The sequence below is a fragment of the Sciurus vulgaris genome (assembly GCF_902686455.1).
Source record: "Sciurus vulgaris genome assembly, chromosome: 5".
Lineage (NCBI taxonomy): Eukaryota > Metazoa > Chordata > Mammalia > Rodentia > Sciuridae > Sciurus > Sciurus vulgaris.
In genome coordinates this window covers 79707792-79779880 of record NC_136465.1, presented here as the reverse complement: position 1 = coordinate 79779880, position 72089 = coordinate 79707792, and the positions used below count along the sequence as shown (strand labels likewise).

General features: G+C 35.5%; 1 protein-coding gene across 1 annotated transcript; it reads left to right on the top strand.

Moving 5' to 3' along the window:
* Window positions 1–13365: 13365 nt before the first annotated feature.
* Window positions 13366–53969, top strand: LOC306662244 (taste receptor type 2 member 14-like; the record flags this gene model as incomplete). The annotated part of the gene is made up of 6 exons (XM_079141772.1): window positions 13366–13582; window positions 13937–14061; window positions 50991–51061; window positions 51558–51615; window positions 51956–52075; window positions 52992–53969. 6 exons carry the CDS (start codon window positions 13366–13368, stop codon window positions 53967–53969), a joined length of 1569 nt encoding a protein of 522 aa, XP_078997898.1.
* Between the last annotated feature and the right edge of the window lie 18120 nt (window positions 53970–72089).

Genomic DNA, 72089 nt, shown 5'->3' with positions numbered 1-72089 from the left:
ATATTTCATTGTGTATATATACCACAGTTTCTTTATCCATTCATCTATTGAAGGGCATCTAGGTTGGTTCCACAATCTGGCTATTGTGAATTGAGCAGCTATGAACATTGATGTGGCTGTGTCTCTGTAGTATGCTGATTTTAAGTCCTTTGGGTATAGGCCAAGGAGTGGGATAGGTGGGTCAAATGATGGTTCCATTCCAAGTTTTCTAAGGAATCTCCACACTGCTTTCCAGAGTGGCTGCACTAATTTGCAACCCCACCAGCAATGTATGAGTGTACCTTTTTCCCTACATCCTCACCAGCACCTATGGTTGCTTGTATTCTTGATAAACACCATTCTAATTGGAGTGAGATGAAATCTTAGGGTAGTTTTGATTTGCATTTCTCTTATTACTAGAGATGTTGAACATTTTTTCATATATCAGTTGATCACTTGTACATCTTCTTCTGTGAAGTGTCTGTTCATTTCCTTAGCCCATTTGTTCATTGGATTATTTGTATTCTTGGTGTAAAGGTTTTGAGTTCTTTATAGATTCTGGAGATTAGTGCTCTATCTGATATATGTGGCAAAGATTTTCTCCCATTCTGTAGGCTCTCTCTTCACATTTCTGATAATTTCCTTTGCTGAGAAAAAGATTTTAGTTTGACTCTATCTCAATTATTGATTCCTGCTTGTATTTCTTGTGCTTTGGGAGTCATGTTAAGAAAATCTGAATCTAAGACGACACAATGAAGATTTGGACTTACTTTTTCATCTATAAAGTGCAGGGTCTCTGGTCTGATTCCAAGGTCCTTGATCCATTTTGAGTTGAGTTTTGTGCAGGGTGAGAGATAGGGGTTTAGTTTCATTCTGCTGCATATGGATTTCCAATTTTCCCAGCACCATTTGTTGAAGAGGCTATCTTTTATCCATTGTATGTTTTTGGCACCTTTATCTAGCATGAGAAAACTGGATTTATTTGAATTTGTATCTGTGCCCTCTATTCTGTACCATTGATATACCTCTTTATTTTGGTGCCAAAACTATGCTGTTTTTGTTACTATTACTCTGTAGTATAGTTGAAGGTCTGGTATTGATACCCCCTGTTTCACTCTTCCTGCTAAGGATTGCTTTAGCTATTCTGAGTCTGTTATTCTTCCAAATGAATTTCATGATTGCCTTCTCTATTTCTATGAGGTACATCATTGGGATTTTAATTGGATTTGCATTGAATCTGTAGAGCACTTTTGGTAGTATGGCCATTTTGACAATATTAATTCTGCCTATCCAAGAACATGGGAGATCTTTCCATCTTAAGGTTTTCTTTAATTTCTTTCCTTAGTGTTCTGTAGTTCTCATTGTAGAGGTCTTTCACCTCTTTTGTGAGATTGATTCCCAAGTATTTTATTTTTTTCGATGCTATTGTGAATGGGGTAGTTTTTCTAATTTCTCTTTCTGAAGATTCATCACTTATGTATAAAAATGCATTGGATTTATGAGCATTGATCTTGTAACCTGCTACTTTACTGAATTCACTTATGAGTTCTAATAGTTTTCTGGTGGAATTTTCAGGTTCCTCTAAATATATAATCATGTCATCAGCAAACAGGGATAGGTTGAGTTCTTCTTTTCCAATTGGTATCCCTTTAATTTCTTTGCTTTGTCTAATTGCTCTGGCTGGAGTCTCAAGAATGATGTTGAATAGAAGTGGTGAAAGAGGGCATCCCTGCCTTGTTCCAATTTTTAGGGGAATGCTTTCAGTTTTTCACCATTTAGAATGATATTGGCCATGGGCTTAGAGTAGATGTTAAGGAATGTTTCCACTACCCCAATTTTTTCTAGTGTTTTGAGCATAAAGGGATACTGTATTTTATCAAATGCTTTTTCTGCATCTATTGAAATAATCATGTGATTCTTAACTTTTAGTCTGTTGATATGGTGAATGACATTTACTGATTTCCAGATGTTGAACCAACCTTGCATCCCTGGGATGAAACACACTTGATCGTGGTGCACTATCTTGTTAATATATTTTTGTATGTGATTTGCTAAAATTTTGTTGAGAATTTTTGGGTCGATGTTTGTTAAGAATATTGGTCTGAAATTTTCTTTCCTTGATGTGTCTCTGTCTGGTTTAGGTATCAGGGTGATATTGGCTTCATAGAATGAGTTTGGGAGGGTTCCCTCCTCTTCTATTTTATGGAATACTTTGAGAAGTATTGGAATGAGCTCTTTAAAGGTTTTGTAGAACTCGGCTGAGAACCCATCTGGTCTCGGACTTTTCTTTGTTGGTAGGCTTTTGATGACCTCTTCTATTTCATTGCTTGAAATTGATCTATTTAAATTGTATATGTCCTCCTCGTTCAGTTTAGGTAATTCACATGTCTCTAGAAACTTGGTGATGTCTTTGAAGTTATCTGTTTTGTTGGAGTATAGATTTTCAAAATAGCTTCTATTTATGTTTTTGTATTTCAATTGTGTCTGTTGTGATATTTCCTTGTTCATCTGAATTTTAGTAATTTGAGTTTTCTCTCTTTCTCTTTGTTAGTGTGGCTAAGGGTTTATCAATTTTGTTTATTTTTTCAAAAACCAACTTTTTATTTTGTTAATTTTTCCAATTGTTTCTTTTGATTCAATTTCGTTGATTTCGACTCTGATTTTAACTATTTCCTGTCTTCTACTACTTTTGGTGTTGGTCTCCTCTTCTTTTTCTAGGGCTTTGAGCTGTAGTGTTAAGTCATTTATTTGTTGATTTCTACTTCTTTTGTTGAATGTGCCCCATGAAATAAATCTTCCTCTAAGTACTGCTTTCATAGTGTCCCAGAGGTTTTTTTTTTTTTAATTGTAAACAAATGGGATACATGTTGTTTCTCTGTTTGTACATGGCATAAAGGCATACCATTTGTGTAATCATAAATTTACATAGGGTAATGTTGTTTGATTCATTCTGTTTTTTCCCTTCCCCCACCCCTCCTACCCCTCTTTTCTCTCTATACAGTCCTTCCTTCCTTCATTTTGCCACCCTCCCTAACCCTAACTCTAACCCTAACACTAACCCCTACCTCCCCCCATTATGTGTCGTCATCATCCACTTTTAGCGATATCATTCATCCTTTGGTTTTTTGAGATTGGCTTATCTCACTTAGCATGATATTCTCCAATTTTATCCATTTGCCTGCAAATGCCATAATTTTATCATTCTTTATGGTATTCCATTGTATACATATACCACAGTTTCGTTATCCATTCATCAACTGAAGGGCATCTAGGTTGGTTCCACAATCTGGCTATGGTGAATTCAGCAGCTATGAACATTGATGTGGCTGTATCTCTATAGTATGCTGATTTTAAGTCCTTTGGGTATAGGCCAAGGAGTGGGATAGCTAGGTCCAATGGTGGTTCCATTCCAAGTTTTCTAAGGAATCTCCACACTGCTTTCCAGACTGGCTGCACTTATTTGCTGCCCCACCAGCAATGTATGAGTGTACCTTTCTCCCCACATCCTCGCCAACACCTGTTGTTGGTTGTATTCTTGATAATCGCCATTCTAATTGGGGTGAGATGGAATCTTAGGGTGGTTTTGATTTGCATTTCTCTTATTACTAGAGATGTTGAACATTTTTTTCATTTATCTGTTGATTGCTTGTAGATCTTCTTCTGTGAAGTGTCTGTTCATTTCCTTAGCCCATTTGTTGATTGGATTATTTGTATTCTTGGTGTAGAGTTTTTTGAGTTCTTTATAGATTCTGGAAATTAGCGCTCTATCTGAAGTATGAGTGGCAAAGATATTCTCCCACTCTGTAGGCTCTCTCTTCACATTACTGATAGTTTCCTTTGCTGAGAGAAAGCTTTTTAGTTTGAATCTATCCCAGTGGTTGATTCTAGCTTTTATTTCTTGTGCTATGGGAGTCCTATTGAGGAAGTCTGGTCCTAGCCGACATGTTGAAGATCTGGACCTACTTTTTCTTCTATAAGATGCAGGGTCTCTGGTCTGAATCTGAGGTCCTTAATCCATTTTGAGTTTAGTTTCATGCATGGTGAGAGATATTGGTTTAGTTTCATTCTGTTGCATATGGATTTCCAATTCTCCCAGCACCATTTGTTGAGGTGGCTGTCATTTCTCCATTGCATATTTTTGGCACCTTTGTCTAGTATGAGAAAATTGTATTTATTTGGGTTTGTGTCTGTGTCCTCTATTCTGTGCCATTGATCTACCTATCTATTTTGGTACCAATACCATGCTGTTTTTGTTACTATTGCTTTGTAGTAGGGTTGAAAATCTGGTATTGTGATACCCCCTGCTTCACTCTTCCTGCTCAGGATTGCTTTAGCTATTCTTGGTTTCTTATTCTTCCAGATGAATTTCATAATTGCTTGCTCTATTTCTGTAAGGTACGTCATTGGAATTTTAATTGGAATTGCATTGAATCTGTATAGCACTTTAGGTAGTATTGTCCCAGAGGTTTTGATATGATGTGTCTGTCCTCATTTACTTCTAAGAACTTTTTAATTTCCCTCCTGATGTTTTGTTATCCATTCATCATATAATAGTGTATTATTTAATCTCCAAGTATTGGAGAAGTTTCTGTTTTTTATTCTGTCATTTATTTCTAATTTCAATCCATTATAATCTGATAGAGTACAAGGTAGTATGTCTATCTTCCTGTATTTGCTAACATTAGCTTTGTGGCATAAAAGATGGTCTATTTTAGTGAAGGATCCATGTGCTGCTGAGAAGAAAGTGTATTCGTTCTTTGTTGTATGGTATATTCTATATAAGTCGGTTAAGTCTAAATTGTTGATTGTGTTATTGAGATCTATGGTTTCTTTATTCAGTTTTTGTTTGGATGATCTATCCAGTGGTGAGAGCGGTGTGTTAAAATCTCCTAGTATTATTGTGTTGTGGTCTATTTGATTTCTGGAATTGAGAAGGATTTGTTTGATGTACATGGATGAGCCAATGCTTGGGGCACAGATATTTATGATTGTGATGTCTTGCTGATTTATGCTTCCCTTAAGCAGTATGTAACGTTCTTCTTTATCCCTTCTGACTAGTTTTGGTTTGAAGTCCACATTATCTGAAATGAGGATGGATACTCCAGCTTTTTTGCTGTGTCCGTGTGCATGGTATGTTTTTTCCCATCCTTTCACCTTTAGTCTATGGGTATCTCTTTCTGTGAGATGAGTCTCTTGCATGCAGCATATTGTTGGATTTACTTTTTAATCCAATCTGCCAGTCTATGTCTTTTGATTGATGAGTTCAGGCCATTAACATTCAGGGTTATTATTGTGATATGATTTGTATTCCCAGTCATTTGACTTATTTTTGTTTCTTTGACATGATTGGGTTTCTCCTTCATTTGGCCATTCCTTTAGTCTAGTTCCTCCCGTTGCTGATTTGCATCGTTGTTTTTCATCTCTTCCTCATGGAATATTTTGCTGAGAATGTTCTGTAATGCTGGCTTTCTTTTTGTAAATTCCTTTAGCTTTTGTTTATCATGGAAGGATCTTATATCATTGTCAAATCTGAAAGTAAGTTTTGCTGGGTATAAGATTCTTGGTGGGCATCCATTTTCTTTCAGGGCTTGGTAAATGTTGTTCCTGGCCCTTCTAGCTTTTAGGGTCTGGATTAAAAATTTCATGATATTCTTATTGGTTTCCCCCTGAATGTAATTTGATTCTTTTCTCTCACAGCCTTTAAAATTCTGTCTTTATTTTGTATGTTAGATATTTTCATAATAATGTGCCTTGGTGTGGGTCTGTTGTAATTTTGTATATTTGGAGTCGTATAAGCCTCTTGTCCTTGGTTTTCCATTTCATTCTTCAGATTTGGGAAATTTTCTGATATTATTTCTTTGAATAGATTGTTCATTCCTTTGGTTTGTTTCTCTAAGCTTTCCTTAATCCCAATAATTCTTAAATTTGGCCTTTTCATGATATCCCATAATTCTTGTAGATTCTGTTCATGCTTTCTTACTATCTTTTCTGTTTGGTCAACTTTGTTTTCAAGATTAAATATTTTTTCTTCAATATCTGAGGTTCTGTCTTCCAGGTCTTCTATCCTATTGGTTATGCTTTCTATGGAGTTTTTAATTTGGTTTATTGTTTCCTTCATTTCAAGGATTTGTTTGATTTTTTTTTCAGTATCTCTAACTCTTTATTGAAATGATCTCTTCCTGTGTTTGCTCTTTTAACTGTCGATTGGTGCAATCATTTAATGCCTGCATTTGCTCTTTCATCTCCTCCTTCAATGCCTGCATTTGCTCTTTCATCTCCTCATTTGCTTCCCTGATTGTTTTAATTATGTACATTCTGAACTCCCTTTCTGACATTTCTTCTGCTGTGCTGTCATTGGGTTTTATTGATATAGTATCTAGGTTTGTTTGGGACATTTTCTTCCCTTGTTTTCTCATATTTGTCAGATGTCAGTGGGACTCTGTGATATTGCAGATTCCTCTATTAGCTTATAGTGTCCCTGTAGATTTCCAGTGTATCACCTCCCACCTTCAGTAGCTTGAAGTCTTGGAGTAACTTGATAATGCAGTGCTTCCGAAGAAAGCTGTCCCTAGTCCGCTACTGGTTCCAGGGCTTGAAGCTGGCTCTGTGTGGAAAGGCTCTCCCTTGGGGGCCTGCTCCAAGAAGCTGGCTGTGTGGGAGGAGCTCACCACAGGAGTGCCCAGGGCTGCCTGGAGAAGACTCTAGCTGCCCTGCCCTACTCTAATAAGCCTCCTGAATCTGGGCCTGCCGCCCAGGCTGAGCTTCACCAGGTGGGGCAGACTCACCCTGTGGTTCTATTTTAGTCCGAGTCTCTCAATGCCTCCCCTTCTTGAATCCTGGGTTCTGGAGCGACTGGAGATGCAGTTACCCTCTAGTCCGCCATCTTGGATCGCCCCGTGGAAAAAACCTGCGGCTGGAGGGGAGCAGGGCCACCTAGAGATGTCTCTGGCTGCCCTGCTCTGGTCCCAGAGGCTGCTTGTGGGTTGGAGGTCTCCACTGGCTTGGGGAACTGGTGGCTGGCTCTGTGTAGAAAGGTTCTCACTGGGGGGCCTGCTCCGAGAAGCTGGAGAATCTGGCCCTGTGGGAGGAGCCCGCCACCAGAGTGCTCAGTCCTGCCTGAGGGAGACTCTAGATGCCCTGCCCTGCTCTTATAAGCCGCTGGAATCCAGGCCTGCCGCCCAGGCCGAGCTTCACCAGGTGGGGGAGACTCACCCTTGGTTCTATTTTAGTCCGAGTCTCTCAATGCCTCCCCTTCTTGAATCCTGGGTTCTGGAGTGACTGGAGATGCAGTCACCCTCTAGTCCGCCATCTTGGATCCAAATCTTATTTTACTTTTTTGAGCATATTGTGAATGGGATAGATTTCCTAAATTCTCTTTCAGAGGATTCATCACTTTGAATAAAAATGCATTAGATTTATGTGCATTGATTTTATATCCTGCTACTTTACAGAATTCATTTACGAGTTTAGACGTTTTCTGGTGGAATTAAAAAAATTTTTTTTTTCTATTTGTTTATACATGACAGCAGAACGTATTTTGACTCATTGTACAAATGGAGTACAACTTTTCATCTCTCTTGTTGTACATGATGTAGAGTCACACCATTAGTACAATCGTACATGTACATAGAGTAATGTTATGTTAGTCTCATTCCACCATCTTTCCCATTCCCTGATCCTCCACTCACTCATTTCCCTCTACACAATCCAAAGTTCCTCCATTCTTCCTTTACCCCCCTCCCCCTGTTATGTAACAGCAACCACTTATCTGAGAAAACATTTGGCCAGGGACATTTTTTACCACTAAGCTACCCCAGTTCTTTTTTAAATTTTGAGATAGGGCCTACCTAAGTTGCTTAGGGCCTTAGTAAATTCCTGAGGCTGGCCTCTAACTTGCTGTCTTCTTGCCTCATTCTACTGAACTGCTGGGATTATAGATATTCACCACCATGTCTGACTCCATCTTCCATTCTTAAGGCACCTTCTAAATTTAAGATGAAAATAATCTTTCTTATCGTGAAAAAATGCTCAGTATATAAAATTATTACATATATTAAATGAACTGTTTTGCAAACATAAAAATACTACCTGTGAGATTCATGTACTAATTACAGGGAATTGCTCAAAGATATTGTTTCTAATAATGTTGAATAAAATGTGGAAATGAGAGAAAGTATGTTGATGTATTCATTAATGGCAAGTTCTATCATTAAGCAGGAAATGTGTAACCTAGTTCAACAACCTGAATTCTGTCTGATGTTATTTTTGGGTTGTAATGAAATTTTAACAATATTGCTTGAATGTTCAGATAAATAATGTCCCAATTTGTTTTATCTGTTGACTTCTTTACCATTCTTCTCCCTAATGCAGAGTAAGAACCATAAGAGCAGAGATGATATTTGTGTTTTTTACTGTTGATTTCCAGGACCTAAGAGCCATTACCTGAATAAGGTGGCCAAAAATACATTTTACAGAAGAAATGAATGAATAAATGGACTAGATTAGAAATGGTAAGCCAATAAAATTAAAACTTATCATAAAATATGCACCTTACATGTTTTTTTTTTTTTTTAATTTCTGGTTTCACTTATAGTTATTTCAACAAGTTTCAAGCTTTGCTATCCCATAACTCTAGGGAAGACAAGAGTAAAATTGAGCCTTGATGTAGCTACATTAGGAGTGTGGAGATGAGTTGGAACATCAAAGTTCGATGAAATGTTTCACAGTACAGTAGTTTAAAAAATACATATAGAATGTTTGGATAATTTTTAAAAAAAAATTTTAGTTGTACATGGACACAATACCTTTATTTTATTTGTGTGGTGCTGAGTATTGAACTCAGTGCCCCACACATGTGAGGCAAGTGCTCTACCACTGAACCACAGCCCCAGTCCAGGATAAACTTATATAAGGTTTCTATTGTGAAAGATGTGTCATTTTTTGATATTTTTTAGTGGCTATTTTTATGCAAAATGCCATTTGATTTAAAAAAATATAGTTATTAACCAACTTCTTTCCTAAGATAGTATTTGATATTTTTTAAAAAATATCTTATCTAAATAGATGTTCTTTTTAATATTACCATGTTGTTAACTCACAGAGAGGGAACAAACAATGTACAAGTCAATTAATATCTTAGCTTGGGACTTCCAAAACCTGAGTCATTATCTGGGATTAATGTGATGATGCGTTTTGAGAAGGCAAGTTCAGGGCAGAAATGCAGAAGATGTATGGAAACTGAGCCATGAGAAGGTGTGAAACAATATGATGTGGTGCTTGACTCTCTGCTGGTGGCCTCACCAGGAGCTGAGATGCAGCATGGTGGTCAGCATATATGAGCACCTGACCCCAAGGACTTCTCCAGGTTCCCAAGAGGGAACCAGGTCTATCATCAATCCATCACTGACAGAAGGATCAGCAATTTATGTTCTTAGCTTTCTTCTGTCTTCTATTTCTCATTGGTCAGTGTTTACCCAAAACCAACATCTCTACTTTTCTCTCTTACATTATTCAGTCTCATTTGTAAAATAACACCTGATGCTAAGACTAGATTATTCTCTTACATTATTCAGTCTCATTTGTAAAATAACACCTGATGCTAAGACTAGATTATTCTCAAGTTCATAACAGAAGGATAATCTGGATCACACAAAGTGTTGACCAAGACAATAGTACATCATCAGGGAATCTCAGGAATGAGACAATTTTGTCTTCAAAACAATTCACCCCTTATACCACTCATTTGAGTTTGTGCCCTGTAGTAGTGACTGGCTTTATAAATGTATGACTTGTGCATTCACAGAAGGTGTGGTGCTGAGAATGGACCTATGCTTGTTTTAAATGTCTACTCTTTTCACTTGGTTCTCAGACACAGGGTACTTTTCCTGAAGAGGGCATTGCCTTGTAATGATTCAGCAGAATTTTGGCTTTATCCCCTTTGTCTATGAGTCTTGTCAGAGACATGCGCAATGTCCTTTCTACGTTCATGCCCTTCCCACAATAATGCTAGATCTGGGTCCCTGTTGGATCCCATTGCAAAAAACATCCATCAGATTTGAATCTGCCGACTCATCTGGCACAGTGGGAAGAGCAGCCTGTACCAGCTGGAGAGCCTCTCTTGTTCTAGATCCACTTGAAACCAGCAGCCTTTAGGGAAACTCCACCCTGAGTCAGTACAATATTCATGAATGTGATGCATAGTGTCACCTTTTTATTGATAGGAATAAAAATTGGACAATATGATATTCACCTTAGGAAATGTGTTGGAACATATGGTTTGAACCATTTGACTCCAAAAAATGACATTGATTTTGAAGTCTCTAAAACTTATCAGGTTTATGTACCTTCTTCCAGTATTTTATTTGTGTTTAAAAGTTACAGTATCTTATTATAATTAAGGAACTTGCCAGTCCCTGATCATGGATATCAATTGATATAGTGTTATTGATATGATACATTTGATAAACAAATGTCTTGCAAAATGTTAATGAAACAGACTTGAAAAGTGATATAACTCTGACATAAAACAGTGAAGGTATGCTATTGTATTTAAGAGAGAAATGTAAGTTATTTTGATCTTCCCTCATTATGGGTAAAGATTAAAAAACATTCACCAAATCAACAGTCACATACAAAGGGCCAGAGGGTGTGTCCTATTCACTGATGATACCACTTCCTGGAAAGATCTACAAGTGAAATGTAAATTTGTGGTAATCTGTACCCATACTATATCCCAGCTGGTTTTGGCAGAGTCCGGATACTTGAATTCAGCAGGGATATGAAAAGGGACATGATTCTCTGCAACGGTTAAGGTTTCTGTGCTTGCAATAATCTATCCCATTTCTTCAAAAGCTTGATTTTTAAATTTTTATTCATAGTCTTTCAGGAAGAGGGAATTTCAGAGGCTGCCCCTTGGTCTTTCTCACAACCATGTCCCTTACTGTACAGATCAGGAAGCAGCATGAGAATTTGCCAATGGCCAAATCTGTCCATTTTAACCACACATTTAGAAACACATTGGGATGGACTTCAGTTAAAGCTCTTGTTGCATGTGACATTTAGGGGCTCCCACTCCATGCAGTGGACCACAAGGTCTCTTTGGGTCTACAGATACTAGAGTCATGCTAACCATTCCGATCAGCTTATACTGTCTTTTACTGAGAACCTAAACAGTTCCATGGAGGTGAATAAGACTGTTTCACATAATACATACATCTAATATATGATACATCCATCCATGCATCTTCTATTTCCCATACTCTTTTCTCTTTAAATGTGCAAGATACATTTACAAGTAACACTACCAAAAATGAAGAAGAGGGGAATTCCAATAATATTTTTGACTAAATTTCTGCTAAATTGAAGTGATGATGACCAACAAGTTAATACAGTTTTACTTAAGATAACAATATACTTATGACTTGGTTTATATACAGGTGCTGTTATTATTGATATAGTGACCTAAGCAGAGAGCTACATAGATAGAATTATGTTTGATGAACTTATTTCAGTTTTTTGCATTTGATACAGTACATATATAAAAATAATCACAAATGAAAACCTTAAAAACAAATGCCCCGACCTTCCCTAAATACGACACTGCCTAAATATAACATTGACTATGAAATGAATAAAGAAACTGTTCCTCTCTGAGGAACTAAGTTGTCATTTTTCTTTTTGGGCCATTGTTCAGGCAGAAACCTAAACTGTGCCCCATTCAGAGGAAAGGCGCACAGGTGAGGCTTCAGGGAGAGCTGCTCAGAGGCAAGTGTGGCCCTTTCTGGGACCTAAGTTCCGGCTCTTTTATAAAAGCTCAAGAAGTTCCAGTCCCAGCTCCCCCTCCACACAGTCCTACTCCAGGTTGTCTTTCCCGACCTCATCTCTGCTATATGGAAGGAGTAAAGCCAGGGGACCTTCCAGTTTCATACTATTGGTACGCCTTTCTTCTGTTCTTAGGAGTAGTCATTGTATTTTGCCCAGGCAGGCCTACCTTTCTTTAAGATGGCTGTTGGGCATCTAATTGTTGGGCATCTGTGGGAAGTTTAAAATATATTGGACTCACTTGCTTGGCTCAGTATTGCTTTAGGATGGAGGGTATGTCAGATGTTCACCATGCAATATCCCATGTCTTTCTCTGCCACGCCTGAAGTTTAGGATACATGTTTTTCTGCTGCTTCTGGTAGCTGTGGCTGCATTCCTTTCACCTGTTCCCTGCTTACTTCTTAGGTGTTTAGGAGGAGCAATGTCACGAGGATGCTTACTCTCTATCTTGCCTAGGTGGTGTATCATCCAAGATGCCTTTAGTGAGGGTCTTGGAGCAGATTTTGGTGGGACGTGAGGGCAGGTGGATAAAATCTGAAGGTCTCTGGTGCTGATGGAGGAATGGTCCCTACTGGGCAAGGAGCAGGGGGAGAATGAGGAGGATGAGGAGGATTCTTGTTGTGTGGATGAACTTTTTTGCCACAGCAACTGCTTCAGGGAATCAAAGAGAGATTCCCACTACTTTTCACACGCACGGAAAAATAAAGTTTACTGAATATTAACGTTTAATAATTGTATATATCAACCTGGAAGCATTTTTAAAAGAATGACTAAATATCATTGGACTTAGAATGAGGCAGATGAATATTGAATGCAAATATGAAAAAAACCTCAATTATTGGAGTGAAAAGAGAGGGGGATTTGGATTTGAGTAAAAGTGTCTTTATGGTTGGTTTGTGTATGTTGTCTATCCATATATTTATAAATAACACAATAAATAAATTATTTCAGAAATAAATTATTTCAGAATTCAGCATTGTGGAAATAATGAGCTCCATGATATTAGACAATGCTGGCACTTTGTAGGAAGAGCTCTGGAAAATACCTGCATAGGTTCCCATATATACTTAACTTTTGTTTTAAATCCTCAGGGCTTTGTAAGTTCCATTTACCAGCTCATATTCTTGGTGCTTATGTGTTAGGATTTTGTAATATTATTTACTCAGAACTCATGCTGCCAGAATGAAATATGTAGGTAGGGCAAAAAAAAAAAAAAAAAAAAAAATCAAAACAATGCAAATAAATATATCTCAGTTTGCATGTTAGCGCAAAAGAATTCAGCATATCCATCGTCAACTACAAAAGACTCCAGACTGCTGTGTGTAAGGCACACAATACCTTGAGGAACCCAGCTGTGCTGTCTAGGAAAATACAAAATTTTCCTTCAGAAAATTTAATCTAGTCATTAGAAAATTTGGATGTTTCCTGGTTTGGCATTGTATACACAAATTTTTGAAGGGAGAATATTTCTGAATTTTCAATAATCCAACATCCATTGCACTTTAAGTGAATGTATGAACTAATCTTCAGCAGTGATATTAGACATTGGAACATTCTCTTAGGATAATGGATGGAATCATACATTACTTATTTACAATTTTATTAATTGTGGAATTCATAACTGGGAGTTTAGGAAATGGATTCATAGCACTGGTGAACTGCATGGACTGGGTCAAGAGAAGAAAGATCTCTTCAGTGGATGGAATCCTCACTGCTCTGGCAATCTCCAGAATTGGTGTGCTCTCATCAATACCCATCAGTGTGCTATCTGTGGGTTATTCAGGTTTGTGGACGACTTCAAAAATGATGAAAATAATTGTTTTGACCTGGATAGTAACCAATCATTTCAACCTCTGGCTGTCTACAAGCCTTGGCATCTTTTATTTTCTCAAGATAGCTAATTTTTCTAACTCTATTTTTCTTTGCTTAAGGTGGAAAGTTAAAAAAGTGGTTTCTGTAATCCTGCTGGTGTCTCTGATATTCTTGTTTTTAAATATTGCGTTTATAAACACACATATTGATGACTGGGACGATGAACATGAAAGAAACCTGTCTCAAAGTTCCATTTTGATAAACTTTGTACAATGTTCCAAACTTCTCTATCTCATCAATTCTTTGTTCATGTTCATCCCTTTAGCTGTGTCCACTTTAGCTTTTTTCCTGCTAATCTTCTCCCTGTGGAAACACCTGAGGAGGATGCAGCACAAAGCCAGAGGGCCCAGGGATGCCAGCACCACGGCCCACGTGAAAGCCTTGCAAACTGTGACTGCCTTCCTGCTCCTACATACCACTTTCTTATTTTCTCGAGTCATACAAATATCTAACTCTGAATTAATAAGCAATAAACTTGTCCTTTGTATTGGCCTTGTTATTGGAGCAGCTTTTCCTTCGGGCCACTCATTTGTCCTGATTCTGAGAACCCATAAGCTGAAGCAGGCCTCTCGTTCAGTGCTGTGGTGGCTGAGGTCCAGGTCCCAGGATGCGAGGACCTTAATTAATTTTAGGGATCATTGTGAATATTCTTGAAGAACAAACTCTTACATGTTATAACTTTTGCTCTCCTAATGTTCTTCTATGGTATGTCAATTTTTGAATTTGACAAATATATGTTTGGAATAAGCACTAACCACATTACAACCTTAGCGGTCCATTTAAATGTATGCATGTTAATATACTTTACTCAGGAGAATATCAATACAGACTGTAAAGATAAGAAGTCTTTATGAAATATTATAAGAAGTATTAAGAAATTTTTGTTGATCATTAACCTTGTGGAGATTTTAAAATGAGAAACCTACAATACAGAAGATGTATGTGTGTATGCAGGCATATGAGGCATAGTTATTAAAAATAGAATGTTATGATATTATGCAAATAATAGTAAATTTTAATGTAGAAGGTGAACTAAAAGTTTTAGAATAGAAACGAAGAATAAAATGAGACTCTTGGAAATCAGATACTCTAAATGCTTGATTTCAAAAGTACGTAAGTGTCAAAACTTTAAAAATCATTCCTCCAAATCATCAGGCTGCTTTATAAGTATCCTACCTATGTGTTATTAGTTTCAAATTAGTTTTGGGGACACGTTTAACATTGTTAGGAATATCTTATTTACATTTGGAAATACATTAAAATTTTCAATGTAATTTTCTAGTATGTGCCACAATTCATTTTAATTTAAATGCACAATACCAAATCATGGCTGATGACTGTCTTTTTAAAAAGTATCTTTTTATCTTTTACTATAACTGTTAGGGCATTTTCATTGTACAAAATAATGGATTTCATTGTGACAATTTTATACATGAATATAATGTACTTTGATCTTATCCACCCTTCTTGTTTTCTCTCTTCCCCCTTCCCTCCTCTTGTTTCCCTTACCCCTCCCTAATAGTTCCCTTTCTATTTTCATGTCATCCTTTTTTTAAAAAAAAATTCTACATTCTACATATGAGAGAAAACATGCAATACTTGTCTTTTTGAGTCTCATTTATTTCACTTAACATGATGATTCATTCATTCTATCAGTTCCATTTTCCTGCAAATGACATGATTTAATTCTTCTTTATGGCTGAATAACACTCCATTGTGTGTGTGTGTGTGTGTGTGTGTGTGTGTATAAAATATACTACATTTTCTTTATTCATTCATCCACTGATTGGTATCTAGGCTGATTCCATAACTTGGATATTGCAAATAGTGCTACAATAAACATGAGTATACATGTATCTCTGTAGTACGATTATAGTATGATGACTTTGATTCCTTTAGGCATACACCCAGAAGTGGTATATCTAGGTTATTTGTCAGATTTATTTTTAGTTTTCTGAGGAAATTTAATACTGTTTTCCATAGTGGCTGTACTAATTTACATTTCCACTAACAGTGTATAAATATTCCTTTCCCCCTGCATATTCCCCTTGTATTTGTTATTTTTTGTTTCCTTGATAATAGCCATTCTGACTTGGGTGAGATTGAAATTCAATGTAGTTTTGATTTTCATTTCCTTTGTGGTTAAAGACGTTGAACTTCTTTTTTTTTTTTTTTTTTCTTCTTGGTATAACTATTGGCCATTTGTACTTCTCCTGAGAAATATCTGTTCAGCTTTTTTGGTCCATTTATTAATTGGATCATGTGTTTTTTGCAGTTATTTTTTTACTTTGTTACATATCTTGGATATTAATCTACCAGGTAAAGAGCTGGCTAACATTTTCTTCCATTCTGTAGACTTTGTCTCTGTTGATTGATTCCTTTGCTATGTAGAAGTTTTCTAATTTGATGTAATCCTACTTGTCATTTCTGGTTTTTATTCCCTGAGCTATTGGAGTCTGTTAAGGAAATTGTCTATACCTGTATCTTAAAGTAATTCCCCTCTGTTTTCCCTCATAGTTTCAAAGTTTCAGGCCTTACATTAAGGTCTTTGATACATTTTCAGTTGATTTTTCTACAAGATGAGAGATAGGGATCTAATTTAAATCTTCTACAGTGGAAGTTCAACATTCTCAGCACCATTTACTGAAAAGGCAGTCTTTCCTCCAATGTATATATTTGGCTTTCTTGTTAAGAATAAGATGGCTGGAGTTTTGTGAGTTTATTTCTGGTTCCTCTATTCTATTCCTTGGTCTATGCATGTATTTTGATACCAATACCATGCTGATTTTGTTACTATGGCTCTGTAGTATATTTTGAAATTGGGTATTGAGATATCTCTGGCATTGTTCTTTTTGATCAGTATTGCTTTTGGCAGTTTGGGTTCTTTGTGTTTCCATATGAATTTTAGGATAGTTTTTCCTCGGTTTCTGTAAAGAATGTTATTGGTATTTTGATGGGGATTTCATTGAATCTGTAGATCACTTTCTGTAGTATACCCTTTGAGAAATATTTATTCTTCCTATCTGTGAACATAGAATGCCTTCTGTCTTCTAGCATCTTCTTCAATATTTTACAATTTACATTGTTAACTTCCTCCGGTTTATCTCTGAGTATTTAAAAAGGCTATTGTGAGTGGGAATGTTTTTCCTGATTTCTTTCTCAGTGAGTTTATTGTTGGTGCACAGGAAAGTTGCCATTTTTTGTTTGTTTTGTATCCTGCTGAATTTGCTCATCAGTTCTAAGAGATTTTTGGTGGAATCTTTACATTTTTCTATGTACAGAATCATATGAACAAAGATAATTTGATTTCCTCCTTTTCTAAGTTTATGCCTTTTATTTCTTTCTCTTGACTGATTACTTTGGCTAAAGTTTCCAATGCTATTGAGTAAGAGTGGTGAGAGTGGACACCCTTGTCTCATTCCTGATTTTAGAAGAAACACTTTCAGGTTTTCTTCATTTAGTATGATGTGGGCAATGGGTTTGCCATACATAGCATTTATTATGTTGAGTTATGATCCTTCTATTTATTTATGGTTTTTATCATGAAGGGATGCTGAAATTTATTGAAGAGTTTTCTGCATCTATTGAGATAATTATGTGATTGTATCTTTGATTCTATTTATATGGTGCATTGCATGTATTGTTTTGCAAATGTTGAACCAATCTTTCATCCCTGGAATGAAACTGACCTGATCATGGTGTATGATTTTTTTAATGTGATGTTGAACTCAATTTGTAAGTCTATTGTTTTCTTTCTTGTGTCCTCATCAGGTTTTGGTATCAGGGTAATTCTGGTCTCATAGAAATGAATTTGGAAGAATTACTTTCCTTTATATTTTATGGAGTATTTTGAGGAGCATTTCTGTTAGTTCTTCTCTAATGCTCTGGTAAAATTCAGTTGTGTATCTGTTCAGTACTTGTGTTTTCTTTGTTGGGAGACTTTTTATTGCTGGTCCAATCTCATTGTTTACTATTTATTTATTTAGGCTTTAAACTTTTTATTTCCTCTTGATTCAATATGAGGTCAGATGTTTCAGAAATTTGTCCTTTTTCCCCTAGATTTTCCAATTTATTATTTTGATAATTTTCAAAATATTCTCCAATAGTCCTCTGAATTTCAGTGGTATCTGTTATATCCCCCTTTGTCTCTTAATTAATTAATTTATTTTTTCTATCTTTTTTTCCTTTTCCCTCTCTTTTGGTTACTTTTGTCTCAGTGGTTGTCAGTTTTGTTTTTCTTTTCAAAGAGTGAACTATTTTTTTCACTGATCCTTTAACTTGTTCTTTTATTCTCGTTTTCATTACTTTCAGCTCTGATCTTTATTATTTCTTTCCTTCCACTGAATTTGGGTTTGGTTTGTTCTTGTTTCTTGAAAGCCTTGAGATTCATCACTGGATTATTTATTTGAGATCTGTTTTTCCAATGTAGGCACTTATAGTTATAAACTTACCTTTTATAATTGCTATCACTGTGTCCACAGGTTCTAGTCAGTTGTGTTTGCATTTTCACTTAATTCTAAAAATTAAAAAAAATTTCCTTTTATTTCTTTTATGTCCTACTTCTTATTCAAAAGTATCACTCAAATTTTATGTGTTGTATAACTTTGGTAGTTTTTCTTATTGTTGATTTCTAATTTTATTCCATTACAAGTTATTAAGATGCAAGAAATTATTTCAGTTGTTTGTATTTATTAACATTTGTTTTATGGCCTAAAATATGACATATTTTGGAGAAAGAGTCACATGGTAAAGAAAAGAATATGTATTCTGCAGCTGTTGGGTGAAATATTCTGCAGATGTCTGTTAAGTCTATTTGGTCTATAGGGTAATTTAACTCTGATATTTGTTTAATTTGTGCCTAGATGATTGCATTATTGGGAAGAGAGGCATGGTGGGGGCCTATCTCTCTAAGTCCTGTAGTATTTGTGTTATATATTTGGATCCTCTGATGTCAGTTTATGTATATTTACAATCATTATACGTTCTTGATGTTTTCCCCCTTTATTAAATTGTAGTGACTTGCTTTCTCTTCTGATTTTGACTTGAAATCTATTTTGTCAGATATGAGTATTGCTATTCATGCTTGCTTTTGGATTCCATTTGATTGGCATATCACTATTCATTATTTAATTTTCAGTCTGTGTATATCTTTGCTGATGAGGGTGAGTTTCTTGCAAACACTTTCTTGGTTCTTGTTTTCTTTTTACAGACTACATTTTGATTCATTACACAAATGGGGTACAACTTTTCATTTTGATGGTTGCACATGCTGTAGATCCATATCATTCCTGTTGATTCTTGTTTTCTAATGCAATTGGCTTGTGTGCCTCTTTTAATTGGATATTCAGACCATTTACATTCAAGATTTTTTATTGGAGGAAACGTATTCGTTTCTATTAGTTTGTTTTCTTTTTCTTTGGTCATTTTTAAATTCTATGTTCATATCTTTCACTCTTATTTATCTTAGGGGTTTGATAGTTTATTGAAATTATCATTTCTGATTTTTTCTATTTCTTATTTACTTAAATACTCTTTTATTGAGATTTATTCTTTCCCATGCTTTTTTTTTTTTTTGTGTGTGTGTGTTTATCTTGCTTCCTCATCTGCATGTAGGATTCCTTTGAGTATTTTCTGTAATTTTGGTTTAGTGGTCATGAATGCTTTTGTTTATTCTTGTTTTAGAAGATCTATATTTCTCCTTTGATTCTGAAGGATAACTGCTAGCTATAGTAATCCAGGTTGCAGTTAATTTCTTTCAGAGTCTGGAACATGTCACTCCAAGCCCTCCTATCCTTTGAATTTTCTGGTGAGAAATATACTGTTAATATGATGGACTTGCATTTATAAGTGACTTGGTATATGCAGTAGTTTTGTAGTTTTCAGTATTCTTAGCTTTATTTTTAGTAGTATAATATGTCAAGGTGTCATGGAGGGGTTCTAAAAATCTCCAGTACCTGGATACTCATGTTATTCCCAAGATTTGGGATATTTTTATTTTTTAAAAAAACTTTTACAGATTGCATTTTGATTCATTGTACACAAATGGGGTACAACTTTTCATTTCTCTGGTTGAACACGATGTAGAGTCATGCCATTTCAGTAATCATGCTTGTATATAGAGTAGTGATGCTTGCCTCATTCCACCATCTTTCCTTCCCTTGCCCCTCCCCTCATTTTCCTCTACACAATCTAATATTCCTCCATTCTTCCCTTAGCTCCCACCCCCTGTTGTGTATCAGCATCCACTTATCAGAGAAAGCATTCAGTCTTTGGTTTTGGGGGATTGGCTTATTTCACTTAGCATGATATTCTCTAGTTACATCCATTTACCTGTAAATGCCATAACATTATTCTTCTTTATGACTGAGTAATATTCCATTGTGCATATATACCACATTTTCTTTATCCATTCATCTGTTGAAGGGCATCTAGGCTGGTTCTGCAATATAGTCATTGTGAATTGAGCTGCTACAAACATTGATGTGACTGTGTTACTGTAGTATGCTCATTTTAAGTCCGTCGGGTATAAACCAAGGAGTGGGATAACTGGGTCAAATGGTGGTTCTATTCCAAGTTTTCTGAGGAATCTCCATACAGCTTTCCAGAGTGACTGCACCAATTTGCATTTCTACCAGCAAAGTATGGGTGTGCCTTTCCCCCCCACATCCTCGCTAATACCTGTTATTGCTTGCATTCTTGATAATAGCCATGATTTAGAATATTTTCAGGTAGGCTTCTGAGTCAGTTTTCTGTGAGGTAGCTTGCACCTCAGCTCCTTCATCCACACCTATGGTTCTTGTATTTGGTCTCTTAATCATGTCTCATTGGCCTTTTCTGTTTTATTCATTCTTATTTATTTTTGTATTTATTATTATCTAAATAATAAGGTCCATTTGCTAATTCACCCGTGTGATCTTCAAGGCCTGATGTTCTTTCTTCCTCTGGATCTAGTCTATTGATGAATCTTTCATTTGAGTGTTTCATTTGACTTCCTGAGGTTCATTTCTTTTTTTTTTTTTGCGGTACTGGGGATCGAACTCAGGGCCTTGAGCTTGCGAGACAAGCACTTTATCAGCTGAGCTATCTCCCCAGCCCCTGAGGATCATTTCTAAGATTTTTGGCTGATTCTTTTCAAGAATGATAATCTTCTTATTGAATTGCTTTTTCATATCTTGCATTGTCTTCTTCAGACCTTTATTTGACTCTTCTTTGAATTCATTGATCATTTTAACAATTAAATTTTTGGATTCTTTGTCCTGCATTTTATCCTCTTCTACATGTATGGATTCAGTTATTGGTGATTTTTGAGCTTTTGGAGGAGTCATGTTGCCTTTTTGTATGTTTGTTTCTGGTGTTTCTATGTTAGGATTTTTGCATTTTTTGAGTGGCTATCCTTTTCAGTATGCAGCATTCTCTTGATGATGTACCCTGGAGTTTTGGTTTGTTGTGTAATGTTGAGTGTAATTCTCAGTGGATTTCATATTGTAGTTTTCCCGTGGTTTCTCAGACTTGTGCTTGGGGGATTTTGACTCTGTGCATACTGTGTCAGAACCTGAGGGACATATCTTCTCTGTAGGACTTGTATGGTTGGGGATCCTTTACTAATTTGGAAAGGTATCAGAGTTAGTGAGGTATACTTTCTTTGGTTACTCCCCTCAACTTTTCAGCATTGTACATTATGACAGAGTTTGGGAGCTACTGATGCTTGGGTCTCTCATGGATGTGGTAGCCACAACAGTTGTGTGATTTCCAACAGTTGTTGCTAAGGGAGTGAATGTTTAGTTGAGGCTCTCCAGCACCCCCTCCCCATTTGTGTCTATTTGGGGCTAGGTAACTGGGGCTTTTGCTTCCCCTATTCTTTAAGTTGAGGTACTGCCATGGTTTGAGCAGGATGATGTTTTGGATGAAGTAAGATACAATTTCTCCTGAGGTAGACTTGGAGTACAGCTCATTATCAAAGCATCCACTCAATGTTCAAAGTTCTGCCAGCACCTCTCTGAGGGGAGACAGCCACCATGGGTAAAAGCAATAACTTATAAGCAAACCAGATGAAAATATACAATAAAACTTTTTAAAACAACATCTACAACACCACTGATAAATAGAGAAGAAAGGAGCAATAATAATGAAGAATAAGCTAAAAAGTTAGACATCAATGGCAGAAAAATTAATACTAAAATAAAAAAAATAATGGGGGAAGTGAAGAAAGACCTAAGAAGTAATGAAAAAAGGAAGAAAGAAACAAGAATAATAATGAGAAGGAAGAAAGACAAATCCAATTAAAGATTAAAAATACATAAAATTTGATGAAATATAAAAAATAATGAGAAAACCCAACAACAACAAAAACAAAAAAACAAGCAAACAAGACCAAAGAGTCCTCCCTGTCTGAGGTATTTGAAATGGAGACACTTCCTCCTGGGTCTTCTAATTTTGAAATCTGCCAAGTATGTTGAGGGTGTAATGAGTTGAAGTTGCAGTCTGGTGTGTTCTTTCTCAGTTCCAGTCTAAACAGCGCAAACCAATTAAGGCAATTTTGAGGGTGAGCTTCACCCCTTTTTGATCACCGGTGAGAGCTAAAGCAAAGATGTCCACAGAACTAAATTTTCTCTGGAGCCCTCCATCTTCACACCAGGAGTGGGGACTCAGCAAGAATGGGGGCTGCCTACCATCCCCTCCCCAAATGAGTCTGTGGACTAATGGTGTTTGTGCACCCTTTGTCCTGAATGTAGTTAAAGTGACTGAGCCAATAGGATCTGTGCTGGGTTGGGGAAATGTGGAACCCAAGGAACCAACTTCAACTGGTCCATGCGATGGTATGCTCTAGGATCCAGTCTCCTCTTGAATCCACCCTCAGCTGTCCTCACTCTTCATAACAGAGGTTGAACTGGCAAAGCATCTCCTGCTTCCCTTTGCCTTGCAGATAGCACATCTCACTGTGCAGAGTTCTCAACAGATTTGTGTCACAGTCACTTCCCTGGACCCAAACTGACTTTCCAGCTGGTACCTGCTAAGCCAGTAAAGAGAAGGTAGGTCTTGGATATATAAAAAAGGTAGGGGTTTCTCAACTCTCATACAGCAAGTTCAGACAAGAAGAACCTTCTTAAGATGTCTTCCCTTGGTGGCACAGTGTGAGCATGCTGGGAAGCATGGAAAACGACTCCTCATGCAGAACCCAGCCTGTATAAGGCTCCTGTCTGCTTAGCCTGCACACTTACCCTGTGCACATTGGTCCTTCAGCCTGCTGAAGTAACCTTTCCCCTTCCCTGCCCAGTCCCTTGAGCATTTGGTGTTGGTGTGCTCCATTCCTCCCACCACTCTAAATATCAACGTATCTGGTTTCACCTGGTCACTGACAGGCTGCTCTCCAGCGCTTTCCCATGACCCCCACACCATTAAGGTTAAGATTAAGTGAAGTCCTAAGGGAGGAACGCTAATCCAATAGAAGTGGTGAGAACAAGAGAGACACCAGGAGTACACAGAGAAGACCAAGTGAGTTCAGAGAGAACTGGTCCTGAGAGAAGGAGGTCTGAAGACCAGTTAGCAAGAAAGGCCTTGCCAGAATCTACCAGGACTGTGAGGACATACATCTTTGCTGCTTAAGCAGCAAGTCTGTGGTATTTTGTTATGGAAGCCAGAGCACAATCATTACAAAGAAAGTAAGATGAAAATATTCATGCTGAGCAAACGATATGCTAAGTATTCAAAGAAAATAAGTAAGGAATGGGTGTGAATAAAAAGGAACTATTTGATGCTTTGTAGTTAAAGGTAAGTAATTACAAAGATTCTACAAAAATGAACTACACTTTTAAACTGTTCATATTTACTCTACAAAAATCATTATTTAATAAAACTGGTCATTAAAGCAAAAATATACATAACACATACTAGAAGGTTTGATTAGTGTAAAGAGGTCTTGAGAGATGCCAGTCTTTGGATTAGGAGAGAGTGATATAATTCAAAAATGGTTAGAAAGTGAAATGCTGCATATATACAGATGTATGTTACTTAGTAAAAATATAATAAGTAGTCTGCTAAAAAAGAGAACTGGGGAAAAGGAATAACAACAAGTTCATCAGAACAATAAAAAGCAGATAAGGTGAATTAGAGAAGAAAAGAGAAAACATGACTGACAGTCACAAGTAGGGACATTCTAATGAGGCCAGTTACCAGATATCCCTAAGTGAATTATTAAGTCAGTCACTAAAAGGGAGAATCCTCAAATTTAAGACTAACCCATTTTTGTGTGTACATATATGCAATATTATATAAATAAGATCATTTTGTACATTTATGTGTTTTATGTTTTTATCTTGTACATAAAGTGAAGTTTAAAAGAAATAAATTAAGAAGGTTGAAAATGTGGGAATAAAGTTGTAAGGATACAAATGGACTATTAAGTGTTTCCAATATTTTCTTTCCTTTTTGGTTAGTGACAACCCCAAGGTCATTATGTGCATTTCGGTGTACAAACAACTAGCTTTTGTTAGATGAGAGGCAGATAAAATTTTATCTCATTAATCACTAAGCTTTTGCTGACTTTTTTAGCTTTGCAATATGAAACTGAATTCTGAACTAACATATCAAGTAGACAAAGGTAAGTGAATCAATGCTAACATCAGATGAAATACTCATTAAGTTGAAATGAGTCAATATTTAAAATGATATTTCATGAAAAAAGCAAGCATCACTAAGCGTGATACAGCAATTAAGGCCATGAATCTTTAAAAAAATGTACTATTGAAATAAATGCATCAAAATTTAAAAATGAACTAATATTGAATCCACATACTATAAAATTTTAAAAATATTGTACAATCTGATGCATCAAGCAGAATGAGTAAATTTAAAGATGATGTGAATGGCACACCCAATAAAGTTTATTCTAATTGATTAAATATAGTCTTTCACCAACAGAAAATATATGATCTTTTCAAAGAAATAGTACCCTTTTGCAAACATGGACCATTAATGAGGCAAAAAATTCTCAGTTAAAAAAAAAAAGTTATTTAGTTTTATTGTATTACAGACAACTATACTCAGTGCTCTGCATGTATTATCATTTTGCAACCTTGAAAACAATGACACCACTTATGGTACATAAGGAAATGGAAGATAAAAGAGGTCAAGAACCTCAACCAGAAAAGGGAAAAAAATCATGTTAGCCCAAGCAATCTGATTCCCAAACTTGCATTGCAAAGGACCTAATAATCCACATACACTGCCATCCTTTATCTACGAGGGATTGATTACAGTCCTCAACACAGGTTACAATTTTGTGATGCATAAGTACCCTATGTAAAATGAGATTTTATTTGCATATAGCTGAAGCACATCCTCCAGGTCATTTAAAAGTATCTGTAGATTTCTTGTATGACCTAATACAATATAAATACTATGTGATCTTTGTTATACTGTACTTTTAGGGAATAGAGACAGGAAAAAGTTTGTACTTGTTTGGTAGTGATGAAAAAAATTGTGGATTTTTTTTTGATTTGCAATTGCTTGAATCTGCATACATGGAACCTGTGGATTCAGAGGGACAACTGTAATAATAAAAGAAATTAATGATATTGAAGACAAAAATAAAAATTCAGAAAATAGGAAACCAAAGGTTTCTTTTTAAAAGTTCAATAAATAGAAAACAAATATAGATGATATTGGAAATATAACAATAATCCATTGTAAAAACAAAAAGAAAAGTGTATAAGCATAGTTTTTCAGCTGAAGTAGAATATGATTAATTGGACAGTTTTAGTGTCTGGATTGATAGTACGGGCAACTTTCCCTTGCCAGGCTCCAGAGGTGAGTGGTGGACCACAACACCCAGCTTTTCCCAGAAGCCCCTCAAACAGTTTCACCCAGAGCACCTCTGCCAAGATCCATTTTCACAACCCAAGGGAGGAGGATTTGTGGCCAGTTCTACACAGAAGATTTCTAGCTTTTTATGGTAGGTCAGCTGGGAAAGCCATGCCTGTGTAGTCTTCATGGAGTTTTTGTTAGACTTAGATGGAGTGTGTGTGTGTGTGCACATGTGTGTACATGTAGCCTCTTTTTGGGTGCCATGTCTTAGCATTAGGTATAATGGTTGTTCTTTGCTATATCTACATTTTGTACAGTCATCTTTATTTTGTTCCAGTCAATCCTTCATTATTCTACCCCCTAAAGTATAATAAAAAATTCTTCGTATTAATGTTTAGTGGTTAAATTTCCTCACCATTTGTCTCCTGATTGAACTCTGACCAATAGAAGATGTTAAAGTATCATTTGATTAAATTTTCACTAAATCAGTATGCATGGAAGGAAAAAAATAATAACCCAATAATTGGTGTGTACTAACCAAATACAAGAACAGTATTCTTAATGGTGAGAAGTAAAATATGTTATACTAATTCCTGTATTAAGAAGAGCTTTGTATTAGTTATTAGCCAGTACAATTAGGGGAGATAATAAAGAAAAACTTTTGAAAATTTGAATTGAAATGACAAAATATTTATTTTTGAACAGAGTGTTTTACCTATGAATAATCCAATGAAATCCACAAAGAAGTAGCTAGTAGACTATTAAATAGAATAAATATGCTTAGCAATATTGCTAAATACATAAAGATACAACTATTCACCAGTAAAGACTATTTAAAATATGGCATTTGAAATTAACTTTTTCATAGTAGTAACGAAAATGAGACAGGGCCTGAAAATAAGTCTCACATTTCAGATTTTATTGAGGCAGTTATTAAGAAAAAGAAGATCTGAATAAATGTAGATATAAAAGAACATCTGAATACATGTAGACGTATATCTTTTAATTCAGTAAATAGGATCGATTTCTTAAGGTAGCTATTGTGTCCAAATCCTAGTGTCCAAAGAAAATCCCAGTGGATTTTCTGAATATTCTCATTAAATATAATTAAATATAAATTAAATATAGTTAGCACAGAAGCCTTTGTAAAAGACTTTAGTGTGAGAGACATACTTAGTAGATATTGCCAATTAAGAAGGCTGAGGGCAAAACAAAATAATTTAAATCTCAGTAAGTTCTCTGAGACTCATTTTTCATTTTGGAAATTATAGAATAATAATTTGTGTCTTACAGTTCTTTAGAATTTTTTCTGAGACCACATGAATTGTTTGGGTAGTTGTGATGAGTACATGTGTCTGCATTTATGGCTTGTGAACTATAAGACACATTAAGTATTGATTATCAACACTGAATTTTGGGGGGATTCTACTGGAAGCAAGAAGCTTTTGATAGGAAAACCCTGGAAAGCCTACAGATTTTTTTTTTTAAACCTTTCTACATGAATCTAGTGACTATGTTGAAATAATCTTAGTGGTGATACACTGTTCAAGTCATCAACAGATAACCAAGTCCCATCTATCAATTTAGACATTTCCTTCAAGCTTAATTTATTAAAGTTTAAAATTTTCTAGCTGACAGTTAAATTTGATATGCCAGATTATGCATAAGTTAGAGAAGGCAAAAAAGCTGCTAAACTGTGAAAGAGAATATGTCTTCGTTTGCATTTTAGCAAATAAGAATTCAGTTTTCACCCTAACATCTGTTATGAAAGATTGGAGTCTGTGCAAGATCATAAAGTATATGAATAAAAGTTATTTTGATTATTTTGGGAATAAGCGTTTTCCATAAAAACATTGAGCACATCGTTTAGCATATTTTGGTGCTTTCCTGCTTGATATTGGTTAAGAATATGGAAAAACAATAGAAAGATATCATACGTTGAGATTTTCTTGTTTTCTAGATTTAAGTTTCTCTACTGAGCATCATTCCATTCAAGTAACGGCAGAGTTTGCTTTTGGAATTTTGCAGAGGTCTTCAAAGCACTGGTGAATTGCTATGGCTGGGTCAGGAGACAAAAGATCCCCTCAAGTAATAAATTCTTCCTGCCTCAGTTGTCTCCAGAATCAGTTTGTGGTGGGGAAATTAATATACTGATATAAAACAAGGGGATAAGTAAAAATTATTGTTCTTATTGCTTGGACAGTAACCAACCATTTTAGCACCTCACTTACTATAAACCACAGCATATTTTATTTGCTCAAGATTGTCAATTTCTCCAAATTTGTATTTCTCCATCTGAAGAGGAGAGAGAACAAGGTCATTCTAGTGATACTGTGGGAGATGATGGTGGTTTTGTTTTTCGTCCTGCAGAGGATACCAGAGAGGAGACCATGTGGGTGAACTAGTAAGAAGGAAATGAGAGTGTGAAGACCAAACCGAGGGACATCATAAACCTTTCAAATCTGACCGTATTCTTTCTAGTAAACTTCATCCTCTTTGTAAAATCCCTGATTTGTTTTGTGTTGCTAATATACTCCCTGTGTAAACACATAGGATGATGTAGTTCCAGGCAAAGGATACCACAATCCCAGCACCAAGATTCACATGAAAACCTGACAAACTGTTGTCTCCTTTCTCCTGTTATTTGCCATGTGCTTTCTGTCTGTACATGGTAGGAGTTTTACTAGGCTGTTAGATGAACCAGTTCCCTTGTGCTGCCAGGCCACTGGCACTGTCTGTCTTTAAAGCCATTCGTTTGTCCTGATTTGGGGAAACTAGAAGCAGAAATAGACCTTCCTGATGGTTCTGTAGCAGGAGAGATGTCATCTGAAAGACAGGAAACCTTTAAGTCCACAGATCAATAACGGGACATGGTGTGACTTCTAGGGAAATCAAACCACTGGAGTCTGTAATGGTTCATGCTTCCTCCACTTTTTCCATGTGTATGAATTTGAGTAATTTCTAATGATATTCCAGAAAGTCTTTTCCCTATGTTTATTAAGTAAAAGGATATAAGGTTTGTTTGTTTGTGAGTGGGTATGAAAAGAATGAGAAAGATTAGCCATAACATACCCTTAATTTTTTTTGCAAATACTCAGTTTTACAAAATATGGTGGGAAATATTTAAAAATCATGAAGCCATGTGTCTTTTACATACATATTCTATTTTATCCTCCATTTAAAGCATTGATGATTTGTATTTAAGCATTGTATAGAACTGTCAGCTTATCTCAAGATAAGCTATCCTCCATTGCAGTTTGTAAGACACATATGGATCACAGTATACTTAGATTTCATGGCTTTGAACTTGTAACTGTTCTAGATGGAAGGAATGCCCAATTCTGAATCACATATTGAGGAAGTATGTTAGAGGTTGATTTTGTTTCATCATGAAGACTTACTTCATGCTTAATGGAGAGTAGACAGAATTGTTATTAAAATACACACAGAATAAAATTCAAGAGTGACAAATATACTTAGAGGAAAGTTAGCAAATGAGGCCCTAAGCTGTACTAAAGAAGAGTAGATTTAATACAAACAGGTGAAAAACCTAGAAAAATAACATCTCCATCATTGGTGAAGAAGATAGGGACATGATCATGTCCTTTATCAATGCAGTTAGGAAGGTATACAATTAAGAAGGTTGTTTCTTCTATCGTGTCTTGAGGAACATCTTTTATGAAGTCAAGATCTCATTTTTAATATTTCTGTTTTTCTCCTCCACCACCTGTTGGTTCTTGAGTTGCTGAAAATCTCCATTTAAAAATTCCAATCTCTCTAATTTAAGAAGAATCAAATAAATGTAAAAGTAGAGTAGAAATCATTATATAATTCAATCATTCTTTCTACAACTATTAAAATGACATCTATGAAATCCATGTAATAATAAGGAATTTCTTATAAATATCTTTTATTATAATTGTGTAAAATGTTGAAATAGAAGAAAGTGTAGGCATCATCATTAATGGTAAGTTCTAATCTAAGAATAAAATATATAGCCTTATACAATAACTGAATTGTACATTATTATATATATTCTTTCATTATGAAATCTTAGCATTATTGTATAAATCTTTAGATCATCCCCACATCTGGTTTATTTGTATATCATGCATCCTTGCTAGTGCCACAGAAAGACCATATGGGATGAGATAATATCTGTCTTGTTTAATATTGAGTTCCAGCATAAATAGACATAATTTTACCAAAATCATTTATATGCTTTTAAAATTATTATATTGGGATGTGTCTTTAGGGTTATCTATTTTTAACATTCCACCTCTCCCCACCTTCTATTTCTGATAAAGTTGCATCAGGGCTATATTCTAGTGGTACTTTCTCTAGAATTGTGGACTAGCTAGTCTTTTACTCTGAGATATGCAAAAACTGACACACTGAATATTTGGTGAATAGTGATATTTTAATCAATAAAGTAATGAATGCATGAACTATATTAGGACTGATGAATCAATGAAAATGCAACCTATTAGCAATATGCAGGATGCACAGATTTCCAGGTTCTAGCTTTATGTTATTCAAATTCAAGAACGTCTCAGAGCAAAAGACTTGCTCATCCACAATTCTAGGGAAAATATCACTAGACTATAGCTGTGATGTAACTATGTCAGGAATACAAGTTGAGGGGATATAAATGGCTAAAAGCAGATGACACATCACCAAACAATATTTTTTTAAAAGCATATAAAATATTTTGCTACATTTAAGTCTCTTTCTGTTGTGAATGATGTATTATTGTTATGATAATTTTAGCTGCCTATTTTGCACACAAAAATGTCATTGGACTGTTTGCAATCTAATCAGCAATCAACTTCCTTCCTAAAATGCTATTTTAATGCAATATTTTCCCAATATTTTTTCCAAATTTTTAATTACCATATTGTCAACTCTTGGAGAAGGGAAGAAATACCAATGCAATTCAAAGAATGGCTGAGCCTGGGTCTTCTAAAATCTGAGTCAATGCCAGGGATTAAAATGGTGACATTTCTTTTCGAAAGCAAGTCTTATGCAAAAGTGGGGAGGATATATAGGAATTAAGTTAAGAAAAGTTGTGAAACAATGTGTTGTGGTGTGTGATTTTGCTGGACGTCACTTGGCAATGAGCTGAGAGAGAGCGAGTTGCTCAACACATGTGTTTACTTGGCCCCAAGGGCTATTCTGGGAGAGTCAAGGTGAACCAGATCTGGCCTTAGTCCATGGAGGAGAGGATGAGCAATTTATCTTCCCAGCTCTTCTATTTCCCTCTGGCTGGGGTCGACTCAAGGAGAACCAGCACTCTACTTTTCTGCCTTTCATCATCCAGCCATATGGGGGCCACTCTGAAGAGCGATGCGCAGAGTGGACTTACGCTCAAGTTCAAAGTGGAGAAATAATTGCTGACCAAGAGACTAGGAGATGGTCAGGGAGTGTGAGGACTTACACAAGTTTTTTTCTGATATTGTCTGCCCCTTCTGTCACTCAGGGGTATTTACACCCTAAAAGAGTGGCTTTCTGAGGGCATGAATTATGCAAGTTAATGGGACTTTGTGCTCAAGGGACCTTAGCCTGGTTTAATGCTCTACTCTTCTTGTTTTGTCTCACAGACACAAGGCACTCCTGTACTGCAGAGGGGATGCTTTATACTAATTCGGAAGGAATTCTGTCTCCGCTTGTCCTGTGGATCATGTCAGATACATGCACAGCATCCCTTTTTCCAAACCAGGCTCATTTTACTTGCACTGTGGAATGTCAGTCATTGAAGCAACAAGTTTGCAAAAGACAGTTTATACACATGGTGGCTAAGCCTGTGGACTGATTTCAAATCCTCCTCCTGAGGAAGGTTGTCTAAGGCCTGGGAAAAGGTGATTGGAGAAGAGAAGGAGATGGTGCTGTGCACGCGTATCACTCAGCTTCATGGCTGAATTGGCACGATGAGCAGAGCACATAGGACTAAAGCATGCACCAATTTTAGAATACTCTTTTGCTCTAGGGTCCACTTGAAGTCAGAAGCCTCTTGGAAAACTCCATAAGTGGGTCTGAGTAATGTCCTCAATTGTGGAAAATGTGGGCTTCGAAATCAAAAGAAGGCCAACAAACACTGGCACCTTTCTAGTGATAGGAAATAAAGGATAGAACATGCTCTTTTCTTTAGAAAAGATGCTTGCACATGTAGATCAGACCACTGGATGTCCAAAAACGTCACTCAGTTATATGTCCCGAATTTTTTCAAGTTTAATTTTCTTCTGATGTTTTATTCTTATTTAATATTATGGTATTTTATGATATTTCAGGAATTTTCTATTTCCTGCTTACAGGTACCAATTAATATAATGACATTAATAGACTGAATTTGGTGTTTTGTAAAGTGTCATTAAACTGAGAGCAGTGGCTAGAGGTGTAGCTCAGGGTTAAAACAGTGCTCAGCATGAGTGAGTCCAGATGTCAATCCCCAGTGTGGGGCACAGACACACAGCCTGAGAACAAGAGAAATGATGTAGTGCTGACATAAAATATTGAAATGTTATTATTTCTAGAACTTAAGTGTAAATTAATTTGATTTTTTCCTCATAGTAAACATAGATTAAAACCATTCACCAATTTAATAGCTACATGCAATGTGTTAGAGGTGATGTTTTGCTCAGTCAAGATATTGCTTCCTGGATGGCATCTGCCAGTGCAATGTAAATTTATGGTAATCTGCATTCATCCTATACCTCAGCTGGTTCTGGCAGAGTCTGGATACTTTAATTTAATAGGGATGTGAAGAGGAATATCACTCACTGTAACTTTCACCAGTCCTAGCAGATAATGACTTAAAATAAATAACTACATTCTTAAAGGAATGGAACACATTATAGCCACCACAAAGTTTGAGTTTCAGAGGCTCCTCCTTTCTCCTGCTTAGAATAATGTCACTTTGCAAACATGAGTTTTACCAGCTGCCTAATCTGAGCATTTCAATAATTCATTCAAGAATAAGTAAATAACTACAAACCTTGGCTTGAACATAAGACAAAGCTCTAAGGGGCATCTAATATTCAGGAGCCCTCAGCCTCTGTAGTAGAACAAAAGATCTATTTGGTCCCCAGATACTGGAGTCAGTTTAGGATCCATATTTGAAAGTCTCAGAATGTAGATACTCGTCTTCCATCTGGGCACCATTTTCTGGTACATGGCTACAGATCTTTGAGAAAGCACCACATAAACACATCCCCACTTTTCTTGTGGTGCATTATGTGTCTTTTTTCAGGATACTTAGATCCCCTCAGTCACTGGACTCTGATTCTCTCTCTTGGTTCAGTGCTCAGAGCTGGGTGAGGGTTTTAGACTTCCTTCCTCAAAGGCTAAGCTCATTAATCAAATGTTCAGCTCTCTTCCCCTTTTGGTTCATAGTATTTAGCAGACTACAAAGCTCCCTCAACTGCTGTCTTCTGAACTTGCTCCAGAGGGTGTTGCTCTCAGGACTTCCCTGAACCTGACCTCGCAGGGTCTTCAGTGAGTCTATGCTGCCAGTGCTCAGCCTCAACCCGCATGGGAATTTCCTTGCTTCCAGGACACCTCTCTCTCCTGGTTATACCCCTGTTCATTAAACACCACTTTCAATCTCTTGCTGGTAATTCTTCTTCTCTCTAAATATTAAAATCACATTAATCAAGGGTTCAATTTTTCAAATTGTAGCCAGAAAGGCTGATCTTGCTGGCGAACTCATAGAATCTCCTTGCTGAGAGTATAATTACCAGTTCCTTAGAGATGAATAAGGCTGATTGTCCCAATCTCTTTTTCTGCCTATCCATGATCTCTTAGTGGAAATCATACTTTTTCTTTCTTCAAATGTCAAAAATACCTTAAAAGTAACATAACTAAAAATCTACTGAGAAGAAGGAAGCTTCAGCAATGTTTGTGCTTGGACACCTGATAAATCAGAATGATGGTGATCTAGAACTTAATGTAGTTTTTAAAAACATAGTTTTAATAAAACCATAAAAACTATATTTTACCTAGTTTTAATATTAATTAAAATATATTTTGATATTATTTTAATATTAAGTATAGGTATTGATAGAAATCTTTATGATATGCAAGCATCATTACAAATATAGTGATTTAAGTAGACAGAAATGTAAGATTATGATGGATTCACCTCTTTTTGATATCTTGCACTTGATACAGACAGTACATAAAACTTTTCAGAAATGGAAGAATTAAATGTGTTGTATAAACTGCTCAATATTCCTAAATGGATGGAGACTGTCCTCTCTAGAGGATGTTGTTCAGGTGGAAAGCTAAAGCATTTTCAATCTGGAGTGAAAGGTGCAGGCTTGGAGTGTCTGAGAGAGCTGTTGGTGGGAGGTGAGGTCAGGTGAATGAAACCTGAAGGAGGTCTCTGATGCTGGTGGAGAAATGGTCCCTACCGGTCCAGGGAGAAGCAGAGAATGAGGATTCTAGCTGTATGGATGAACTCATTTGCCTCAGTGACTGCTTTGTGGGACCACAGGAAGATTTCTACCTATTTTCATATGCACAGATGAAATAGTTCAAGTTTATTGAGTATTCACAATGCTCTGTAATATATACACAAAAGCATTTTATTTTTTAAAAATTTTTAAAAATTTTTTTTCACAAAAGCATTTTAAACATTCAGGAATATAAGCATATTAATAGAGATTTTAAGCCCTGTGACAGTACTAAGCATGAGATAGATGCATAATAAATATTGGGTGAGTAACCTAAAATTAATGAAGTGAAATAAAGGAGATTTAGATCTAAATAAATGTGTGTTTATGCAAGAGTGTGTGTGTCTGTGAGTGTGTGCCTGCATTGGTAAAAAGTAAAATGATAAATATTATTGTCCACACTGAGTTTTTGAGAAATAATGTAAGATTAGCAAGTAAAAGAATTTGTAGGAAATGTTTTGGACAATGTGTGCATAGCTCACCGTACAGACATAATTTTAGCATTTAAAGAACTTCAGAGTTTAGTAAGAACCTTATAGGAATTCAGATGCTTGTTGCCTTCTGTGTACAGAGAACTTGCTCAGAACTCAAGTAGCCAAATTAAAATATGTAGATAAGGAAAAAAATCAAAATAATGCAAATAAATATCTTTGCATGTTAGTGTACAAGAGTTCAGAGTTTCCTTCATCATGAAATAGAAAAGGCTCTGGGCCACTGTGAGGCACAGTATCTGGATAAAGCTCAGTTGGAGGAAAATGCAAGATTTTCATGAAGAAAATCATGAAATCAGTCATTTCCTGATTTGACATTGTATGGGTGAGTTCTTAACTGGGAGAATTACTGAGTTTTTGAGAATCAAATATATATAAAATTTTAGATGATTCAATAAGAATTCTTCAGTGATATTAGATATTGGGGAATTTCAGACAATGAGTGAAGTCATACAGAACACATTTACAGCCATCTTAAGTGTGGAATTTATAACTGGGAATTTAGGAAATGGATTCATAGCACTGGTGAACTGCATGGACTGGGTCAAAAAAAGAAAACTCTCTTTAGTTGATCAAATCCTCACTGCTTTGGCACTCTTCAGAATTGGTGTTCTCTGGTTAGTATTGTTAAATTGGTGGTTTTCTGTGCTTCACCCAGCTCAATCATGGACTGGAAAAATGGTAAAAATGATTTATATTACCTGGATAATAATTAGGCATTTTAGCATCTGGCTTGCTACAAGCCTTTGCATTTTTTATTTTCTTAAGATAGCCAATTTTTCTAACTCGATTTTTCTCTATCTGAAGTGGAGAATTAAAAAGGTGGTTTCAGTGACACTACTGATGTCTTTGTTGCTCTTGTTCTTAAATATTGTACTGATGAACACACTTATTGATGTCTGGATTGACAGATATAAAGGAAATATGACTTGTCATTCTAGTTTAAGGAATCTTGCAGTATTTTCCAAACCTCTTTTATTCACCAACTCTATGTTCATATTCATACCATTTACTGTGTCTGTGACAACATTTCTCCTGCTAATCTTCTCCCTGTGGAAACACCTGAAGAGGATGCAGCACAATGCCAGAGGGCCCAGGGATGCCAGCACCACGGCCCATGTGAAAGCCTTGCAAATTGCCATCGCCTTCCTGCTACTTTATACCACGTTTTTCCTGTCATATCTTGTACAAATTTGGAGCTCTGGGTTTCTGGATAAAAGTCTGATCCTTTTGTTTTGCCAAACTGCTGGAACTGCTTTTCCTTCAGGCCATTCATATGTCCTGATTCTGGGAAACAGTAAACTGAAAAAGGCCTCTCTTTCAGTGCTGAGGTGGTTGAGGTACAGGTTCAGAGATGTGGAACCACTGGGTTCATAGACCATGTCAGGGATTGTCTTGTACATTCTAGAGGAAAACAGAGCATAGGAAATTCCTGTGTTTATGAATGTATACTTTCAAATATCTTCGGTCATATGTAACCTTGTGAATTTTGTGAAAATATGTTTGGAATAAGTACTATTCAAACACATTTTAATCTTTGCTATGCAAAGATTATATATATGTACATATATACACACACATAAATAGACATGTACACAAAAATCTATCAAATGCAGACTACTTAAATATATGAATATTTATAATAATAATAATAATATGAATATTGTGTACTATTAACATTTTTCTGACTATAAAATGAGAAAACAGTAAGATGTATGTATACATGCAAGATAAGATTACTGAAAAAGAACTTTATAATTTTGTACACATAGAATACATTTCTAATGTAAGAGATGTGCCTAAAATATCAGAAAAAAATTAAATGTAAATTATGGGCTTTTAAAAATTAAATGCACTAAATCTATCCCTTTATATGTAAGACCCAACTGACAAATTTTTAAAAAAATGCGTGAAACATATAAGACTGCACTTTTCTTATTTTCTATCTACATCATTAACTTCAAATTTGAGAATTCTTGGGATATGTTTATCATTATTAGGAATGTACAATTCACATTTGGAAATGCCTTGTATTCTCCAATGTAGGTTTCAGGTATGTAGCACAGTCTATTTAAATTATAATGCACATGATTCTAGATCATGGCTTGTGGTAGTCATTTAATTGAACATCATACTGGAAAGTCGATGGTTTTGTTATATGTCATGTCATCACGTACCCATTTTTTATTGGGGTGGAAAACAATCATGTTGTCATAGGAACAGAAATTTAGAGTTATTTAAAGTCATCAACACAATTATAATTACCATAATTTTTTTCATTATCTTTCCATGTTATTATATCGATTGTATGCCAGAAAAGAAAGATAAACAAGGAAATTGACAGAATTTATAAAATATTTAAAAAATTTTAGGATAAACTAGGTTCAGGAGGGGAGAAAAAAGAGGGAAAGGTACTCATATACTGGTGTTTTCAGTATGACATAATCCTGGGTACAGTTAGGAATGAAGAATTCTTTACTCAGGTTTATTCTCATAAAGAAATCTTTTCATAATCCTGGTTTTGTGTCTGGAATTGATTTTTAAATCTTTCTAATATAGTTAATTCATTTATTTATTTGTGGAAAAAGTTATATTGTGAACATCCTTTCTATGTATCTTTTGGAAACATTTTAATAGAAACAGATTCTATGAAATAAAAAGTGGCCTCTGTAATAGCCATTAAAAAGAGGATATTATAATATTTATGTAGTTGGTAACCTGCATATCTCATATCTATTAGGACTAAGGTGTAATATTATTTTTCATGTGAGATTACCAATGTTCCATGATGTTAAAAGACTTGTCCAGCAGTGTGTGAAGATGCCAGCAGAGTTAAATAACCCCAGCAGAGGGAGCTCACCCCAAATTTAGATGAAGTATCAGTAGCAAGAGGTGTTCACAGTCACATCTGGAATTTGGTGGAAAAAACCCTGTAAAATAATGTGAAATTTTGTGCTTATATTAAATGGTCTTGATTTTTCTATTATATTTGTTCCCTGTTAGCATGTACACTGAAGGTAGAGTACTAGTTTTTATATTTTTGCTAATTAGAACACAGCTGCCTTTTGAACTATCAGATGTGCTTTGTGTTTTAATATCATTCTCTTTGTGTTTGCAGATAGACTTATAATATCATCTGCATGTAATTACTTATAATGATTATTTCACTTCTTCGCCCTAATTTTTTATGATTCTTGTTTTTCTTTGGTGCTGGTTACATCATGAAATGACTCAAACATTCAGAACATTAAATAGTTGTGGTGATAACTGACATTTCTATAAATGGAGAGTTTCCTATTGTTTCATTCATAAGTGACAAACTGACTTTGACTTTGAGATAAATGCCTTTTAAAAATCATCTTTAGAGAGAAGGTTTCTCTTCTTACCTTTTCTGATAAAACCTGTGCTAAAAGCATCAAATATGTATTATTTTATTAAATTTTTAAGATCATCATTTATTTCCCTTTCCTCTGACCAAAAAAAAAAAAAGACACAAATTAGTAGAGGTTCATAAAAAAATGGCTTGTCTTCTAGTATGTTAATTCTGTATGTAATGAAATCTCATATAAATAGTCACATTTCTAGGTATCATTAATAAATTTGCAAAGCAAAATTCAGAATGTTAGAGGAAAAGTGAAATTCAAAATATTTACAAAGTAATGACAGGTAATACATTAAGCAGAAAATAACTAATGTGAATCACATGATAAATCTTTTCCAAAAAAATCACAAGTGATTCATATTTTCAAAGTGGGTAGGAATGTAATTATAATTATAAATTCTTGGCCTAATGTATGTCCTTAGATATTTAATTAACACAATTTCATATTAAATAACACCTCCTCAGTGAAAATGCTCTATTCATGGACATACATCAGAACTGTTGTGGCCTGGTTCGTTAGGTCCCAAATCTACAGTTGAAGACCTGTTTTTGGAGAATGGGCATTTATGGACATTAGGGTTAAAGGAGGTAATAAGGGTGACCCAAATTCACTAAGACTGGTGACTTTATGGGAAAAGGAGAGACACCTGGCATCTGAGTGCACAGAGAAGGCAATGTAGTTTACAGAGAACAGGCTCGAACAAGTCCTGTGAGAAGGTGTCCTGCCGACCATCCAGCAAGGGAGGCCTCACCAGAACCAATCCTGTTGACTTCTAAATATTGGAAATCCAACCTCCAGACTATGAAGAAATACATTTCTGTTGTTTAAGTCAACCAGTATTTGGTGTTTTGTTGTGGCATGCTGAGCACATTGATACAAAGATTAAAAAAGAAAAAAAAGAGAGGGAAAAGCAATGAGTAATATTGTACAAATACAATGTTAAATACACAGAGAAAACAACTGTTGAATTTTTTCAGTTAAATCAAATTAATAAATTATTAAGATTCTATATGAAATGAATTACATACTCAATCATATTCAATTTTCTGCTCATCTTTTTCTTTAATAAAGCTAATAATAATAAAAAAATATAGGAGGATAGGGAAGAAGAGAATTACTTTAGATTACATAGAGAGGAGTGGAGGGAGGGGAAGGCGTATGAGGTAGGAAGGATAGTAGAGTCATACAGACATTATTCCCTTATGTGCATGTGTGACTGCATGACCCATGTGATCCTGCAACATGTACAATCAGAAAGAAGAGAAATTATTTAAATTATTAGAACAAATAAAAAAAGAAATGTCTTGGAATATGGATACCAAAAAAATAACATATGCACACTAACACATAATGGATGCTGATTAAATTACTGCAATGGTTATAAACTGAGCCCAAACCCAAGTACAAATTCACAGCATGTACCCCACCCATTTAGAATGGTGGTTTATCCAAGGGAATAATCACTCACACAATGGTGTTCTTAGAAAAAGCTCTTGGAAAAACTTGGGCAGCTCTTTTTTCTTCTAGATTTCCCCAACATGAGTCAGCAAAGATATCAGCAATCAAAGCACCATAAATGAGCTGAATCCTCACCTTGTCTCTAATAGCTGCATACCTTGGCTGAGTCACCTCATCAGTGAGCTCCAGTTCCCTTACCTTAACATGGCAAAACCAGCAGAGATGACTTATTTCTGAAGTGCCTTTGGCTCTACAAGAGTCTGTGATACTCGAAGAAAAACTACAAGCAAGAGCAATCCCATATTTATTAATGATAACTTACATAACTTTTTAAATATCTTAAAAATCAAAATACATCTCAAAATTGGTGGTTTGTTAGAACTACTATTTTGCAGGCAGCAACCATCATGTGTTGTGGTATTCATGTTGTCCTCACTTCAGCTGAATTTTGTGCACTGTCAACAGTAAATAAATTTATTTTAATTCTTGTTAAAAAAAAAAAAAGTCTGTGATTCTCATTTGACCAGGAGCTGGCAGACATATACCTACTCTGCCTTACATGATTCTTTAATAAGTCTGGCAGGTAGAAATTACTTAGAGAAGCTAATGGTCAGTTATCATTTAAAAGCCAATTTCCTCATTTTCTGTTCCAGTTTATCAGGAATCTTGTCATTGATGCACACGTAGAAGCTCGGCCAGAAAAGTCCCTACAATAGAACTGCTTTCAGCCAAGATGGGTTGAAACGCACCAAAGATGTTGATGATGAGAGATAACTGCTGGTCTGCATGGATCGTAGACCATGTGCCTCTCCATGTCAAATTAAACATTGAAAAGGCTCTTTGAACAACAAGAGTAGCTTTTTTGTAGTTTCAGTATCTGCCATCAGGAAACAAAATTAACCATCTGAGGGTCATTCAATAAAAGACTCACCCTCTGTTGCATTTTGTCAGGTGGCAAGGGATAAAAGGGAAGATCAGCATCAGCAAGTGTCTAAAGCAGGAGACCTAGTGTTCTCTTCAAAGGGACACTATAGTGTCCGCTGACTAAAGCTGAAAGCTAGCAGCATTACTTATTAAAAATTATCTTGGCTCCTGACTAATCCTCCTGGCTTATATGTTTTTAATCTAAAAATGTGAACATATTTTTTAAAGTATGATTCAAAAATTCAAGTCAATAAGTATGAATCAATTATCACCTATTTGCCAGGGCCTAAGTTATGCATTCTGGGGACAGAGCAAAGAAAAAATGGATGATACATGATGTCCTCCATAAAGAAGTAAATGGTTCTACAATTTCCCTAATGTGAAAGTATTTTGGGCCCTAAAAGTTAAAAATGAAAACTTAGCCAAGAAATTTTTTAAAGGATCAGAATATTTTTTTCCTAGAGTTGAAGAAAGCCTAGGCCATTGGAGGAATGTTGAGGGGAGTGAGGGAGGAAAGTCAGTCCCTCCTCATTCTCTATCCCCTTCTGTCAAATTGGTTGGTTCTTCCCATGTTTCTTTGGGTTCTGTGATTCCAACCAGAGCATGGAGTAGGGCATGGAGTAAGGCAAGGGTGGGACAAAGTTGGAAATTAGGAATGTTGTCTTTTGCAATACCTTTGGACCCATCCTGATTTATATACATAAGAATGAATAAAAGATTAGCAAAAAAAATTGTAAGTAAATTGCTAAATAGATAACTATAAAAAAAGAATAATAACAAGCCATTAATCTAAGATAAAGCAGACAAGGAGAGTTAGAGAAGAAAAAAAAAAAAGCAAGACAGACAACAAGGATTAAATTAGAAATGAGTCCTACATTATCCAAAATCCCTAAATAAATTACGTTGGTCATTAAAAAGCAGAGACACTACAATTTATATTGACACATATTTATTATCATATCTTTGTGCTGATTATTACAGAACATATATTGTATATAATATAATTGCCTATTTTTCTACATGTATAAATTTTATAAGATTCTATTTCATTACTACATCTTGTATGCAAGACTTACACTTAAAATATATAAATAAAAAATGGTTGAAATTATTTGACCAGAAATGTAGGAAAAAAAATGGTCAAAGTTTTGTTGGATGCTTTCTAATATTCATTTTTTCCATTTTTGGTTATTGACTGAGACCCAATGTTATGTTGTGGATGTTCATGTCCAAAATCTAATTTCTGAACACCCTTGTTGATGAAAGATAAACTTTCAGTTAATTAAATCACTATGTTTTTACAATTTATTTAGCTTCATAATATGAGGCTGATTTGTGTACTAACATACCAAACAAATAAAAGCTGTTGGAACAATACTTGTATCAAATGAAATACTTATTTTGTGGAATGTATCAATATTTAAGGAGAGCTCTTTATACTAATAAAAGGAAGAATAATTAATAAGATAATAATTAGGGTCATGGGTGCTTTAAAATATACTACCAAGATAAGTGTATCAAATTTTTAAAAATAGAGGAAATACTGAATTCATGTACAGTAAAACTTTCAAATATTTCATAAGCTGATAGGTCAAGCAGAATTAGTAATTATAAAGAGAATGCAAATAATACAACTCACCTAAGAGATAAATGTAGAATCCCTTACCAACAGAGAATACACAACATGCCAAAGAAACCTTTAACTTTCACCAACATAGACCTTAAATGAACCAAAAAACTCAAAATATTTCAAAGTGATGCTTGCACAGAGTATATTTTCTTATTTCCACTTTCAATAATACTTAAACAATATTATTACAAAACAATACTTTTAATAATATTCTAATAAACAATATTCTTATATAAATTGGAAAGAACATTGCACTCTAATTCTATGAACTCAAAAAACAACTCATTAGTATCACTCGCAAATTTACATGTGAAAGATACGGACAACACCTAAACTGAAGTTTGAAAATTTCAGGCTAATCTGGAAAATTCATAAATATGAATTCATTTCACAGAAACAATGTTAAGAAGATGAACGGGTTGAATATTTAACACAAGAAGATAGGAACGAATGATATAAAAGGTAGAAAGAAATGAAAGAAATAAGGAGGAAGTAGACTAATGTCTACTTACTAGATTGAGCTTTATTTTGAACAGACAACTCTACTCAGTGCTCCATATGTATTATCACGTTGAATGTTGAAAAGAGTGAGTACTCTTTGGTGTATAAGAAAATTTAAGGATAAACAGGTTAAAGACTTTTCCCAAAGTTGCACAACTAGTAAATGAAAAAAAGGAGTGTTAGCACAAATGATATGATTCCACAGCTTGCATTTTTAAATACTTCACAATATACTTATCCAGGCACCCTTTGGCATCTGCAGGGGCTTGGTTCTAGGATGTCCCATGGCCACTAAGATAAGTGGATGCTCATTCGTCTCACAAAAGATGGAACAGTATTTGCATTTAAGCTGTGCACATCTGCCCTCACTAGCCCATTATCTCTAAATTGCTCATAAACCCTAAAACAATGTAGGTGTTATAAATAATAGTTGTTATACTGCCTCGTTTAGGAAATAGGGACAAGAGAAAAAGTCTGTACATAATCAATAGTGGTAAACTGTATTTTTTATGATTATTAACAATCTCTAGTTGGTTGAATACAAAGATGTGATACAGAGGACTGACTGTAATAGCTAAAGAAGAAATTAATGACACAGAAAACTAAGATAAAATATACATGTATTATAAACCAAAGGTTTCTTTTGAAAAACAATAAATGAACAATAAGCATATTCATTATTAGAAACCCAAATGTAACCCATAGAAAAATAAAAATTAAGAGCATACTTTTTTGCCAAATTATAATATTCAGAAAAAGTATGTATATTTATTTCTTGGGTTCAAAGCATGGCCAGCTTCACCACACCTGTCCCTGGGTGCATGGTAGATCACAGCACCCAACCACCACCAGCTTTTCCCAGCAGCTCCTCAAACAATGTTATGCAAAGTACCATTGGCAAGATGTCTGTCTCTGAGTAGTTTTCCCAGCACCCACAGGGTGGAATGCTGGAAAGGTCTAGATAGTGCATTTCCAATCACAATTATTTCTGGTGGCTTTGTTAGGTGAGCCAAGGCTGCTTTGTCCAGAATGGAGTCTTGCTCTTAACCTTGGGATGGTGTGTGTGTGGTGTGTGTGTTTGTGGGTGTGTGTGTGTGTGTGTGTGTGTGTGTGTGTGTATGCACAGGGGTACTGTAGGCTCCTTGTGTTAGCTCTAGGGATGCTTGTTCCTCTGACAGCAGTTTTTATATTCTGTGGAGTCATCTTTACTTCTTTCTTGTCAATCCCATGTTATTTCCCATCCTCTTATAGTAAATAATTCTTTATATTAAACTTTCCCGCTCAAATTTGAATGTGTTCTGTCTCGCGTTTGCACCTGACCACTAACAGATTTTGAAATATTATAAAAGCAAAATTTCAACTGAGTCCTCAGAAGTGGAAGGAAGTCATAACCCAATAAGTGATTCATACTACACATTTGCAGAAACATTATGCTTAATGGTGAAATGTAGAATCTTTTACTGATTCCAGAATTAAGAGTTGTTTTACGTTGTAGTTATTAGTGAAATGCGGGGAAAAAAAAAAAAAACTCATGAAAATTTGAATGCAAATGACACAACAAATTTATTTGCCAAATACATTGTATTTTCCTATGGATAATCCAACATACTCCACAAAGAAATAAGCAGCAAATTATTCAGCATAATAAGTAAGTTTAGGAAAATGACTAAACATGATATTAAGGTATAACTATTCATCGTATTACATAATTAGAACATTACTTTAGAAACTGTACTCTTTCCCTATAACACAAAAAAAAGAAAGAAAAAAGAATGGTGCCTAAAAATAAGTCCCATCCATCACATTTCATTAAGACATTTGTTAACTTGAACTAAAAGAAAACTTAAAAAAAAAAAAAAAAAAAAGCCTGAATAAAAGTAAATATGTAACATGTTCTTGGGGGGATAGAGTCAGTTTCCTCAGGTAGCTATTGTGTCCCAATATTTGTTTGCAATATAATTCCAATGAAAATGAAAGTGTGTATCAGGAATGTCTATAATATACCTGAATATTTTCATTAAGGAACAGTGAAATATTAAATAGTGTCAGGAGGGAAGCACTTGTAAAAGGCCTAAGTATGAGAGGCATGCTTGATAAAGATTATGGGCTAAGAAGCCTGAGAGTGAGGGAAGAGGATTTAAATCTCTGAGACTCATATTGGAAATTAGAGGATAATGATCCATGTGTTTTATTTTCTTAGAACTTGTTTAGAAACCAAATGAAATGTGTTGGCAGTGTTGGTGAATGTGAGTGGCTGTGTTTATGGCTTGTGAACACATGTTATGTGTCAGTATTAGTTCTCAGCACTCAGTTGGAGGGCAGGTTAGCTTTCACTGGGGCTCTTGGAAAAAGCTAGGAAAGTTTTGAATTTCCCTAACTAAATCCAATGTCTCAAAATAAATCTTAGTGATAATGAACCATTCAGATCATGTCGACATGACTAAGGTTCATTAATCAATTTAGGCATTTCTGGCATAATTCTATGTATTAGGTTTTAAAATTAAAATTTGAAATTTTACTAGCTGACATTCAAATTGGATGAATCCAAATTATGTAGAAATAGACAAGGGAAAAAGTTGAAAAATCATGAAAGAGAATAAGTCTTCATTTGCATGCTAACAAATGAGAACTCCACTTTTCCTCAACACCTGCTATGGAAGATTCCAGTCTGTGCCAAGGACATAAATTAAATGGATAGTAGTTATTTTGAACTGTTTTGGGTCTAACAATATTTTCCATAAAAACATCATTGACTCATCCTTTAGCATCCTGTCCTGCTTTCTGCTTGACATTGGTCACAGAATGTAAAAGAAATAAATTTTAGTGCACATACAGAAACCAGATGTTCGTACAACTCAGTAAAGAACATTATAAATCACAATCAATGTATTAGATGTGACTTTCAGCCAACATGCTTGGTAAATTTTCTACTGAGCATCATTTCCATCCAATTAAAGGAAAAAGTTGTTAGAATTTTTGTCTGTGTCTTCATAGTACTATGAAATTCAGTTATTGGATGAAGAGACAAAATTTCCCTCAGTTGAGCTGGTTCTCTCTGCTCTTGCTGTATTGAAATACCCAACCATAAAGAACACTGAAATTATAGCGTTTACTCACAAATGTATGAAACTGGAGAATATGTTAAGTGGAGAATGTTAAGTGAAATAAGCAGACTCAGAAAATCAAGGGTCAAATATTTTCTATAATGTGTAGAGGCTAGATTGAAGTATGTGAAGAAAAGGGGTAGGAATTCCATGAAAATATTAAGGCGATCAGAGGAGTAGAGGAAAGGGATTTAGGGGGAAAGAGAAGGGATAGGTAAAGGGAGAAACTGTGGAATTAAATTGACTCAATTATGCTAGGTATATACAACAATATACTACAGTTAATTCCACCTTTATGTCTATCTACAAAGGCCAATAAAAAAACAGTAAATAAATAGAAGGAAGACCAGTGTAGTAGAAGAAAAGGAATATGGGGAGGGTGGAAAGGAGGGAAAAAGGAAGCACTAGGGACTGAAAAGGAGCAAATTATATTCCATGCATGTTTGATTATGTCAAACTTATATATACTGTCATATATAATTCATTAATAAAAACATTAAAAATAAATACAATAAAATAAATCCATGTCATGGAAAAACAAAACCTGTGCTCAACCTAGGTATATGTGATGGATAAGTAAGAGTTATTGTAGTTATTGCCTTTGTAGTCATATGGCAACTGGCTTGCTACTAGCCTCAGCATATTTCAAATTTTATTTGCTACATATGGCCAGTTTCTACAAAATACTTTTTCTTAACCTAAAAAAAGGAGATATAGGAGTGTCTTTTCAGAGGTTATTTTGAGAATGTTGACTTTAAAAAAATCCTACTGTTGTAAACATTGAAGAGACCAAGTGGGTGAATGACCACAAAGGAAACAGGACTTTGAAAATAAAATAAGGAACATTACAAACCTTTCAAGTTCACCAGTGTGCACTTATTACTTAACTGATCTTGTTTTTGCTATTAATCTAAACACTATAAACATCTCAGGAAGATGTAGTTCCAAGGCATATGATACCAAGATCCCAGCACAAAGGTCCACATAAAGGCTTTGCAAACTGTGGTGTCCTTCCTCTTGGCATTTGTCATGTGACCATCTGTACACATATCAGTTTGAAATTCCAAAAGATTGAAGAATAAATCCATTCTCTCTCTCATTCAGAATACTAGCATCATCTGTCCTTCAAACTTTCATTTGTAGTTAGTTGTAGAAACAAGAAACTGAAATAGGCCTTTCTCTTGGTTCTGTGGCAGGCAAGGTGCATGTTGAAAGAGTAGAAACTTTTAAATCCATAGATCAACAACAGGGATGTGTTGTGAAATCTTGCAAAAATCAAACTGATGGGGTCCGCAACATTATGGTTGTTACCCCCTTTTCCAGCATGTGTATCTATTATTGTTTAGATCTGGAATGTCTTCCAAAGTTTCATGTGTTTAAATCTTGGTTCCCAGAGCAAAAATATTCAGAGGTGGGGATTTGGGAAAGTGATTAGATCCTGAGAGGTTAATTAATTCACTGAGAGCTAAATGGACTAGTGGGAGTCGGGACCCAGTTGAACAAATTAGGTCACTAATTTGGAAGGGGTTATCCTCTCCCCAGCTTCTTCCTCTCCCTCTTTTTCACCTCCTGGTTGCTCTGAGCTGACAGCTTTCTTCTGCCAAATTCCTCCACTCTGATGTTTCTGCCTTGGATTGGCTGACTATGCACTGAAATCCATGAAATCATGAGACAATAGTAATCTTTCTTTCTTTTAGTTGTTTATGTCAGGTATTTCATTCATAGTGATGACAAGCCGACTAACACAAAATGTTTGTGGCAGGAGTGGGGTCATTTCTGTGACTATACTTGACCATGTGGTTCAAAACCCTTTTGTACTGGTTTGTGGGAGAAGTTTGGAAATATTTGGTGATGCAGGCTAGGGAAACCCTATAAGGGAGATTAGTGGGCAATTCTGATATGAGTTCAGAAGACTTGAATGCTGACAGATCAGCAGACCAAAAGACCGTGCATCTGAGGTTTCAGGTGGGAATGAGGATCTATTGGGAATTGGACTAGAGGTAATGTGTTACCTTCTGGTTAAGAACTTATCTACATTTTTTCCATGCCCTTAGATTTTGGGTAAAATTGATTTTAAAGTGATGGACTAATTAATTTGGTGGAGGAAATTTTAAGGCTATGATATTCAGGCCATGGTGTGGTGATACTGGTTGCCTTCAACCAGATTTACTTTGAGAATTGGAATTAAAGACAGAGCAGAAATATTTGAAAGTCTTTGATCAGAAAAGCATATGCAAAATTGGGGCTAAGGAAGATGTGGTTGTAGCACAGATGAGCCCTACTAGAGAGAAGTCAAATACTTTGCATGGAAACAATAAAGAAGCTGTCTTAAGGACATCTCAGGAATCACCAAGACCCTACCCACCACAGGCTTAAGGAGTAAAAGTGAAAAACTCCTTTGAAAGACAATCCTTTGAGAAGAAAGGCTTAAGGAGTTCTGGCCCCACAGGGTCATCCAGGATGTTGTTTTCCAGGATTCATTTCACCATTTTCAGTCAACAAGACAATCAGAGTCACTGCACCCATAGTCAATAGGGGATGGAAACTACAGTCTCAGCAGAACTTGGCACCATCCAAGTGGTGCTGGTTTTGCAGAAATAAAGAACACAAGAGTTAGGGGGATATGGAAGCTTCTACCCTGATTCTACCAGAAGACCTGGGGTAAAAGGCAACATATGGCAGTCCCATGTATGGCAGGGTCTGGGTCCCTGCAGGCAGCACTATGTGAGGAGGACATGTGTAAAGCTTTGATAGTGAAGCTGCACCTGCAATGGAGATGCCAAGAAGTTAGAGATGCCAGAAATTTGTAATGTCTTCCAAGGAAAGCTATAAGCAGTAGGCTAAAGTAGTTCAGGACAGAGACCATGTGGGTTGAAACCAACAAGACCATAGGAACAGGACTGACCACTCTTAGGGAGCCACAATTTGCTACCACATTCCCCAGATGCCAGATGTGGAACTATAGAATTTAATGTTTTCCCTGCTGTGTTTTCATCCCATTCCTTCTTTCTAGACCCCTACTCCTGTTCTTTAGACTGGGAATGTTTACTCTGTCCCACTATATGTTGGAAGTGTATGACTTTATTTTTTATTTTCATAGGAACAGATAAGGGTCTCCTTTGAGTCTCAAAGGAAACTTTGGACATGAACTTTTGTGCAATGTTGGAAATGTTAAGGCTGTGGGAACACTTGGAGATGGACTGAATTTATTTTACTTTTTAAGATGTGAATGAACCTTTGGGGAAAAGGGTAGAATATTATGGTTTGGATCTGGAATGTTCCCAAATCTCATGTATTGAAGGTTTGGTCCCCAATTATGTAATGTTCAGAGGCAGGGATTTGGGGAAGTGATTAGCTCATGAGAGCTCTGACCTCATAAGGGGATTAATCCATTAATATTGAAATGGACTACTGGAAGGTAGAACTTTGTAAGAGGAGATCAGTCATTGGGATGTGTGCTGGAGGAGTTTTTATTACTGGTCTTTCCTCTTTCTTTCTGTTTCCCAGCTGCCATGAGATGAGCATCTTTTCTTCACCAGACCCTTCCACATGATGTTTCTGACGTGGAGCTAGTTGACCATGAACTGAAACTTCTGAAACCATGAACCAAAATATAACTTTCTTCCTTTAAGTTATTAATGTCAAAAATTTTGATCATAGCATTGAAAAATTGAATAATACAATGTTTTTGAATAATTTCTAAAAACATATGCCAAAAATTTTACCTAAGATTATTAAATAAAAGGACACACGAATGTGTGAAAGATTCACACATATTGTGAAAGATTCACAATAACATATCTTTAAAAATTTTTTTGGAAAGTAACATAATTATGAAAAAAATGATAGGTGTTTTTTTAAAATTATGAAGTTATGTCTGTTTCACATACAATCTTTAGGTTATCTTCCACTAGAAAAAAATTATGATTTACTTTATACAGTATGTAAAGTCAACACTTGTAGAGAAATCACTGGCATTTTTTTTTTTTGGTAATGTGTACCACATATATGTATTAGAGATTAGAGTTGTTTAGATTATACTGTTTGGATCTTCAACTTTATTGGATACAAAGACTATCACATATAAATCACATTTTATCTGTTTCATTTGAGATAGATTTATTTCATCATGAATTCTTATTAAAAATATAGATTATTATTTTATGTTTAGTATCTAGTAAAATTATTATAAAAATATGAACACAATAAGTGAAGAGTGCCAAAATATATTTTTGGAGTCACTTTTGTTTATGTATACTAAGTACAGTATTGAAGAATATTAGATTTAGTACAAACACATGAAAAATTCAGAAAAAGATTCTTTCCATAATGGAAATTAAGAAGAAAAGACCTTGATCATGACCCAATTTTGAAGCTGTTACACATTTTCAATTGCCATTAGAAAGTCATTTCTTTCAGTTCCTCAATTAAGGAAGACCTTCTTGAGACTGAGATATGATTTTAAATGTTAGTTTTTGTCTAAGGTACTTTTAGGCCCCTATTAAATTATTTGTTTATTGGTGCTATATAATTATATGTAATAGAAGAATTCATTATACCATCATCTCTCATTCTTAAAATATCTTTCAATTTATCTAGAGAGTACTATAATTTTAATATCATAAATGTGTTCGTTTAAACAATGGCATAAAATTATTGTAATTACTGTAATAACTCAGCAAACTTTTCTGAAAATATTAAAATATCACTTACAAAATCCATATAACAATTATAAGGGCTTAAGATCTGGTTTCTTATAATTTTGTATAAAATGCAGAAACAAGAATATGTTGACATTTATTAATGGCAAGTTTTATTAAAAGAAGGAAATTTATAACCTTGTTCAACAACTGAGTTTTATGTGACTATACTAATGTTTTTGTACATTTTAAATGGAATAAAATTTTAACAAAGTTGTTAAACCTTCAGATAGATCATGTCCCCATCTATTCATCTGTTTTCTGAAACCGGCATGATTGAACCCTAGAAAGTGGTGAGGGGCAGCGGGGGATTAAGAAAGACACTCAAATTTTTACAAAGAGAAAGCTGGGACCAGGTGGGACACTGGCCTCTGGTGGAGGAACAGTGACCCAGGGCTAGCACAGCATGTTATAGGTTTTTATCATCAAAAGGTTATTTGCGGGAAAGTTTCTGCAAAGCAGGCAGACCTGAAGTTTGCAGCACTTGCAAGATATTGTGGGTTTTCTTGTTATGCTCAGAATTCTCTATCCCTGGCAGTTGGTGTCTGAGCTCAAGGTCAAGACTGTTATTGTACTGTACCTTTGCAAAGAATTTCCTCAGGCAGGTCATTACCAAAGCTCCTTGGCAATCCCATCTTGAATCTTTGCACAGAAAGTTCCCAGGGCAAAGTGCAGACTCAGCTCCTAGGCAGTCACAATTTTGTCTTCAAAACAGTTCACCCCTTGTGTCACTCAGTGAGACTGTGCCCTGCAAAAGTGCCTGGCTTTATAAAGTGCCTGGCTTTATAAATGTATGACTTGTGTAGTCATGAGGGTGACATGCTCAGAGGGCCCTAGGCTTGCTTTAATGCTCTGCTCTTCCATTTTTGTTCTCAGACACAGGGTACTCCTGTGCGGAAGAGGGGACGGCCTTGCAGCATTTCAGTAGGAGTACGTCCCCTTTCCCTGTGAGTTCTTCAGAGCCACACAGTGGCCTTGATCACCAAGAATCTTTCCATCAGCTTTGATCAATGACTTGAATTTGGTACAGCCAGTATGCAAAACTTGTCACAAATGAAAAATTAAAAGAAATACTTTAACCTTGTTTAAATGCACTCACATACAACATTGACATGGAAATGAATGCAGTTGCTGTTCCTCTCTTGTCATTTTGGTTTATGGATGAGAAGTTTGGGAATTATTCTTTTTTCTATTGTTACCTTGACTGGAAAAGATTGTCTTTTCCTAGCAGCTGTTTTTCAGGTGGAAACTGAAACTATTCCCCACCCAGAGAAAAGGTACAGGGGTGGGGCCTCAGAGAGAACTGCTCAGGAATCACCGCAATCCTTGCTGGAACCCAAGTTCTGTCTCTTTTCTGAAAGTCCACAAAGCTCCAGTACCAGCACCCGCTCCCCACAACCTCACCCCTGGGGTTGCTTGCTTTTCTCTTTGTCTTCTTCCCAGAGCTCTATGCTATGTGGAAGGAGCCAAGTCAGGAGACTTTCCTGCCTTTAGACTGACGGTATGTTTGCACTTCTGTTCTTAGGAGCTTTTCATTACAAACCTCTCATGCTGGGCAATGGACCTTCTGTCAGTCTGTCTCCTTAAATGTTGGGCATTCGTGAATTTTTCATTATGTTGGTTTCATTTCTTTGTTCAGCACGGTTTCAGGTGCCTGTGGGTGGGTTCAGTCCTGCACACTGTAATTCCCTATCTTCCCTCTGCCATCTTTAAGGCTTATGATACGCTTTTCTGCCGACTTTGGAAGTTGTTGCTGTATCTGTGTCATTAGTCACTTGTTTACTCTTTAATTGTCATGGACAATTTTGTCATGCTATCTTTTCTCCACCTCTCCCTGGCAGCACATCATTCTCCATCTACCTTGCTGCCTTGATGATAAGCACGGAAGTGAGTGGAGGCTGGATAAAACCCCGGAGGACCCTGGTGTAGTTGAAGAAGTGGTCCTACTAGGCCAGGGGCAGGTAGTGAATTAGGAAGATTCTTTTTGTGTGGATGAACTCATTTGCCTCAGTGACTGCTTCGTAGTTCAACAGGAAGATTCTCACTGACTTTCAGATGCAAGGATAAAACAGTCATAATACTGCGTCAATAGCTGAAAACATTTTGAAACCATGTCTTTATGACTATCACACAGTACTAAGCAAGAGAAAGATTCCTGAGAAATGTTGAATCAGTGAAAAACCTGAATTTTGGGATTAGAAAAAAGGGGATCTGAATTCAAACAAATGTGTGTTTCTGGGTTTGTGTGCGGGCATGCATGGCTTTGTAAAAGGTAAAATGATAGATTTGTACATTTTTCTGTACCAAGTATTTGAGTCATACATGTATATGTGATTATAGGATAACTCTCATGCTTTGAAGAGCATTGGAAAAATGTATGTATACGTTCTTAGAGACCTAATTTTGAAGTGTTTAAAACCTCTGTGACTAGGAAGTTCTGCATACCAGTTTAGAATCTAATTATAAGCTGTATGTGTTAGTATTTTGTAAGGTTACTTGCCCATGACTTAAGTAGTCTGACTGAAATATGTGTTTAAGGAAAAAATAGCAAATCAATGCAAATAAATGGATCTATTTGCATGTGAGTATCTGAGATTTCAGCATTTTCTTCAGGATCAACTGCAAAAGGCAGCTATGTGTAAGACCCACAATATCAGGATGATGCTTAGCTGTGCTGTCTGGGAAATCACAGATTTTCATGAAGAAAGCTGAGAACCAACTCAGGAGCAAATCTTGATGTTTGCTGGTTTGATCTTGTAGATGGAAGTTTTTCAAAGACAGTATGTTATGAATCATCATGAATTAATTATACATAGCCTTAGACGGATGCATTAACAAAATCTGCAGTGATTTTAGTCATTGGGGTTTTTCTAACAGACAATGGTTGGTGTTGAACAGAGCATATTTTCAATCATCTTAAATGTGGAATTCATAATGGGAAATTTAGGAAATGGATTCATAGCACTGGTGAACTGTGTGGACTGGGTCAAGAGAAGAAAGATCTCTTCAGTTGATCAAATCCTCACAACTTTGGCACTCTTCAGAATTGGTTTTATCTGGATATTTTTTCTAGATTGGTGGGTACCTGTGCTGTATCCAACTTTATGGACAACTGGAACAATTATGAGAATCATTTATATTACATATACAGTAATCAATCATTTCAGCATCTGGCTTGCTACAAGCCTCAGCATCTATTACTTTCTCAAGATAGCCAATTTTTCTAACTCTGTTTTCCTTTACCTAAGGTGGAGAGTTAAAACAGTTACTTCAGTGACACTGATCATGTCTCTCCTCCTCTTGTTTTTAAATATTGTGTTTATAAACACACTAATTGATTTCTGGGTTGATGGATGTAAAGGAAACCTGTCTGACAGCTACAGTCTGAATAGAGATGAACAATTTTTCATATTTTCATCATTCACCATCACTCTGTTCATGTTCGTACCCTTCACTGTGTCCCTGGTGACTTTTCTTCTGCTAATCTTCTCTCTGTGGAAACACCTGAAGAAGATGCAGCACAAAGCCAGAGGGCCCAGGGATGCCAGCACCACGGCCCATGTGAAAGCCTTGCAAACTGTGATCGCCTTCCTGCTGCTGTATGCCGTTTTCTTTCTGTCCTTTCTGTTTCAGTTTTTAACCGCTGAGTCCCTGAACAGTAGTCTGATTATGTTTTTAATTGAGGCTGGTGGGATAGCTTTCCCTTCAGTCCACTCACTTGTCCTGATTCTAGGGAACAGGAAGCTGAGACAGGCCTCTCAGTCAGTGCTGGGGTGGCTGAGGGGCATCCAAATGCTGAGCCACCAGGTCCACAGACCATTTTGGGATCATTATGCGTATCCTAGAGAGAAGTAATTGAACACAAAATTCTTGTAAGTCTGCACTTTCCAAATATTCTTCTATTAATATAGCTTTATGTGTTTTACAAAATTATATTTTAAATATATAGTAACTCTCTATATTGCAACCTTAGCAGTACATATGCAAATTGTATATAGTATATTTATACATGCAAGGATATCAATGCAAACTCATTAAAGATAATAAGCTTTATAGTAATAAATAATATAAATTTTCCATCAGTCATTAACTTTTTAGATTATAAAATGAGAAATGTAAAATATAGAATACTTATGTATCTTTGTGTATGAAATATGGTTACTAAAACTAAAACTATAATTAAACACAAATCAGTTCCTTAATTTATAATAAGTCCCTAAAAGAGCAGATAAGAAATGGAAAATGAAATATAGACTATTAGACAGCTATACACTCAATTCATCACTTCAAACATAAGACCCAATTTACAATGTTTAAAAAAATTTCCTCATAATCATGAGGTTAATTTATTCCAAGTATCTTCTTTTCATGAATTCTTGGAAAGTATTAATCATTATTAGAATTATACATTTATATAAGAAATCCGTGAGTACTGCAATGCATTTTACAATGTATTATATAATGTACAAAGGTTTTCAAATATGTCTCACAAAACATTTCAATTTTAATGCATAAGATCATTGAATTTTGACTGATAATAGTCTTAATGTATATTACTCTGAAAAATTAGTGTTTATGTTAACTTTATTTCATCATGTACTTGTATTTTACAAATAGGGAAAAGAGTCAGTATGTCATAGAAACAGAAAATTAGAGTAACTTATGGATTAAAACCATATCATCAACAGGAACTTTTGTTATTCATCTGTGATATTAATATTGATTAGGTGGCAAATAAAAAAGTGAGTTCATAAATAGGTGAAAGTTTTAAAACAAATTAGGTTGATGAGGTGGCTAAAGGACAGGGAATCATCGTTATGTGCTGATCGACCTGTGCTGATTGTTGTCAAATCTTCAGTGAGATAGAATTCTGTGTATTTTTTAAGTTGATGGATTCTTTATTCATGATTAGTTTTCCCAAACACATCCCTTCAAATTGCAGGGATTGTATTTGGAAAAGAATTCCTCCCTAAGAATACTTGGAATGGAACCACCATTTGACCAATTATCCCACTCCTCTGTTTATACCAAAGGACTTAAAATCAGCATACTACAGGGACACAGCCACATCAATGTTTTAGCAGCTCAGTTCACAATAACTAAACTGTGGAACCGATCTAGATGCCCTTCAACAGTTGAATGGATAAAGAAAGTGTGGTACACATACATAATGGAATATTACTCAGCTTTAAAGAATAATGAAATTATGGTATTTGCAGGCAAATGGATGTGACTAGGGAATCTCATACTAAGTGAAATAAATCAATCCCAAAAAACCAAAGGCCAAATGTTTTCTCTGATAAGTAGATGCTGATCCATAGTGGGGATTGGGTAGGGAAGAATGAAGGAACTTTGAATTGTGAGAAGGGGAGTTAGGGGTGGGGTGAAGTGGTGGGATGGGAAGGATGATAGAATGAGACAGACATTATCACCCTATATACAGGTATGATTACACTACTGGTGTGACTCAGCACCTTGTACAGTCATAGGAATAAGATGTTATGCTCCATTTGTGTGCAATGTGTCAAAATGAATTCGGCTGTCATGTGTAACCAATTAGAACAAATAAAAAATAATAAAAATGATTTTCTCATTCTCCTATTGTCATTCATTCATATAGTCATTGAAAAAAATCTATGTAGAACACCTATGTGTCTTTTGGAGACATTTTAATGAGAAACATATACTATAAAATACAAGGTTGGCTTCTGAAGAAATAGCCACTAAAAAGAGGACATTGTGATATTTGTGTGGTCAATTATCAGTAAATTCATAAATTTGAAGTACTGTTTTTCCTGTGGAGAAACTGATGTTCTGAGGTATCCAGACTTATCCAGTACTGTGTGAAGATGCAGCACAGAGGTAGGATGATAACTCCCTGCAGACTCCCCCCACCAAGTTGCTATGAAGCATCCACAGGAGGCTGATCACCCATATCCTGAATGTGGTGGGGAAACATGTAAAAGAATATGCAATTTTGGTGCCAATGTAAATATTCTTAATTTTTTCTATGATATTTGCTCCTGACTAGTGTGTCTGCAAAAGGTTGCATATTGTTTTTCCTTGTTTATTTGTTGAACTGTAAGACAGCTGCTCCACTCAAGTGTCACAAGTGCTTTGGTTTAATCTGAATCTTGTCTTTGGTAGTTACAAAAGAGTATCATCTGCATACAATTATTTATAATGATTATTTTACTTCTTCCTTGTAACTATTTCTATACATATTTATTATATAATGAAAATTCTCAAATATTCAAAATGAATGATAGTGGTGATAACTGGCATCTCTGCTTATGGATTGAGAATTTACTAGTGTTGCACCTGTAAGTGATAACACTTTGAGAAATACTTTGTAATCTTCCTACATAAAGAAAATGTGATGTGTGTGTGTGTGTGCGCGCGCGTGTGTGTGTATATATATATTTATATATATGTGTGTATATATATATATGTTGGACTATTATTTAGCTTTAAAGAAGAATGAAATTATGGCATTTGCTGGTAAATGGATGGAATTGGAGAACATCATGCTAAGCGAAATAAGCCAAACCCAGAAAACCAAAGGCCAAATGCTTTCTGTGTTAGGCAGAAGCTAATTCACAATAAGGTAGGGGGTCACTAGGGAAGAACAGAGTTACTTTATATTTGGTACAGAGGAGTGAGGGGAGGGAAAGGGGGTGGGTTTAGGAAGAATAGTAGAGTGAAACAGACATTAAGCCTCATGTACTTATATGACTGCATAACTGATGTAACCCTACAATATGTACAACCAGAACAATGAGACATTATATTCCACTTATGTATGACTTATAAAATGCATAAATGTATTCTGCTGTCATGTATAACTACTCAGAACAAATAAAAAATTAAAAAATCATCCTACAGAGCATCTTTCTCTTCCTTACTGCCTGTGATACTTTAATAAGACCTGTTAAAAGTATAAAATGTTATACAGTTCTATAAGTTTTAACACAGGTATAAATTCACGTATATAACACTAGAAATAGGACTTACAGCATTTGCAACACCTCCAATAATCCCATATACTTCCCCTTTGTGGTCAAACCCTCCCTGAACCCCAATTCCTACAAATACTCATCTGTCTTCTGTCCCCATAGTCCTGCCTTTTTCAGAATGAGACAGGAACAGGTCATACGGGATGTACCTGGAAGTTACCTTCTTTCACTTAGCTTACATCTTTGAGATTCATCCACACTGATGTCTAGTACATGGGTAGTATTTCATGTACAGATATACCACGGTTCATTTGCATTCACCCATGGAAGGATATTTGGTTTGTTTCTAATATAAATGAATAAAGTTACTATCAACAAAGTGTCAAGTGCGTTCTGTTATTTATTAAGGTGATCATAAATTTCCCTTTCCTCAGATCAACTAAAATACATGTTAATAGTGGTATGTATATCTTTTTCAGTACATGGTCCATGATTATCGAAACATCATATTCACACTTGTATATATCATTGTAATATGGAACCATCAGAGGCAAATAGAAATTCAGAAAGTATATGCACAGTATGGGGGGTAATCTCAAGAGGGTAAAATACAAATTTAATCACATGCAAAATCTAAAAAAAATTATATACTAGAAGATGACTGATGCATATTTTCAAAGTCCTATGATGGCAATCCTTAATATTTAGCTAAAGATTATATTCTAAGAAATAGATTACTTACTATACTTTCCAAATGAAAATGAGTAGTGCTATTTCCAACATACACCTCTTCACTAAAAATCCTGCTATGGGTCAGCTTCAAAAGACCATTATGGAATGAAAGATTTGCTTCCTCCAAACTCTTCCAATCCAAGTATTGAATCTCTAACTCATTGACTTGGTTAGATGAAAGGCCTTAGGAGATAGAGAATTAACATCAAATAAATTCATGAGGTGTTCTCAAGTCAGTAACACTGGTATCCTTATGGGAGGAAGAAAGATATCAGGAGTCTTTTTTTCACAGAGAAGGCCAAGTTAGGAAGGTCCTGTGAGAAGTGACCTGCCTACAAGCCAGCAGGATGGGCTGCAGCCTAATCTAAAGCCAACCTTGCTGGTCACTTGGTGTACAATTTCCAAACTCCACAACTGTGCAGAAATAAATTTCCACGCGTAAGTCACTGTACTTATGGTATTTTATGACTGACTGAGCAAACTGATACAAAGACAAAAGTTTAAGAGGGAAAGAGTGATGTTGAGCAAATGAAAAATTAAATTTATGGAGAAAGAGAACTGTGCCTCCTAAGTTGTAACAAAATGATATGCCATAGTTTAAAACACATGATTGTTAAAATTCTATATGATATAGAATAGGTTGCAATTCAAAATTACATTGTTTTATGTCACATAAAATTTTGCTTAAATAAAGTTGATTAATAAAGCAAATATATCTACATAACATATCAGAAGGAGTGACAAGTGAAACGTGATTTAAACTAGAATTTAAATGAGACATTGATATAATTCAGACATGATTAGAGACGTGTTATATATCCCAAGAGTGTATGTTATATTATAAAACAATAAAATAAGTAAATTGCTAAATAGCTTAGAAGATAAAACTTCCTTTAACCCAAGACAAAGCAGATGGTGAAAGATAAAGAAGAAAATACAAAGTATGGTTGACAACAACCATGAAGAAGACATTCAAAGTGAGTCCCAAATTATCAGAAATCACTAAGTGAAATACATTAGTTTCTAGAATATGATTCCTCATCAAAAGCATGCTATTGTGATTCTTTTGGTTGATCTCTCCACTCTGATAATTTTTCCCTACAAGAATAAAACACAATAATCATGCTACACAACAGCTGTGGCCATTCAATGTAGTAGGTGGCCACATTTCCCCTGCATTCTTCCTAACATATAATCTGTCCCTAGGAACACATTCTCTCCTCCAATACAAACCCCAGGTCCCGAAGGTATTGGTGTGCTCTTCAGTCAGTTAGTAGAACATTCCTTACCTACATCCCATGCTAGTCCACTGTGAGGACCAGAGTGTGTAGAACACAGTAGGCAGAATGACTGACACCATAATTTTGCATCATGCTCAGTCTCTTCCAAATACTCTTTGGCATAGACATTAAATATTTTTATTTTTTTAATTGTAAACAAATGGGATACATGTTGTTTCTCTGTACTTGGAGTCAAGGCATACCATTTGTGTAATCATAAATTTACATAGGAAAATGTTGTTTAATTAATTCTGTTATTTTTTTCCTTCCCCCCACCCCTCCCACCCCTCTCACCCCTCTTTTCCCTCTATACAGTCCTTCTTTCCTCCATTCTCCAATATGCCACCCTCCATAACCCCAAACCTAAACCTAACCCTAACCCTAACGCTAACCCCTCCCTCCTTCCATTATATGTCATCATTCGCTTATCAGCGACATCATTTGTCCTTTAGTTTTTTGAGATAGGCTTATCTCACTTAGCATGATATTCTCCAATTTCATCCATTTGCCTGCAAATGCCATAATTTTATCATTCTTCATGGCGGAGTAATATTCCATTGTGTATATATATATATATATATATGTATGTGTATATATATATATATATATATGTATATATATATATATGTATATATATATGCCACAGTTTTTTTTAAAAATTTTTTTATTTTATTGTAAACAAATGGGATACATGTTGCCTCTCTGTTTGTACATGGCGCAAAGGCATACCATTTGTGTAATCATAAATCCACATACAGTAATGTTGTTTGATTCATTCTGTTATTTTTTTTCCCTCCCCCCCACCCCTCCCACCCCTCTTTACCCTCTATACAGTACTTTCTTCCTCCATACTTGCCCCCCTCCCTAACCCTAACTCTAACCCTAACATTAACCCTTCCCTCCCCCCCTTTATGTGTCATCCTCCACTTATTAGCGATATCATTCGTCCCTTGGCTTTTTGAGATTGGCTTATCTCACTTAGCATGATATTCTCCAATTTCATCCATTTGCCTGCAAATGCCATAATTTTGTCATTCTTTATGGCTGAGTAATATTCCATTGTGTATATATACCACAGTTTCTTTATCCATTCATCAATTGAAGGGCATCTAGGTTGGTTCCATAGTCTGGCTATTGTGAATTGAGAAGCTATGAACATTGATGTGGCTGTATCTCTGTAGTATGCTGATTTTAAGTCCTTTGGGTATAGACCAAGGAATGGGATAGCTGGGTCAAATGGTGGTTCCATTCCAAGCTTTCTGAGGAATCTCCATACTGCTTTCCAGAGTGGCTGCACTAATTTGCAACCCCACCAGCAATGTATGAGTGTACCTTTTTCCCCACATCCTCGCCAACACCTATTGTTGCTTGTGTTCTTGATAATCGCCATTCTAATTGGGGTGAGATGAAATCTTAGGGTAGTTTTGATTTGCATTTCTCTTATTACTAGAGATGTTGAACATTTTTTCATATATCTGTTGATTGCTTGTACATCTTCTTCTGTGAAGTGTCTGTTCATTTCCTTAGCCCATTTATTGATTGGATTATTGGTATTTTTGGTGTAGAGTTTTTTGAGTTCTTTATATATTCTGGAAATTAGCGCTCTATCTGAAGTATGAGTGGCAAAGATATTCTCCCACTCCGTAGACTCTCTCTTCACATTACTGATAGTTTCCTTTGCTGAGAGAAAGCTTTTTAGTTTGAATCTATCCCAGTCGTTGATTCTTGCTTTTATTTCTTGTGCTATGGGAGTCCTGTTAAGGAAGTCTGATCCTAAGCCAACAAGTTGAAGATTTGGACCTACTTCTTCTTCTATAAGATGCAGGGTCTCTGGTCTGATTCCCAGGTCCTTGATTCATTTTGAGTTGAGTTTTGTGCAGGGTGAGAGATATGGGTTTAATTTCATTCTATTGCATATGGTTTTCCAGTTTTCCCAGCACCATTTGTTGAAGAGGCTATCTTTTCTCCATTGCATATTTTTGGAACCTTTGTCTAGTATGAGAAAATTGCATTTATTTGGGTTTGTGTCCATGTCCTCTATTCTGTACCATTGATCTACCTGTCTATTTTGGTACTAATACCAGGCTGTTTTTGTTACTATTGCACTGTAGTAGAGATCTGGTATTGCGATATCCCCTGCTTTGTCTTTCTACTGAGGATTGCTTTAGCTATTCTGGGTTTCTTATTCTTCCAGATGAATTTCATGATTGCTTGCTCTATTTCTGTAAGGTACATCATTGGGATTTTAATTGGAATTGCGTTGAATTTGTATAGCATTTTTGGTAGTATGGCCATTTTGACAATATTAATTCTGCCTATCCAAGAACATAGGAGATCTTTCCATCTTCTAATGTTTTCTTTAATTTCTTTCTTTAGTGTTCTGTAGTTCTCATCATAGAAGTCTTTCACCTCTTTTGTGAGATTGATTCCCAAGTATTTTATTTTTTTTGATGATATTGTGAATGGGGTAGTTTTCCTAACTTCTCTTTCTGAAGATTGATCACTTATGTATAAAAATGCATTGGATTTATGGGCATTGATCTTGTAACCTGCTACTTTACTGAATTCACTTATGAGTTCTAAAAGTTTTCTGGTGGAATTTCCAGGTTCCTCTACATATATAATCATGTCCTCAGCGAAAAGGAATAGTTTGAGTTCTTCTTTTCCAATTCAAATCCCTTTAATTTCTTTGGTTTGTCTAATTACTCTGGCTAGAGTTTCAAGGATGATGTTGAATAGAAGTGGTGAAAGAGGGCATCCCTGCCCTGTTCAAGTTCTTAGGAGGAATGCTTTCAGTTTTTCACCATTGAGAATGATATTGGCCATGGGCTTAGCGTAGATGGCCTTTACAATGTTAAGGAATGTTCCCACTATCCCAGTTTTTTCTAGTGTTTTGAGCATCAAGGGATGCTGTATTTTATCGAATGCTTTTTCTGCATCTATTGAAATAATCATGTGATTCTTAACTTTTAGTCTGTTGATATGGTGAATGACATTTATTGATTTCCGGATGTTGAACCAACCTTGCATCCCTGTGATAAAACCCACTTGATCATGGTGCACTATCTTTTTAATATATTTTTGTATTCGATTTGCTAAAATTTTATTGAGAATTTTTGCACTGATGTTCATTAAGGATATTTGTCTGAAATTTTCTTTCCTCGATGTGTCTCTGTCTGGTTTAGGTATCAGGGAGATATTGGCTTCATAGAATGAGTTTGGGAGGGTTCCCTCCTCTTCTATTTCATGGAATACTTTGAGAGTATTGGAATGAGCTCTTCTTTAAAGGTTTTGTAGAACTCAGCTGAGAACCCATCTGGTCCTGGACTTTTCTTTGTTGGTAGGCTTTTGATGACCTCTTCTATTTCATTACTTGAAATTGGTCTATTTAAATTGTGTACGTCCTCCTCGTTCAGTTTAGGCAATTTATATGTCTCTAGAAACTTGTTGATGTCTTCGAGGTTTTCTGTTTTGTTGGAGTATAGATTTTCAAAATAGCTTCTAATTATGTTTTGGATTTCACTCGTGTCTGTTGTGATATTTCCTTGTTCATTCCGAATTTTAGTAATTTGAGTTTTCTCCCTCTCTCTTTGTTAGTGTGGCTAAGTGTTTATCAATTTTGTTTATTTTTTCAAAGAACCAACTCTTTATTTTGTTAATTTTTCCGATTGTTTCTTTTGTTTCAATTTCGTTGATTTTGGCTCTTATTTTAACTATTTCCTGTCTTCTACTACTTTTGGTGTTGGTCTGCTGTTCTTTTTCTAGGGCTTTGAGCTGTAGTGTTAAGTCATTTATTTGTTGATTTCTACTTCTTCTGTTGAATGCGCCCCATGAAATAAATCTTCCTCTAAGTACTGCTTTCGTAGTGTCCCAGAGATTTTGATATGATGTGTCTTTGTTCTTGTTTACTTCTAAGAATTCTTAAATTTCCCTGCAGATGTCTTCTGTTATCCATTCATCATATAATAGTGTATTATTTAATCTCCAGGTGTTGGAGAAGTTTCTGTTTTTTATTCTGTCATTTATTTCTAATTTCAATCCATTATGATGTGATTGAGTACAAGGTAGTATCTCTATCTTCTTGTATTTGCTAACAGTAGCTTTGTGGCATAAAATATGGTCTATTTTAGAGAAGGATCCATGTGCTGCTGAGAAGAAAGTGTATTCACTCTTTGTTGGATGGTATAGTCTATATAAGTCAGTTAAGTCTAAATTGTTGCTTGTGTTATTGAGATCTGTGGTTTCTTTATTCAATTTTTTTTTTTTTTGGAAGATCTGTCTAGTGGTGAGAGAGGTGTGTTAAAATCGCCTAGTATTATTGTGTTGTGGTCTATTTGATTCCTGGAATTGAGAAGGATTTGTTTGACGTACATAGATGAGCCAATGTTCGGGGCATAGATATTTATGATTGTTATGTCTTGCTGATTTATGCTTCCCTTAAACAGTATGTAATGTCCTTCTTTATTCCTTCTCACTAGTATTGGCTTGAAGTCCACATTATCTGAAATGAGGATGGATACTCCAGCTTTTTTGCTGTGTCCATGTGCATGGTATGTTTTTCCCCATCCTTTCACCTTTACTCTATGGGTATCTCTTTCTATGAGATGAGTCTCTTGCAGGCAGCATATTGTTGGATTTTCCTTTTTAATCCATTCTGCCAGTCTATGTCTTCTGATTGATGAGTTCAGGCCATTAACATTCAGGGTTATTATTGAGATATGATTTGTATTCCCAGTCACTTGACTCATTTTTGTTTTTTGACATGATTTGGTTTCTCCTTTATTTGGCTATTCCTGTAGGCTAGTTCCTCCCTTTGCTGATTTGCATCGTTGTTTTTCATCTCTTCCTCATGGAATATTTTGCTGAGAATGTTCTGTAATGCTGGCTTTCTTTTTGCAAATTCCTTTAGCTTTTGTTTATCATGGAAGGATCTTATTTTGTTGTCAAATCTGAAAGTAAGTTTTGCTGGGTATAAGATTCTTGGTTGGCATTTGTTTTCTTTCAGGGCTTGGTAAATGTTGTTCCAGGCCCTTCTAGTCTCTGGCGGCCCTGCCATGGTCCCAGAGGCTGCCTGCGGGCCGGACCTCACCGCTGGCTCCAGGACTTGGAGCTGGCTCTGTGCAGAAAGGCTCTCACTGGGTGGCCTGCTCTGAGAAGCTGGCCATGGAAGGAGCCCGCTGCCGGAGGAGCAGGGCTGCCTGGGAAAACTCTAGCTTCCCTCCCCTGCTCTGAGAAGCCGCCCCTGTCCAGGCCTGCCGCCCGGGCTGAACTTCACCCCGTGGCTCTATGTTAGTCTGAGTCTCTCAATGCCTCCCCTTCTTGAATCCTGGGTTCTGGAGCGACAGGAGATGCAGTCACCCTCTAGTCCCCCATCTTGGATCCAACATTAAATATTAAAGCATAGTGTTTTCCTTGTTCAGAAACATGGACAGCAATGATTCTCATTTCATGATCTAATGCCTTTCCTCCCACGGTTTCCTTTGTGAACACCATTATAAAAGTCTTGAAAGGAATATCCAAAATTCATAAAATAGTAAGGTAGACTTTGCAGGAAATCTCAAAAATGGGATGTTTCATAACTTGAAGATAATTGGAAAATTTTCAAACATCCCAGTACTTTTGACATGCCAAGTGTTTTAACATATTTTTACCATAGCTTGAATGTAGTGTAAAAGACCAAAAGTTAATCTTGGAGAAGTAGAGACTTATTTGTTCTTCCGATAAATTCTCTGATATAGAGTATAGCATGAGGATTGGTTAAATAATTTATTAAATAGCATTTGCCGTTATTACTTCTAAAAGATTTCTCTTCAGGGTATCTTATCTGTTGTATACTGAGGTCTGAATTCATACTAAAATAATTGCAACCCTTAGTACATTTGTAAAATTTTTCTGCAGCATGAATCCAGTGGTGGATCCTGATGTCAGACTTTCACCTTGAGGCCTGGTCACATCCAATGCATTGCTAAGGTTTCTCTCCGTTATGGACTAACTCAAGGTCACTAAGCCTTAAATGAAACCTAAAGGCTGTGCTCATTCATTAAACATAGAAGGTATTTTTTTCAGTATGAATTCTCTGATGATGTTCTAGGGATGACTTTAGGCTGGATATATTTTCACATTCATTATCTTTGTACATTTCTCTCCAGAAAGGATTCTATGATGAAATTCAAGGTGTGAATTGCAAGTGAAAACATTCTCACATTAATTTCTTTTGTAAGGTTCCTTTCCAGGATGCATTCTCTAGTGTTGTGCAAGGTATGAAATGCAATTAAAGACCTTGCCACAATCTTTACATTTGTAGGTTTTTACCAATATGAATTATTAGGTATTATTTATTATGTTTGAAAGAATTATCTCCAGTGTGAATTCTCTGATGTTGTGTGAAGTGTGAAATACAATTGAAGACCTTTCTACATTCTTTACATTTGTTCAGTTTCTCTCCAGTGTGAATTCTGGCATGACTTGTAAGGTTCAATTTTGGATTGAATATTACCACATATGTTACAAAGAAATTGTGTGTATCCAGTGTGGACTATTTGATGCAGTGTGAGTCTTGATTAAAGGATTTGCCACACTCATTACATTTGCAAGGTTTTGGAGTGAGGTATGTTTCTTGTACCTGTCTGATAATAGAGTATTATAAAATCATTTTTATATTTATGAGAAATGTTTGTTTTGACAAAGGAATTATTTGATGGTGTTGAAAGTAAGAAGGCATTGTTGACAGACTGCTCACTGTAATTCCATTTTTAAATGTTCCTAGCATCTTTAAATAGCTGCAGTTCAGGCAGATGTGACTGAGTGGTGATTCAAGCAGAATTTTAATGTTTCTTTCCCATATTCCTTCTACCATGTTTATCTTTTACTCCATGAGATTTTCCTTTTGGATGATACAAAATCCTGTATAAAAGGCAAAAGATTTATATAATCCAGAAGAAAAGTGGAAATAATGGAGAATGATATTGGTCAAATTATACTGTTATATTGTGTGTGTCCACAAATATGTAACAATGAATCCCACCATGTGTACAAGTACGGTGTGCCAATGAGAATGAAAATAAAGAATAAAAAATAAATAAAAACCCAAACGAAACTATAAAATCTTGTGTAATGTCTTTCATTTCTACCATGCCACACAAATTCACATACATTTTTCTGAATTTCTCTGAAGAGCAGCTCTTCAATGTCATGACCTTCATGAGTTTCCAACATCATTGTCTGGAGTCTTGCTCCCATATTACTTTTCCCTTGTGGTGGAAATTCTTTGAAGACATATTAAGGAGTGATATGCTTTGTGCCTTGGCCTTCACTAAACTATCTGCTTGGGGGTATGTAGGGAGCAGATTCCTGATTCATATTTTCAAAGTGCTTAGCAAGGTAACTGTAATCATAAATTCTTGACTCAAAATGTGTACAAGAGAATAAGTAAGTGAGTAAGTAAGTAAATAAATAAATATTATTTCAAAATAACAAAAGACTAATGATATTCTCATACGGACCTTCTCATTGAAAATGTTACTAATGAACCTACTTCAGAAAGACTATTGAAAACTAAATTGTTTACCCCCCCAATTCACATAATGAGGCCTAAATTCTGAATATGACTGTAGTTGGAGAGTGGGTACTTATGGACATCTTTAAGGTTAAGGGAGGTCATAAGGGAGGAACCCTTATCCAGTAGGATGGGCATCCTATGGGAAGAGGAGAGACACCAGGTGTCTGAGAGCTCACAGAAGACAGTTCCTGTGAGAAGGTGTCTTGTGGACCAACAGCAAGTGTGGTCCCATAAGAATCCAACTCTGGCATCCTCTTGATCTTTGACTTCCAGCTTCCAGATCTGTGAGGAAATAATTTTCTGTTGTTTTAGCAGCCAGTCTATGGTATTTTGTTATGGTAGCCTAAGCACACTAATACAAAGATAAAAATTTAAGAGGGAAAGAATGATATTGAGCAAATGACATGCTAAATATTTTAAGAAAATAAGAAAACTGTGGGTGTGCATAAGAAGCAACTCTGACTTTTTTTTTTTAGGTTAAAGAAAGCAGTTATTGAGGTTTTATAGAAAATGAGCTGTACATTGATAATCAGATTTATTTTATTGAAATTATATTTTGATCTTTATTATAAACATTAACTCATATTAATTTCATGAATTAGTGGGTTTCAACTGTGACATTTCCATATATGCATATATATTGTGTTTTAATTGTATCTACTCTCCCTACAACACTCCTTTCCTGTCCTCCTCCCCTCTTCTCTTCCCTTCATAAAGGTAGTTATGCAGGTACATCTTTTGTGTGCTGACTTCATCTGGGGTGATGTAGATGACTCAAATGTAGTTATGTTTTTAGTTTTTTGAGGAACATTCATACTGTTTTTCATAATGTATATAGGTTCCCTTTTCTCCACACCTTCACTAGTATTTGTTATTTTTCATTATTTTTTAAAAATAATAGCCATTCTGACTGTGATAGGGTAGGATCTCAAGATAGTTTTGATTTGCATTTCTCCAATGACAAAAATGTCGAACACTTTTTTATATATTTACTGGCCATTTGTACTTCATTTGAGAAGTGTGTGCACAGATTAATTGCCCATTTTTTAATCTGATTACTTGTTCTTGATGTTAGGATTTTTGAGTTCTTTATATATTCTAGATATTAATCCTCTGAATGAGTGGCTCAGATTTTCTCCTATTCATAAGTTCTCTTCATTCAGTTGATGCATTCCTTTGATTGGCAGAGAGAAGCTTTTTAATTTGATGTAATCCCATTTTTCACGTCTTGCTTTTAGTTCCTAAACTTTTGGAGTTCTATTCAGGAAATTGTTCTTGTATCTGTATCTTGAACTATTTTCCTTATCTTTTCTCCTAATATCTGAAAATTTTCAGGTCTCACATCAAAGGTTTTGATGGCTTTTGAGTTGATTTTCTATAGTGTAAGAGTCAGGAATCTAGTTTTCATACTCTACACTCGATGGCTAGTTTTTCCAGCTCATTTGTTGAAGAGGCTGTCTTTTCTCCAGTGTTTTTGGTACCTTTGTTATTGACGTAGCTGTCAATATGTGGGTTTATTTCTGGGTATTTTAATTTATTCTATTCATGTACACGTGTGTCTCTTTGTCAGTACAATCCTGTCTTTGTTACTGTGGTTTCTGAGGAATAGTTTGAAATTGGGCATTGTGCTGCCTCCAGCGCAGGCTTGCAATTGCTTTGGTTATTTGGGGTCTTTTGTGGTCACCTATACATTTTTGGATTTTTTTTCTAGTTCTGTAAAGAATATAATCGGTATTTTGATGACGACTGTTGACTCTCTACATCCATTTTGGTATTATAGTCATTTTAACAATTTTTTTTTCTCTCAGTCCATGAACACAGGAGGTCCTTCCATCTTCTAGTGTCTTCTTCAGTTTCTCTCTTCAATATTGTACAATTTTTATAATAGGTCTTTTGGCTTCTTAGTTTTATTCCTCAGGTTTTTAAAATTTTTTTCTTCCCAGGCTTTTGTGAATGGGAGTATTGTCCTGATTTCTTTCTCAGTAAGTTTGCTATTGGCCTACAGAGAGTATACTGATTTTTGAGTGTTGATTTTGAATCTTGCTACTTTGCTGAAAAAAAAATTTAAATTTCTTCTAAGGGTTTTTTTCATGGAGTCTTTAGAATCTTCACAGCATAAAATCATGTCATTTGCAAACAGGGATAGTTTAAATTATTCTTTTCCTATTTATATCCCTTTTATTTCTTTCTTTTGCCTGATTGCCCTGGATAAAAATTCATGTACTATATTGAATAAGAGTGGTGAGAGTGGACATTCTTGTCTTGTTCCTGATTTTTGTGGAAATGGTTTTAGTTTTTCCCCATTCAGTATGACTTTGGCTGTGAGTTTGTCATATATAGCCTTCATTATTTTGAGATAAAATTCTAGTTTCTTCAAGATGTTAAATTTTATTAAAATTCTTTTTCTGCATCTGTTGAGATGATCATGTGATTTTTATCCTTTATTTATGAGTTGTTGTTATAGTTATTAATTTGTCTGTGGTGCCATCCTTGTATCCCTGAAATGAAACTTAGTTGATAGTGGTATATGATCTTTTGGTTGTGTTGTTTAGTTTAATTTGAAAGTATTTTATTGAGGAGTTTTGAATCTATGTTCATCAGGGATATTGGTCTATAGTTTTCTTGTTGTGTCTTAATCAGGTTTTAATATCAGGGTAATATTAAATTTATGGAATGAATTTGGAAGGCTTCATTCCCTTTGTACTTCATGAAATGGAATGGGAAGCAATGGTGTCAGTTCTTCTTCAACAATCTGGTAAAATTCAGCAGTGAGTGTACCTCGTACTGGGTTTTTCTTTGTTGGGAGACTTTGTATTTCTGTTTCAATCCCATTGCTTGTTATTGATCTGTTTAGGTTTCATATATATCCTTGGTTCAAATTTCATATATATCCTTGTGTCCATTCCCTCTAGATTTTTTATTTTATTGGAATATAATTTTTTAAAATACTCTTTAATGATCTTCTGGGATTTAGTGGTATCTGTTGGAATATCCAACTTTTCATCTCTGATTTTGTTTATTTGGGTCTTCTCTTTCCTTTGGTTAGTTTAGCTTGAGTTTTGTTAATTTTACTTATCTTTTCACAGAACCAACTGTTTCATTAATTCTTTGAATTGTTATTTTAATCTCTATTTTATTTAGTTCAGCTCTGATATTTATTATTTCTTTCTGTCTACTCATTTGGGTATACTTTGTCCAAGAGAAGCATGATCTGAAGGAATTCAAGACCACTAAAATAGCATTGCAGAATATTATTAAACAAATCCTACACATGAAAGAGGAAGTAAGTAAATACAATTCTAACAGTACAGGAAAGAATAAATCTCATTAGTAGAGTAGATAAACAGATGAAAATTAAGAAAGGATTTAACATTATTAATTCAGTAAACTACCAAACCTCTAAGATGAATAGAGGAGAAAAAAAAAATGAACAGATTATTTGAAACAATAAGATGGAAAACAACAAAATGTCAGGAAATATACATTCAGAATTATGAAACCATGTGTTTTTCACACATATATTCTATTTTATCCAACATTAGAAGTAGTTATGATTTATATTTATGCATTATGTAGAACTGTCTGCTTATCTCAGGAATTCAATGTCATTTTCCATTGTAATTTTTATAACACATAAGCACCTCTCCTGGTTTATAACCTTGGTCATTGAGCACAGCTTCTCTGTCTCCTTTGTTAACTGCTCTCTTCTACCTGAATAGAAAATGTTGAAGAGGCCAACTGCTCAAATTTTAATTTCTACCCCAGTTATGCTGATCTTGCTGGTGATCCATAGAGTTTCCTTACTGAAAACATAGTACATGGTTCAACAGGGATGAATAAGGCTGATCATTGAAAACTACTTATTTGAACATGTATTTCACAGTAGAAAACAAAGTTTCTATTTTTCTACAAATGTCAAAATTACATTTAAATGTAACACTACTTAGAATTTAGGGGAAATAAAGAGTTTCAATAAATTTTTTTACTTTAATTTCTACTAAATTACAGTGATGATGATCTAGAACTTAATTTAGTTCATTAAATAATATAGTAGGTATTGGTACAAATCTAACAATGGGATTACCATTATAGATATAATGCTCAGTTGATTAACACTTGTTTGATTTCTTCCATTTGGTATGGTCAGTATATAAAACTTGTCGTAAATGAAAAAAATTAAAATGAAATGTACTAAGTTCTAAATATACATACATACAGTATTGACTTTGACATGGATGAAGACACTACTCCACTTTGAGGGACTGACCCATTATTTTGCTTTGTGGATGAGATGTGTGGGAAGTAACTTTGATGCCATTTTCACCCTTTCCTGTCTTCCCTAGGAGCTGTTATTTAGGTGGAAACCTACTATATCCCATCCAGAGTGAAACATGCAGAGTTGAGGCTTCCTGGAGAGCTGCTCAGGGTGAGGATAGCCCTCACTGGAACCCAAGTTTTGTCTCTTTGCTTGAAGCCTTCGAAGTTCCAGTAGTTGATTGTATTGTTCTTTGTCTTCTTTCCTAAACTCTTTGCTTCCTGGAAGGAGCCAGGCCAGAGGAGCCTTCCTACCTTTACATTATGGTATGCTTACGGTATTCTTAGGAGTTTTCATAAAGATCATCCCATGCTCTCCCATTTTGCCTACTCCATGTGTCTCTGAAGGTAAGGCAATTGTGAGAAATGTCCAGATACTGGATTCACTCTTTTTGCTCAGTGTTTTTCCAGGGGACCAAGGGTGGGGTCAGCCCTATACACTGGGTATTCCATGTCTTTTAATGTAATCTCTGTAGTACATGAAGCATTTTTTTTTTGGACATCTGGGTAATTTTCTGAATTCGTTATTATAATCCATTACTTTTTCATTAGCTATTGAGGAGGATTAATTTTGTCATGCTGCTATTCCCCATTTTGACCAGGCAATGCATTATCTTTCATCTACTTGGGTGCCTGTAGTGATGTTCATTGAGCAGATGTTGGTAGAAGGTGAGGGGAAGTGGATGAAATCTGGAGATCTCTGGTGTTGATGGAGAAATGGTCTCTGCCGAGTCAGAGAGAGGCAGAGAATGAGCAGAAATCTTGCTGTGTGGATGAACTCATTCACCTCAGTGTCTGCTTCATGGGACAGCAGAAAGATTTCCACTTGTTTTCACATCCGTCGGTGAAACAGTTCATTTTATTTATTTATTTGGTTCAAAAGATTTTTACTTTATTGTTTTCCCTGCCTATTATTTTTTAAAAATTTAATTTGTTCTAATTAGTTATATGTGACAGTAGAAATAAACTTATGCATTTTGATAAATCATACATAAAGGAGTCTAATTTCTCATTTTTCTGATTGTACATATTGTGGGATCACATCCATAATTCAGCCATATGTATACATGAGACAATAATATCTGTTTCACTCTACTTTCCTTCCTACTCCTATATCTCTTCCCCTCCCTTCACT